At 39.2% G+C, this 72,089-nt stretch overlaps 1 protein-coding gene across 1 annotated transcript; it reads left to right on the top strand.

The window, feature by feature from the left end:
* The first annotated feature begins 16,127 nt into the window (after positions 1-16,127).
* On the top strand, positions 16,128-40,888 carry cysltr3 (cysteinyl leukotriene receptor 3). The gene is made up of 2 exons (XM_039747051.1): positions 16,128-16,546; positions 39,644-40,888. The coding sequence occupies exon 2, from the start codon at positions 39,690-39,692 to the stop codon at positions 40,749-40,751; it is 1,062 nt and encodes a 353-aa protein (XP_039602985.1). The 5' UTR covers positions 16,128-16,546; positions 39,644-39,689; the 3' UTR covers positions 40,752-40,888.
* The last annotated feature ends 31,201 nt before the right edge of the window (positions 40,889-72,089 follow it).

Genomic DNA, 72,089 nt, shown 5'->3' with positions numbered 1-72,089 from the left:
TTCAGTCAGCAAAATACAGTACACTCACATTTCATAATGCCGTTAAACACAGCTCGACTATCAATGATCAAACAGATTAATGGCCTAATGAGTGTAGTCAGCATGATCAAATGTTTCAACCTAAGAAACCAGTCTGCGCACGCTCGTTGTTGTTAAGCTTTAAACAAGCACGCATTTTGAGAGATCTGTTCATGTTGCACTGATGTCCGCTGCACAGATAGCCACACTGTGACAATATTCGCTGGACGATCGCCTGTGATGCAGGTACATAGACAAAGTCCTCTGCCACTGGCGCCAGCAGACAGTATGTTGACGATTTCTGCTGCCAGTACCGAAGTGCAGTCCGGGTGCCTGAGAAGAGCTGGACTTCCACTAAGTACTGACCCAGCTGGTCCTGCACTGAAACTCCGAGACTCTTGTTCTTCTTCTCGCACGCTGCATTTGATTTTATTATCATCTGCACTGTAATTAAAGTATATCCACACGTTACCTTCTCGCTTTCTGCCCGCAAACATCTGTGCAAAGCTCGCCATCGTCAACCACACGTGCTTACTGCTTTAACCCGACGAACCAAATGTGTTCAATAAACAAACAGCGGTCCTTTACGGAAGTTGCGCCACGTGACTATAGTAAGCTCAAGGTGCAAAAACAGCGCAGCATAACGGAAAGCTCAGGGCGACCTACAAACAACCCCTCTGCACGACTGAACAGGATTGCACGAAAACGCGATTGCTGTTATACTCAATTTTCGCATATCACTAATTTTTATTTTTATTTAGTTTTAGTTTTTCTATTTGTTATACTTTCATTTCCCGTGCTTGTAAAACGAAAAACAAAATTTTTAGTTCTTGTTCTCATTTTCGTTATGAAAATATCACCGTACCGGAACCACGATAACAAGAATATATGCCAATATTTAACTCTGTTTTATTTATTAGAAAGCATAAAACCTGATGCACCCCTTACCACTACTTCTGTATCTCTTGTTCAGAGACGCTCTCAGAGCCTGAAACCTCGGCGAAGAAACCCTAAGAAAAAATCAAATATAGCCAACAAGTTCAGCTTATACAATGATAAACTTTACTTTATTCTATACATTTTATGTACTTCTGAATGTTTCCCTTGACGCTGTGTCTGTGAGTGTAGGCTCAAATGACTAAAATACTATCAGGTCTCAACTTTGGTTAGCACTTGCAAGTGTAAAAGAGACAATGAAGTGCAAGCCTGAATCTGGGGCATTGTAAATCTGATTAAAATTTAGCTCTGAAATGAACTGTGTTAAGGACGGCACATAATAATAATATTTTACGTTGCACTTTGTTACTGGATATTTGTAATATCATTTTATGATAATTTCTCTCTTATGTCAATAGATAATGAGCTTGAATTGAATGTTTAAAAGTAAATAAAAACAGCTTTCTGACAGTACACCTATACCCTACTTGATGAGTCTAATAAGAGCCATCCTTTGCACGCATCTCCAGGTTGAACTCAAAACATTTGTTATGTGTTTCCTGTCGAGTCAGAACATTTGGAAAGTACAGCCACATTTTTTCTATTTCAAGACTCCTGTAGAAGAGATCGAGGAGATGCAAACTTGGCGAGTTTCATGTCTCTGTTTAATTGCCAATGCATATTTAGGCTTATTGGTGCCAAGTTTGTCATCATAACTGGTGATTCCAACATGGGACCTATGCCCTCTGGGAATGTGTTTGTTTTTGAATTACAGCTTATATTTGATCCTATTCATGTCCCTTCCCAGTAACCACGGTGGAGATATTAAGACAAGAAGAATACAATACAAAAGGAATTATATACACTGTGAGAGGAAAAAAACACACCAACATGTTTTTTCATCACATCTTCAACAACAGTCGGCCGATTTTGATAAAATTTGGAACATTGTATAAACTTGTGTCAAAGCCTGGTCAAAGAAGTATAAGATCTTACTTATTTATAAATTTGGTTGCCATGGATACATGCGAACGCAGACGATAAAGTTTGTAAACAAGTTTGACCCTTGCTAAATTTGCAGATAAAAATGGGTTTCAGTACAGAAGACCGATTTTTTATTAAGAATTTGGTTCTGCTAAAGGGTTACAGCAGTCGTCGACTGATAAAAGAGTTCCCACAGAAAGGTTGGAACAAAAACGGCCTCGATGTGCTGCTACGAAAGATTCGGTCGACCGGCACTGTGGACCGGCAACCAGGCAGTGGTCGACCACGCTCGGTGCGTACACTTGAAAACATTGAAGCTGTTATTTATGTCAAAACACGAAGACTTAAGTTCAATAAGCTAGTGCAGCGATGTTGTTTGTTTGATGTAATTAATACAACTGTTGTTGGAAAACATATTACATACACTTTGTATCAGACATTAAGTAAATCAGCCGACTATTGTTGAAGATTTGATGAAAAACATTTTAGTGTGTTTTTTTTCCACCTACAGTGTAGTTAACTTGCTTTAAAATTCAAGGTTTCACTCCTAATATGCATTACAGTATCTTATATATAAACGTCTAGCCGTGGAAGTGGGTGTGTCTGTCCGGCCCGGAAGTGACAGGTGGAGTCGGGGTAAAGGCTCCACCTCCGAGGAAACAGAAAAATCACTTAGCAAAGCAACTATTAACACAAGTGGGACCATCACGTCAGCTAAACGAAACCTGAGTAGGAAGACAAATTAGCTTAACATAAGCAAAACGGTATCCCTTTTACTTTTCCTCCCATCACTACTGCACAAGCGATGTGACCACGTCGGCAAAAACGAGTACTCCTAGGAGAGAGATGCCCAGAGCAGTTCCTTTCAATTACCTGACATATCTACATTTTCATTTTTTTCTGACGATTTCAATAGTTTCTAGGACCCCTCTACACAGCTAGTATAAGATATACATCCATACAGACAAAGAGAAGCCTTTGGAACAACACGGTTGTCTTGGAATTCTTCAATTTTGTCTTTGATGATTGCATTTTGCGTCTTCAGGGGAGCGTGGAGACATATAAATGCAAATTATTATTATTTGTCTTGGCACAAAGTCAATGTCACATCTGTGCTGATTGAGACTTCTGGCTCTTTAAAACTCTGACAGGCTTTCTACTCGCACTTTTTACTTATCAAGGCAATGTATGGATTAGAATCTAATTTAGCAGATTCAGTGGAAGGTCTACTGGCCAATGCTATACATGGATTAGCTTCTGCAGGACCTCAATAACGCATGTTTTTAATGATCTGAAAGCAGTGCACTTGCTCTAAGCCTTCAATGACCCTGCCTGCAAGATCTGCCTGCTTGACTTCACTTAGCAAATACTAAACATAACAATATCAATATTTCCATTTCTGGTTACAGCTGGCAAAGTGGGGATTGAACTACCAGACCACATCTGGCAACTCATGTGACAGGATATCTAGTGATTTATTTATTTATTTTTTTTTTTGAGATTTTTATATTTTTATTTAAATACTAAATAGTAGGCAGGCACATGCAGAATTTACACATGAAATGCTTCCAGACAGAAACTAAACACCTTTCTTCTTGTGTCAATGGCACAAACTTTGCTGTTTCCAAATTTTTACAAAGTGAAACATTGAGTTTCACTGACGAGAGTCATCACTAGAATTAGAAAATCATTACTTGTGATGCCTTATTTTGTCTTTTTTCTCCTTCTTCATCATGTAAAGCACTTTGAGCTACATTTTAAATCGCATATTCATCAGACTACTAGGACAGCATTTTTTCACTTAAGAAACATAGCTAAAGTTAGACCTCTTATATCATGGAAAGATGCTAAGAAATTAATTCACGCTTTTGTTTTCAGTAGACTAGATTACTGTAACACACTCCTCTCTGGACTACCCAAAAGAGACATAAATCACTTGCAACGAGTGCAGAATGCAGCTGCTAGAATCCTAACTAGGAAAAGAAAATCCGAACACATTTCTCCAGTTTTGATGTCACTACACTGGTTACCTGTGTCATTCAGGATTGACTTTAAAATACTGCTTATGGTTTATAAAGCCTTAAATAATCTCGCTCCATCTTATATATCGGAATGCCTGATACATTATATTCCAAATCGTAACCTTAGATCTTCAAATGAGTGTCTCCTTATAATTCCAAAAGCTAAACTTAAAAGAAGTGGTGAGGCGGCCTTCTGCTGTTATGCACCTAAAATCTGGAATAGCCTGCCAATAGGAATTCGCCAGGCAAATACAGTAGAGCACTTTAAAACACTGCTGAAAACACATTACTTTAACATGGCCTTTTTATAACTTCACTTTAACTTAATCCTGATACTCTGTATGTTCAATTCTTCATAATAATTATTCACAGTGGCTCCAAAATCCGTATTGACCCCAACTCTCTCTTCTGTTTCTTTTTCCGGTTTCTTCGTGGTGGCGGGCTGCACCACCACCACCTACTCAAAGCATCATGATGCACCAACATTGATGGACTGAAAGCCAGAAGTCTACGTGACCATCATCATCAAATCCTTCCATAAGAACCCTAAATACAAAGAGGACTGTTTCATTTATGTTAGGAAGATTGCCCAGAGGGGACTGGGCGGTCTCTTGGTCTGGAATCCCTGCAGATTTTATTTTTTTTTCTCCAGCATGAGTTTTTTTTTTTGTTTTTACTGTCTACCCTGGCCATCGGACCTTACTTATTCTATGTTAATTAATGTTGACTTATTTTATTTTTTACTGTCTTTTATTTTTCTATTCTTCATTTTGTTAAGCACTTTAAGCTACATTTTTTTTATGAAAATGTGCTATATAAATAAATGTTGTTGTTGTTTTTTAAATATGCAGCACTTTATTTTGACACAGCTTTTCTCCTTTTAATCACCAATATTATTAATGGTTGTGCTTTAAAGAGTATAGTGCACTCTAGAGGTGCAGGCTGCATTAATTAACATTTTATGACTAAATGAAGCTGCGGTAGGTCTTAAGCTACAGGGTCCCCACACTCTGGATTGATATTGTGATGGGCGGCCACAGCCATTACCTGGCCAGAACTGGAAGGACCCGGTGAGAGAGCATCAATGAAGCAATAACTCCCCTAGGGACACTAGAGGGCAGCCCCTATGGCACCACAGATTCCTGCAGGGCATGCTAGGAGCCTGAGTTTGGCACAGCCCTGCTGGGTTCCATGGGGTATGCCAGGGGGAGCTGCATGAGCCCTTTAACAGACTTCTACCACACCTGGGAGTGATTCCATATAATCTTGATGAGCCACCTGGAACACTCCCCGGATCAATAAAAGGAGCCAGTCACTACCACTTAATGGCCTGAATCAGGAGGAAGTGGATGAAGCTCGTGAGGAGGAGGAGGAGAGGAGGCGGAGAGGGGATGGGAAGACTGGCAAAGAGAAGGGACTGTGGTGCTGTTTGGACTTTGCTGTACTTTGGGGGAGTGAAGAAGAAACGCTTCCCCGACTGTAAAGAAATTGTGTGCTGTGTGGTCCTGCCTGTCTGTGTTGGGTTAGGGGGGCTGTACGCGCTCCGGGCATCACAGTGTACCTTTAAATATTTGAGAGGCTCCATTGCTCTCAATATTTGAAGCAAAGATAAAATCTCTTTATTTTAGTCTACTATCAAGCTGCTGATGTGACATTTACTTTTGCTTTAATATTTGTGCCTGCCATTTCCATCAGCTATTGCCATGTCTCCCTCCTCTTTGTCATGCAGTGCTCCTTTGTGCAACTTCTTCTTTGGCAATGTTATTCCTCTTGGACTTTGAATGTGACTTTCGAGTGGACATGAGACTTTAGCATCACCAGGAAGTGGTCCAACATCAGGCCAATGCTGCCTTGCATTGTAGAACAATGTAGAAAATGGGAGGCAAGTTGGTCAGATAATCTTTAATTTGGCATTTTCTAATGGTTGTGGGAATTAGAGATTTATTTCCTTCATAGTACATGTAGATTTTCATTTTTTTCCTACTGACTTACGTTTAGGGTCATAAAACCGACCACTATTTTTATTAACCTAATTACAAATGTGTTCACAATGGCTGTGAAAAGTCAGTGCACCTCCTCAAACTCATTGTACTTTGTAACACACAGAAAGCGAATCCGTATTTCACTGCAATCGGCTGACCTAACGGATTTCACTGAAACATTTTTCAGATATTTATTCAGCAAGAATGAACACAAATGTAGTTTCCAGGGTCAGCAAACTAAGACCACCCCTAACCCTCCACAAACCCCAAATGGCAGAAATAACACCACATTTCATATTTGTGTGAGCGGCGGCTCAGCCCCTCATGTCAGCTGAGAGGACCGCTGGACCCCTCATGCACTCACAAACTGGTGGACCTGTGGGATGATGTAGGAGGATTCGGCTGCAAAGGAAGCCAAGGGCATTTCAATATGGTAGCAAGGCTGGCTCTGACTTTTCTAATATTTCTATTCATCTCCTGGTTTTTCAGGATGCTTTCATTCATTCTGCATTAAAGTGTGACATTTATGATTTGAAAAAGTGACAGCAAGGTGCTTCCAAAATTTGTATGAACTGCAGATATGACACTGGACACTGTGGCAAAATAAGTCCAATGTTGTTCTACGTGTCATGTCCTAGAGGCAGGACCTTACAATGATGTTCTTGTTTCTGAACAGAGGCTTCTTCCTCCCTGACCTCATGAGTAGAGCGGGTTTGTCACATCAGATGACCTGTGTGTTTTCTTGGCACAAATGGGTAAGGTTTATTCTCATCTGGGTGAATTAAAAATAAATGCTGAAACATTTCAGTTATGGAGCCTTTATTTAAATTCAAATGTGCTTGCGTTGGAGTTTTTGCTTCCATGTTACTATTTTGGGAATTTCCCCACCCACAGGGAACTACTAGGGAGGAACTACACAGTTGGTTTGTTCTTATGCAGCTATTTGGTCTTTTGCACAAGTGCAATAATAATATCGTTATAATATTCATGTTATATATATGGGGCAGCACGGTGGTGCAGTGGGTAGCGCTGCTGCCTCACAGTTAGGAGACCCAGGCTCGCTTCCCAGGTCCTCCCTGCGTGGAGTTTGTATGTTCTCCCCGTGTGTGCGTGAGTTTCCTCCCACAGTCCAAAGACATGCAGATTAGGTGCATTGGCGATCCTAAATTGTCCCACATTGTGTGTGTGTATGTACACCCTATGGTGGGCTGGCGCCCTGCCCGGGGTTTGTTTCCTGCCTTGCACCCTGTGATTGGCTTCAGCAGACCCCCTTGACCCTGTAGTTAGGATATAGCAGGTTAGATAATGGATGGATGGATGTTACAAACAATGCCATTTTCTAGGTGTGTCATGTCAATATAGAAAAATAAACACTAAAATATGAATAGAATAACAGAAATAAAGAATAAACATTATAAATCGCTTAAAGCACATCGAAAGAGATGGTGAGGAGTGTACACCGTGTGGTAGTCTGCTCCACAGATTAGAGTCAAAGGGGTTAAGGGAGTTAATCACCCACTGTAGACAAACTGAAATGGCTGATTTATAATTTATTATTCACACATGACAGCAAAGGGCCATTTTCAGTAGCCATTTCTTCAGTGTCAGCCCCCTTAGCTTAACCTTAGTTAATCCTTTTATTTAGTTTTTTTTTTATTTTGTTGATTTTAATAAAATCAAATAACATTCCATACAAATAACTCAAGTTTTACAAAACTAGGTTCAAAACAAATCAACCCTCAACCATGAGAAAGAGAGCCAGGTTGGGCAGAGTAAACCATTAAGCTAGTAAAAATAAGAAAATAAATTAATTAATAAATGAATAAAGATAAATGGAGTAAAAGAGGGGAGAGAATCTGCTTCCTCAATTTAAAAGCTTATTCTAAATGTTATTGATTAGATCCTGCCAAGTTTTGTACAGATCCTCTAAGTGCGAATTAGATTTTTTCCAGTTTCAAATAGTTTATAAGATCAGTTACCCACTGACGTAGAACAGGAGAGTTAGGATTCTTCCATTTGAGCAAGATAACTATATATACCAATAGTGTAGTAAAGGTAATCACAGTTTGTTTGTCCTTCTCCACTTTAAGCCCATCTGGAAGTCCACCAAACACAGCTGTTAAGGCAGTGGTTCTCAACCTGTGGGGCGGTCCCCCCTAGGGGGGCACGAAGTAACAAAAATGGGGGCACGAAGATGTGCAAAAAAGAAAACAAGTACAAAAAATATGAAAAAAACATCTGTTGAAACCAAAACAAAGTAACTTAAACTACATTCTGATACTAGAACAATAAATATAGAGTTAGATAAAGGTCGATAAAAGTTAAGTAGGTATAATAAAATATGCATCTACATTTCAAAAAAATGTTAGGGGGGCGCGATTAAAACTGTTATAAAAACTCGGGTTGCAAATACTTAAAGGATGAGAAACACTGCTTTAATGGGTTAGGAGAGATTGTGACACCAAGGGTGTCCAAAAGGCATTTAAAGATTTTGGTCCAAAATGATATTAATATAAAGCATGTGGCCCAGTGAGGCTGAAACTTGATTGCAAGGTTCGCTGGTTGGATCTTGCCCTGGAAACATTTTGGACAATTTAAAATGAGACAGATGTGCCCGATATATACAGTTAGGTCCATAAATATTTGGACAGAGACAACTTTTTTCTAATTTTGGTTCTGTACATTACCACAATGAATTTTAAATGAAACAACTCAGATGCAATTGAAGTGCAGACTTTCAGCTTTAATTCAGTGAGGTGAACAAAATGATTACATAAAAATGTGAGGCAACTAAAGTATTTTTTTAACACAATCCCTTCATTTCAGGGGCTTTACGCATATGGAGCTCGAGTGAATTCTCTGCATTGCTACCTTCCACTCCTTTTCTAAGATGTTGAGTGAGAGATCCTTTTCCCAATGTACTCTGGGATCTTTAAAAAGGGAGGGCTGTAAAATGGTTTTATATATTACAGAAATCCTGTCCGAGTCCTCAAGACTGATCAATATTTTTTCCGGCATAGAGATAGGTAGGAGGTGAGGGAAATTAGGCAGGTTTTGTTTAACAAAGTTTCTGATTTGAAGGTAGTGAAAGAAATGTGTTGCTGGAGAGTTAAATTTGGAGTGTAATTGTTCATGGGATGTAAAGACATTGTCTATGTACAGATAAGTGATTTAATCCCAATTGAGAGGGTGGATAAAGGTGGTTCTCATGTAGAGGTGCCACAGAAAAAAGCTTCTCTATCTTAAAATACTTCCTACATTGGTTTCATGTTCTGAGTGAGTGAAGCACAATTAGGTTCTTAGTATATTGGCAATGACTTGTACTTATTGGGGTACAAAGCAAGGAATATAAAGAAGTACTGCAGGATTTTATTTCTATTGCAGACCAGGCCTGTGTTTATTCATCTGTCTGTGTCAATGTCCAGGTTTTTATAGCTTGTATTTTTACTGTCCAGTAATAAAACTGAAAGTTAGGTAGAGCCATGCCACCTTCTGCCTTAGGTCTTTGTAGGGTCGCTCTTTAAATACGTGGATGTTTGAATTCCAAATAAATGAGGTTATGGTTGAATCTAATTTCGTAAAAAATGATTTATTGATGTATATTGGAATGTTTTGAAATTAAAAGAGAAGCTTAGGAAGAATATTCATCTTAACAATGTTAATTCTTCCAGCTAGAGTGAGATGAAGGGTTGACCATCTATGCAAGTCTTGCTTAATTATTTCCATACAGATGGCAAACTTTTGTTGATTAAGAGATTTATGTTTACTTGTGATGTTTATCCCTAGGTATTTAAACTGATCTGCAATAATAAATGGGAAGGTTTCCAATAGTTAATCCTTTTAAATACTAACTGGTTATTAGAAAAACCTCTGCAATTACATTACCACTGCTGACATCTGTTGTTCTGTTCACTTGGGTTGCAAGGTGGCTTTCCTAAAGTTCAGCTCTTGGTTCAAAAATAGTCAAAATGAACCTCTGCTTTTCTGAGAAAGATGTCAGTTTGTTGCTGCTGTTTTTTGTTTTTTTGCAGAATTAAGGTGAGAAAGATTGCCAAGAAATTAAAGATTTCACAAAAAAGGTGTGTGGTGTGGTGTTAAAAGAACAGAGCAAACTAGAGCTGACCAGGAGAGAAAAAGAAGGAGAAGATTGAGATGTACAACTGTATAAAGAGCACAAGAACATCAGAGTGTATGGTCAGAGAAACAAGCACCTTACAGGTCCCCAGATAGATAGATAGATAGATAGATAGATAGATAGATAGATAGATAGATAGATAGATAGATAGATAGATAGATAGATAGATAGATAGATACTTTATTAATCCCAAGGGGAAATTCACATATTTCAGCAGCATACTAATATGAAAACAATATTAAATTAAAGAGTGATAACAATGCATGTATAACAGACAGACAATAATTCTGTATAATATTAACGTTTAACCCCCCGGGTGGAATTGAAGAGTCGCATAGTGTGGGGGAGGAACAATCTCCTCAGTCTGTCAGTGGAGCAGGACAGTGACAGCAGTCTGTCACTGAAGCTACTCCTCTGCCTGGAGATGATCCTGTTCAGTGGATGCAGTGGATTCTCCATTATTGACAGGAGCCTGCTCAGTGCCCATCACTCTGCCACTGATGTCAAACTGTCCAGCACCATGCCTACAATAGAGCCTGCCTTCCTCACCATTTTGTCCAGGCGTGAGGCGTCCTTCCTTATGCTGCCTCCCCAGCACACCACCGCATAGAAGAGGACACTCACCACAACCGTCTGACAGAACATCTGCAGCATCTTATTGCAGATATTGAAGGATACCAGCCTTCTAAGGAAGTATAGTCAGCTCTGATCTTTCTTACACAGAGCATCAGTATTGGCAGTCCAGTCAAATTTATCCTCCAGTTGCACTCCCAGGTATTTATAGGCCTGCACCCTATACACACAGTCACCTCTGATGATTATGGGGTCCAGGAGGGGCCTGGATCTCCTAAAATCCACCACCAGCTCCTTGGTTTTGCTGGTGTTCAGGTGTAATTGGTTTGAGTCACACCATTTAACAAAGTCCTTGATTAGCTTCCTATACTCCTCCTCCTGCCCACACCTGATGCAACCCACAATAGCAGTGTCATCAGCAAACATTTGCATGTGGCAGGACTTCGAGTTGTATTGGAAGTCCAATGTATATAGGCTGAACAGGACCGGAGAAAGTACAGTCCCCTGCGGTGCTCCTGTGTGGCTGACCAAAATGTCAGACCTGCAGTTCCTGAGATGCACATACTGAGGTCTGTCTTTAAGATAATCCATGATCCATGCCACCAGGTATGAATCTACTCCCATCTCTGTCAGCTTGTCCCTAAGAAGCAGAAGTTGGATGGTGTTGAAGGCGCTAGAGAAGTCCAGAAACATAATTCTTACAGCAGCACTGCCTCTGTCCAAGCAGGAGAGGAATCAGTGTAGCATATAGATGATGGCATCCTCCGCTCCCACCTTCTCCTGGTATGAGAACTGCAGAGGGTCGAAGGCGTGGCAGACCTGTGGCCTCAGGTGGTGAAGCAGCAGCCACTCCATGGTCTTCATCACATATGATGTCAGACCCACAGGCTGGAAGTCGTTCAGCTCACTAGGATGTGATACCTTTGGGACCGGGGTGATGCAAGATGTTTTCCAAAGCCTTGGGACTCTTCCCTGTTCCAGGCTCAGGTTGAAGATATGCTGTAGAGGACTCCCCAGCTCCAATGCACAGGCCTTCAGCAGTCGTGGCGATACACCATCTGGACCCGCTGCTTTGCTGGCACGAAGTCTCCTCAGCTCTCTACTCACCTGGGCTGCTGTAATTGTGGGTGGGGATGTCTCACCTATGCTGGTATCAGCAGAAGGATGGTTGGAGGATGCAGTACTCCGAGGTGAGAGTGGGTTAGGGTGGTCAAATCTGTTAAAGAAGTTGTTCATCTGGTTTGCTCTCTCCACGTCTCTCTCGATGGTGACACCCCGCTTCGAGCTGCAGCCAGTGATGATCTTCATCCCATCCCACACTTCCTTAATGCTGTTATTCTGCAACTTATGCTCCAGCTTTCTTCTGTACTGCTCTTTCGTCTCCCTGAGGTGGACTCGGAGTTCCTTCTGCACGTGCTTGAGCTCATGCTGATCACCGCCTTTAAAAGCTGTTTTCTTCTGGTTCAAAAGGCCCTTGATGTCACTTGTAATCCATGGCTTGTTGTTAGCATAGCAGTGTATGGTTCTTACTGGAACTACAATTTCCATACATAAGTTGACTGACTACATCAGTCAGTAATGCAGTCAACAACCCCCTCAATGTTCTCACTATGTGATCCCTGCAGGATATCCCAGTCTGTAGTTCCAAAGCAGTCTCTCAGAGCCTGCTCTGCCTCAGGGGACCGCTTCCTGAATGAGCACGTAGTTGTAGGTAGCTCCCTCACTCTTGGTTTGCAGTGAGGCTGAAGAAGAACCAGGTTATGATCTGCTTTCCCAAGCACAGGCAGCAGGGTGGCGCTGTATGTGTCTTTAATGTTTGCATACAATAGGTCGATAGTCCTATTTCCCCGGGTGCCACATACTGGGAGAAGGCAGGTAATGTTTTGTCCAGCGTCACATGATTAAAATCTCTGGCTATTAGCACAAGTGCCTCAGATGGTGGCTTCTACCTTAAATACACACTAATTACCAGTGTCGTCTGCACAAGAGGAAAGATGATTCCAGGATGCTGACCATTATATGCCTTTCCAGTTCTTCTGGATGTATTCATATTTTTGACTGGTACTGTATCTATGTGTGTCACCCCAAAACATACACACTCACACACCCATACACTCACACACACACACACACACACACAGAGTACTTGTGTCTTCGACTGCCTATTTAATAACACTACATCCTGTGATTAAAAACTAAACCTGTCCTGTACATTCTTAAAAAGAAAGGTGCCAGTGTGGTTCTTCAGAGAAATGCCGTAGTGAAACACTTTTTGGTTCCCAAAAGATCGTCCTCATTAGGATTTCACAAAGACCTTTTATTTATTTAAATGTGTAACAGGCTCTATACTGTAAATAACTCATGAAGTGATGGTAAGAGCTTTGTGAAATACCAGGGGGTCATGACTTGAAAGGAACTCTTGCTGCATACAATCATACAGACTCACTCCAGGTTTTCTTAATCTGTTGGTGTCCTGCTAGGTAGCCTACCATACAATAAAGAATTCAGTTTGTTTGTTCTACATATTAAGACGTTTTCCAAAGCATAAAAGACCAGCTTCATATGGAGAGGACCTGTCCCAGAATGAAATAGCACTTTGTCAAGCAATAATTCTACAAGGAACCACACAACCCAATAAAGAACCATAAAGTGCCATTAATGATAGCATTTTTAAGGAAAACAAGTGGCTGTGCCTGAGGTCCTCCATTATACTGTTGTCCTTACTCAGACAGTGTGTGAACCACTAATATGTGTAGAGTGTCTGCTTGGGATTTGTTGTTCACTTCTAGTCTCTGCACACTACGCACATGCTAAAGCTGCCCATGTTATCAAGCAGTCAAGTGCACAATAATAGGGGCAGCAGCAGGTAATATCTTTGCTAAATAGTGCAATACTTTTGGCAAAATAACCTCATACTTTATTGACTGAACTGAAAATTAATTTAAAAGGTAAAATAAAAACAAAAACACACCAGCAGGTTTAGTTTTTCCAAGTATTTGGAAGTCTCTAGGTAGTTTAGTTACTGAGTAAACCTGACCTGTTGTTCAACAGAGATACAAACAGATTAGTAATTACATGAGATTGGTGTCACTTCACTGCCAAACAACCAAAGCAAAATCTCATAAAAATAAAGGTGGCAGAATGCTTCTTCATGATGATGCCACGGGGAAACCATTTTTGGTTCCAAAAAGACCCAAATGATCCAGAAAGAACCTTTATTTATTTACATCATTACAATAAATAACTATGACTAGTTGGTAGCAGATTTGTCAAATACAAATGGGTCATAATTTTGGAAGAACTTACTATATTCTCATACAATATCACAGTCTAAGTTCAGTTTTTTTTTTTTGTTTTTTGTTTCTTAGTCTCCTGTTAGGTAGCCTACCATACATTAAAGATTTTTGTTTTTTCTACATATTAGGACATTTTTCAAGCACAAACAACCAACTTCATGTACAAAGAACCTTTTCCAGAATGAAATAGTGCTTTGTCAAGCAATATACAAGGAACCACACATCTCAGTAAAGAACTATAAAGTGCCATTAAGTTTCTGTTTTTATTATTATTATTATTATTATTATTATTATTATTATTATTATTATTATTATTATTATTATTATTATAAATTGTTGTTGTTGTCAGCAATAACATAATAATAAGGATTTTGTTTTCGAGAAGGATTTCTCCCTACTGTACGAAGTGGTAAGCAAGCTGTTGACAACAAAAGGCACCTGAGAGACATGCTGAAGCGTTTTTCACGTGTGACTATAGGGTTGCCAGATTAGAAAATTGGAAATACGGGACACTCTTAACATCTCTCTCTATATTACTATGTATATAAATTTATAAATGCTCCCTGCCCAGACCAATATATTATACAAAAGTAGAGACATAAGTTAAAAACATAAAGCAATGTTTTAATGGGTTATGACGAAAACAAAAGTAAAATCATACGAAAATTATTCAGTACAAGCTAAAAAAATATATGTAAAAGTGAAATCATTTGAAAATATTTATTTAATACAGACAACAGAGAATTATTATTATTATTTAATACAGGCAGTTAGGAAAACAATGGGCCGTGGCAAGTAGTAACAACACACTTTGTTGACGCTGTATGTTGCAATGCGGATACAGAACCGCACAGCAGCGAGGCTGGAGAGCAAAACGGTAAGAGTGTCGCCGTCCTCAGCCAGCCACAGCAACTGAACAAGCGGCAAACAGGCAGCAAACACTAGTTTCCTCGTTACATTTGGGTTATTTTTTATCAAGAAAAATCCGAGAAAAGAAAGTATAATTACCTATAAAGTTACAACTAAGTACCGTAAGGAGGCTGTAAAAATGTATATTAATTACAAAATTTGAAAATGAACTAAATACAGTACGGGATATTTGGGTGTCACTAAAAGGTCAGTACGGGACAGGGGACAAAAAACATGGGACATGTCCAGTATATAAGGGGCGTCTGGCAACCCTGCTTGTGACGCATATCCAGAATGATCTATAAGGCGTCTCAAATAAATGCTTTGTTGATCAGTACATTTCAACGTGGGGCTTCTGCATCATTATGTGAGAAGGAGGCAGGCAACTCGTCACAAGTGATATGAGCACACGCGAATGTCTCAGCATCTGTCCTCGCAGCGTGCTTCTGGTGAGTTACGCATATCCGTTGAACAAACTGAAATTCTGTAAGAGATCGTCTGTATGCCATACTTGAGCCCTACACCCTGGAGGTCAGTGCACGGCAGTTTTGAAAGTTGCCCAGCACTTTTGTTACACCACGGCCATTTAATGTTATGGTCAAGCATCACCTCCAGATGCTTCTGTGTCACTAGAATGTATATTGCTAGATTACCCACAAATATATATGATTTATGGTCTGTTTGGCCCCTCATACGTTTCTGAAGATTTGACGAAATTACCTAACAATAAATCGCTTTCTTCTTAACGCGCTTTACGCTCCGACCGCCCGTATTATGGTGAACCTGCTGCCTCAAATGCCGTGCAGCCGCACTGCCTGCAGTTCGCCAGAGGCGCGTAAACGCTGTAATGATTGTGCGCATGCGGCTAACGGTGGTCCAATAAGCTCATGGTTAACTCAAGGAGTTAACGTGGACTGGATCGGCAAGGCTACCGGCAGGGATATTTCTTTCAAACACAAAGAGCAATTGTTTTTTCATACGTTTTGATTAATTTCAGGGCCCCTGTAGATCGCCTCTGCAAAAGTCCGTCCGTGCCCCGACCCTCTCAAGTGATGATATCAAGTCTATTTTTCTAAGCCTTAATTTCCTAACTCAGAGGTGTTTTACATAAAGAAAGCGCGTAGGTTGGTAAATAAAACTGCCATCGAATAAGATTGCCTTACTCATTTTGAAAATGACATGTGAAAACTAGACAATCTTGGCCAAGACTGAAATAAGCCCACCATGTCGACACCGTAGACATTAGAGTGGGATTGTTCCGGTAATTTATATCTTTTCCTTGCGTGCTCAACAGCGCTGTACTGAGATTGACCTCTGAAGTGAGTGATAATAAGGCTGTTTTGGCACAGACAGCAATGCAAATATTTACTTAGATCCAGCAGATCTGGTGCAGGAAATCGAGAGAGGGGACATGCATGGAGAAGCGGAGGGTGTGCGCGAGTGTCAGAGAAATGCGCAGACTGTCCGGGAGAGTCGGAGGTACAAATGTGAAAAATCGGACTCCGTAGATAAGGAGAGCTGCCTCTGTATTGGGAAGGGGGTGAGGCTGATGCGCCCCGAACAGAAGAAGAGCGTTTATTTTCCTTGTGTTTTTGCTGTCTTGAACTTTTTCTGACGTCCTGTAACTTTTCGAAGATCTCAGGTTCACTTGGCAGGGATACACAGGAGAGAATCAATGAGCTGACATAAGAGGTAAGCAATGGTGCGAGAAGACGGTTTCGGTCTGGTGCTGGGCAAGGGGGTTCTCATTTTTGATGACTTTCTTTAAAAAGTAGCTGTGTGGCCGAGGGCTATAAAGAACCGTGAGACGATTTCGGCTCCAAAGTCTGAGCGCTGCATGGCGTAAGTGCAGTGCGGACCACAAGTACCCCGAGTCGCGCGTCTGTGGCGACTCATCCCTTGGCTGACCGCAGCGCATTAGTCAGACAGTCCGTGTTGTGCTTTGGTGATGAATCAAGTGTGGTTCATATAAACACACTTTGGAGGTTTGAGAGTCTCCCCTCGTCACTGCATATGAAGGAGCTACCTCCACCACAGGCACTACAACTCCACGGCGCTCGTGAAGAGGACTAGTAGCGCCTATTGCGCTGGGAAGTGCGCGGGTCGCGCGTGATAAAAGGGGTTAAAGAAGCAGTAGCCCACCGTCCCCCTTTCCTTTTGGCAATGATAGGCATTAGGGATTAGTATTTACACTACATACTAAGTACTGTATACACAGCTAATTGGTTATTAGAGAAAACTTTGATATCACATTAGCAGGGCTAAAACGTGTTATTCGCTGATATACTAGACTAAAATGGTAAGGGAGTGAGGGGTCTAATATACTGGGTGTATGGGGCGCATGTCGTCCCCAAAATCCATCAAGTTCCAGTAAACCCGTGTGTGTTCATGGTGGAGGCACGACTAGATATTTGGGGGTTGCTTAGCCTGATTAAGCGATCCCCTGGAATCGGACTAATATAATATGGAGTCTCTGAAAAGCTCTTTTTATAAGAAAAGTATTCTTACTCTAATTTATAGAACAGAGTCCAAATGGCCGATGCAATGCAAAACTATTATAATGCTTTTATAGGGTTAGATTGGCACAAACGAGTTCATTCTTAGCACCTTATTTTCGTGCACACGCAGAGCTGTCTCGTTATACCACTCGATATAAAACCGAACAGCGATCAGGACACAGCAATGGATTGATAGATGGATTTCCTTACAGCTAAGTAGACGATAAGATGAAAACGTTTAGGGGAGAATGTCTGAACTGCAAAAATATTAGATAGATAGATAGATAGATAGATAGATAGATAGATAGATAGATAGATAGATAGATAGATAGATAGATAGATAGATACTTTATTAATCCCAAGGGGAAATTCACATACTCCAATAGCAGCATACTGATGAAGAAAATATTACATTAAAGAGTGATAACAATGCAGGTATTAACAGGCCAACATTGTTTGCTTTCCGCTCGGTGTGTTTTGAACATCAGCGATACCTGCTCAACAGGCTACGCCCTTGCAATCAGTGATACTTAGAGGTGAAAAGAGCACAATAAAATCATAACATAGACATATAAGTGTATAGGGGGGTTACTATAACATATATACACTTTCACACTATACCAGTTAAATTTAACTGTGGTATACATGTTGTGTCTGCTCTTTGAACTAACCGCTCTTTGGGCTGCTCGTTAAATTGTGTTGCGGTTGTGATCATTATGAAAGGCGCTATACTGCACAAAGGATAACACGCAGGTTTAGGTGGCGGAGATGTTCAATGGGCTGGATAAACGGTGTCCAAAGCGCTGTTCCCATAACTGTCTCACTTACCTGTACGGCAGCTTTAAGTATTTGCGACCCGAGTTTTCATAACAGTTTTAATCGCGCCCCCCTAACATGCAATCAAGTTTCAGCCTCACTGGGCCACATGCTTTATATTAATATCATTTTGGACCAAAATCTTTAAATGCCTTTTGGACACCCTTGGTGTCACAATCTCTCCTAACCCATTAAAGCAGTGTTTCTCATCCTTTAAGTATTTGCGACCCGAGTTTTTATAACAGTTTTAATCGCGCCCCCCTAACATTTTTTTGAAATGTAGATGCATATTTTATTATACCTACTTAACTGTTATCGAAATTTATCTAACTCTATATTTATTGTTCTAGTATCAGAATGTAGTTTAAGTTACATTGTTTTGGTTTCAACAGATGTTTTTTTCTCCATAATTTTGATTCTTGTTTTCTTTTTTTCATATCTTCGCGCCCCCCTTTTTGTTACTTCGCGCCCCTAGGGGGGCCCGCCCCACAGGTTGACAACCACTACTGTACGGTTTCTGACAAAATATAAATAAATAAACAATCAGAAGTGCTGTCAGATGTAATAATAAATAAATAATAATGTGAAATTTAAGTATAAATAGCTAAATGGTTTACGATATATATATATATATATATATATATATATATATATATATATATATATATATATATATATATATATATATATATATATATTTGCTTATTTCTTTGTAAATTTAACACATTTTTACTTCATTTACTTATTTCAGTGACACCTTATACAACTCGAAATACACAAAGAAATTTAAACTGTCGTTTTCACCTGTCAAAACTGAGTGGGTGGGCTCTATCAAGTACTTTGCTTTGATTGGTGAATCAGAACTTTGAAAACGTTCTCTCAAATATAAGACTGCAGATGCTTTCTTTCTGGTGTAGCCACTGTATTTATATAATTGTGGTTGTCTGAAATGTGTGAGCATCTACTATAAGTGTCTGATTTTGTGGTCTGATAGTGGTGGTCTGTGTGGACTTTGTACATTTTCCCACTAGGTACTCTGCTTTTACTTTGATATCTAGAAATGTATGTGATAGGTTAAAAGACAACTCCACCAGAATTCTATTTTTATGTTACTTACCAGGTGTAGTTTGCAGTGATGTTTTCATGCAAAAACTGAGGTCAAATTTTCTGATATAATGGGGTTTATGAGGACCAATGCTGGATAACAGCATACAATATAAAAAAGTCCATGAAAAAATCTCACATTACTCATGTTGCATCACATGTCAAAGACATCCACTTTTATGCTCACAGTGTCCCAAACACATGACTTTTTTACTAAAACATTGTTAAATAAGCCACTTCTAGAAAACGTTCTTGTTAGCAAATATGGATTGCACTCAGATGCCAATGAGCATTTGAACTGAAGATCCGCCTCCTCGCCTCATTCATTGGTCAGGAGTCCAGCCCAGTAACATCATATTCATTGGCTAACATTTCACTTTGCAGTGAGAGACACGTCCAACTGGAGGCTAAATGTGTTTTCACATTCCTAGTCTGTTTGCTTTGGTCTGAATCAGAGGTGATTCATTACATTTTTTTCAATTTCCAGTTAGTCTGGTGTGTCATGGACTTCTTTCATTAAGCAGATTTTTTTTTCCTAGTTAACAATAGTTCCGCGGTTTTTGGTTTATTTGTCAAGCGTAGCTTTATGAGGAAACTGACTATTACTAAATAATCAAAGAAATAATGAACAATTATCCTCCACTGTTTCATGATTATGAAAAGGACATGTTTCAAACAGATGTTTTTTCTCTTTCATGTTCATTAATTTATACTATTTTTGATGTATTTGAACAAATCTGTATCCTCACATCTGATAGTTCTATTTTGCGAGTGGTATATCTACTCTTGCATTTTGATAGATAGATTTTGACTTGTATTTTGTATTCTTGTATTGCATTTTTGAGGTAGCAATGGTAAACTGGCCATCTGGGGGTGTTATAGCTCATTGAGGCAATGTTTGTGTAATTTTGGGTTATACAAGAAATTGTTGTTGTGTAAAAAGAAGGCAAGTTCTGCTGAGGGCATCCACTGATGTGCTTCAGATGATGGCAGACTTATCAGCTGAGCTTCATTTAACTGTAAGTTGTCACATATTTACTCCAAAGTAGCCACCATATTACTCGACTTACATGCATCATAGTGTAATATGGGGGTAAGTAACAGATAAAAATATAATTTGGGGTTATATATTACTTTAACTTGTAATTCTAAATAGCCAGTGTGAATGTGGGTGTGTATGCAAGTGTGTCCATATCGGACTGCTCACCATCCACAGCTCATTCCTGGCTTGTGCCTAACACTACCGGAACAGAATGTTAGAATATTATGTGATCAATAGTACCATGGAGTATAACGCACAGAAAAGCCAATGGAGAGGGTCTTTTTTTTTGTCTGATTCACTACCTGCAGTGTCACTCCACTCCTGTGGAAGTGTGTAAGCTGATGTTACACCAGCTGAGATGTTTTTAATAAATGCAACCAAAAGCAGAAGACCCTCTAGACATGTTCTCAATTTTCCATTCACTTGTGCCGTTCCCATGAATGCACACACGGTTTTGCAGATTTACTTATTGACAAATCAATGAGATCCTGTAGCTCAGAGTTTTCATTCCAATGTCTCTCTCTCCATCAATCAGATTCATAGACTCCTTTACTTCTGTCTTTCAACCCTACGGTACTTCACCAATGAAGCTCGCCTTCTCATCATCTCTGCTATTATGCTGTCCGTCATTCCTAAATGTATTTTGTGTGGTGACTTTTCAAGTTTTGCAACTAGTCTGTTTCACTGAAAAGTTCACCAGGCAATGCATCCTCATGGCACAACAAAAATCAGTACCAAGTAAGTGGCTGGGAGCACCGGGCATGTGGGAGCTTGTGCCCTGTGGAGGTGCACTTCCTCATCTGAAATTCCAGGAATTGAAATATTTTTCTGCCAAAGCAAATTTCATGAGAGTTGCAACAAATAAAAATGAAGAAGTATTTATTACTTGACTTTTGTCTCATCTGGTTCCCCAGGTTTTAGTCTTCATGCCCATGATCAGCACAACAAGGCCAGGTCTTACACAGGCTAATGCAGAGGGGTTAGTGTCGTCATTTGACAACACGGACGGGTAATGGAAAGATTCAAATCAGCACTGGAAATAGCAGCACTCAAAGAAGTAGTAATGTCACGTGTACAGGGAACAGTTAAATTCTCGCTTGTCCAAACAACATGTAACACGTTGCCCCTCTGCAACACCTCCATAAGCAATGATGGATGGTGTTGTGTGATCTTGTCTAGGATCGATTTGTGCCTTGCAGTTGTACTTGAATAAGTCAGTTTGGCTAAGTCCATCTAATCCACATGAACTCTTACCCACATAATAACCTTCAAGGCTCAAGGTTTGGGCTCATCTCAGCAGCACCAAGTGTAAGGAGGGTCTCATTTTTGATTGAGGCACCAGTGGTTCAGATAGTACACAAATGTGCCAGTTTTCTAGGCTGCTTACCCAGTCCTAGGTCACAAGGAGCTGGAGCCTCCTCCCCAGGAGCCATTGGAGGGGACCTACCCTTAATGGGATGCCAGTCCACGAAGGAGATCGGAAATGCAATTTAATTAGTAAGGAGTTCTTATTCTGCCTGCACTGTCCTCTTCAAGCCAATTTGATGTGAAAATGGATTATAATATCCTAATTTATTATCCATTTGTTCATTAACTAGCTCTGCCCACATAGTAGTGAAACAGGAATAACTTTTAAAAATCAATAAAAAAAAAATGAAATTCTGCCCAAACGGAAGGTAGCTACTCTCCAACCATGGTCAAGTTCAGCTCTGATGGAGAGCATCCCCCGCATAGAGAGATAAAGCACATGGCTGTGATATCTCTGCCAATGATCAGGTACCCTCTAAAACACACATAACTGTGATCTCTCTCTCAAAAATGTGAAACATTACTCCTTAATCACTAGATGATAATGTCATTTGAATAAACAGGTATTGCTAGCTAAGTGGAGGCAAGGTACACTCCATCACGTGGTGAGAGGTAGAGCGACTCGAACAGAGGCTGGCACATAAGTGAGGAAGGGCCCTCTGACTGCAGCTGCTCTCTTGGAATTGTGCAAATAAATCGGTACCGCAAGCAAACTATAATTCTTAGCACGATGAGAGAAGTCACAAAATCAACTGGAATGTTCAAGCAAATTATAGAAAAAAACCAGATCTAAATATGTTAAGTAGTTCTCTCATGAAACGCGGACAGACAGACATTGGATTTTATATATATATATATATATATATATATATATATATATATATAGAGAGAGAGAGAGAGAGAGAGAGATTTCATTCATCTATTGACATTAGTCAGTCACTCATATCTATTTATAAAAGCTCATTTAAAACTACAGATGTTGTGCCAAAGTGCTGTACAAAGGAGCATTAAAATTAAATTAAAACACAGTGTAAACAATCATACAAAAGCAGATCAATAAAAGCAGACATTTAAAACCACCATGCATAACCCATTATACGCAGTGAAAGTCGAAAGAAACAAATAGGTCTTAGGTTGAGTTTTAAAAACGTTGACAGAGGATGAAGATCTAATGTGGAAAGGCAGATCATTCCAAAGCCTAGGGGCAACAACTTAAAAAGCTTTGTCTCCCTAGACTTCAGCCGAACTACAAGAAGTATAGCTGTCCAGACAACCACAAATCTCTCAGGGCCAAGTAGTGGTGATGAGGGTCGCAGATGTATTTTGGTGCAAAACCCTGAAAGGCTTTCAAAAACAAACAACAAAAATTTTAAAAGCTATGCAACATCTCCCTGGTAGCCAGAGGAGAGTGGGGAATACGGGAGAGATTTGATCCTTTTGTCTAGACCCAATTAAAAGTCTAGGTGCTGTGTTTTGAACCAGCTGAAGGCGCGACAGTGCAGGCATTTGCAATCCCACATGTAAAGGAATTACAATAATCTACCTGAGATGTCATAAAGGCATGAATGATTGTTTCCGAGTCCTTCTGTGAGAGAAAAGATTTTAGTTTTGAAATCTGCCTCAGTTGGTAAAAACTGGCCTTTACTACTGAAGGAATGTGTTGATCAAAGCTTAGTGATGACTCAAAGATGATACCTAGATTCTTGACATCATTATGAATCATTTGTGACTAGGAATCTAATTTCAACGGTGGGTGTGTTAGAACCAAAAATAATGAGCCCTATTTTATTTTTAGTCAATTGGAAGAACTTTGGCACCAACCAATACTTAATATCCTCAAAGCACTCCATCAGCTTTTTTACCAATGAAATGATGTCAGGTTTAACTTTGATGTATAGCTGCATATCATCAGCATAACAATGATAAATAACGTCATGTTTTTGAAAGAATATTACAATATTAGAGCAATTGTACATTAGGACATTAGAATATTAGGCCATTGTAACGAGAACAGACCATTCAACCCAACAAACTCGTCCAACTATTCATGTAGATTGTCCAAAATAACATTAAGTTGAGATCTGAAGGTCTATAAAGTATCACTCACCACTATAACTTCTCTGTAATTTATTCCAAATGTCTATTGTCCTTTTAAACATTTGTGCAAAATAAAAATAACATCCAGTTAAGATCTGAAAGTCTGTAAAATTCTCTCCACCACACTACTTTATAATTTATTCCAAATATATAGTTATTTTTAACATAAGTGCAAAATCAGCACTTAACAAGATTCTGTGTTCTTGTTAAAGGATTTATTTTCAAGAAACATCTGGGATCCACTCTACTAATTCCCTTCATAATTTGAAACACTTCAATCAAGTCCCTTCTTAACACTAGAATTACCAAAGCCTACAAAAAAAACTTGTAAATCCGGCCTACCTTAACACTAGAATTACCAGAGTCTACAAGAAAACTCGTAGATCCGGCCCACTTTAAATCCATTCGCACCTCTCCGTCAGTGTCTTTTGTCCTGTAAATGTGCCGATAAAGACAAGCAGCAAGCAGCATATTATTCCATTCCTGCACCGCCCAGAACGTACACAAAGTTCTCCCACCTCAAGCCTTGATTATCTGAGAATGAAATGCTGGAGTTTTAGAGTGGAAATAATAGATCGTTATTTTGAACACATGCATTTTCATATGTGTTCCATTTCTACAATAATCTGTGTAAACACATTGTTAAAGCAGAAAAGTTTTTCATATTTTAGTAGTAAATGACAAAATGTAGGCATAAACCATATAATGTGTGAAGTCTGAAGTCCAAAGATCAAATAAACACTTTCACAAAAGGTTCAAGGACAATACAACAGCTTCCGCGGTGTAGTGGTAACATTTGCTGACTTATAATTAAGAGTCCTCGGTTCAATCCTGACTGCCTCCTATATTTAATGTTTTCAGTAGTGAGCTGTTCTTATTGTTAATATTATACAGTACACACATACATTTGGTTTATGTCTGTAACAGCCGCTGTACATTTATAGTACTTGTAAAAGTTACCTTTTTTTTCACTTCTATTCTCTCAGTCATGATCATGATACATACTACTACCCCACCAAGGATCTTACGCTGTTAGTTTTTATTTGAAACTGGGAATAACTGTAGACGTGAGTGGTGTTTTGAGGCAATGGAACATATTATTCATATTCATTCGCATAACATCTTGCAGTTTTAATCACTGACTGATGTGTTTTGCGTGGTTTTTTTTTCCCCCCGATCTTGCCAGTCAACAACAACAACAACAACAACAACATTTATTTGTATAGCACATTTTCATACAAACAGTAGCTCAAAGTGCTTTACATATTAAAGAATAGAAAAATGAAAGACACAATTATAAAACAAAATAAATCAACATTAATTAACATCGAATAAGAGTAAGGTTCAATGGCCAGGGGACAGAAAAACAAAAAAACTCCAGACGGCTGGAGAAAAATAAAATCTGTAGGGATTCCAGACCATGAGACCGCCCAGTCCCCTCTAGGCATTCTACCTAACATAAATGAAACAGTCCTCTTTGGATTTAGGATTCTCACGGAAGGGCTTGATGATGATGATGATGGTCACGTAGACTTCTGCCTTTTAATCCGTCCATCAAATCAAATCAAATCCAGTCCCCAAATGTTGCTGTATGGTGCTGTTTCTTTTGTACTCCAGGACATGCAGAGTAAAGAATAATACAGAGAGGTCAGTTCCGCGCTATATGCAATCATCAAATTCAAATGTTAACAGTTGACACACACCCAAGAACCGTCCTTCCTACATTTACGACATGTGTACCTGTTGCAATGTACACACTTCTCTCTATGCTTTGGTTCCTATCACATTGAAAGGGCACCTCACACTGAGTCAGTTTAATTTCCTGGGGAAATGGCTGTCTTGGAACAGAAGCTTGTTGATGTTGCATCCTCCTTTTCTTTTTCCATTGCCTTTTCTAGTAAGATGTGACAACGAAGTTCCTCTGCAATATGAGCCATGAACACTTTTCTTTTCTCAGTGGCCCCCATACATGCTTTGCACAGAACATGTGCATTGATCGCCACCAGGTCACTGATTACAATCACAAGATTGTATGCGAATGAATATGAATACTATGAATAACGTTGCATCTGTGCCACAATGTTTTCCGAAATGTACTATATAGGCCAATAATTCCAAATATCATATATACGTATGCCTCTGTTTTTTTTTTGTCAGTGCGGCCTTGACTTTATGGACCATAAGGTAGTTACTAATTCAGTGTGAGCAGGAACACTCAATAAAACTGAACAAAAAAAATCAGCTGACAATCAGATACGAATAAGTCAGATTCCCCAGCGTTTGTGTGTCAGCCTTTATCCTTCCAGATTAAAGAATGTCCAGTTCCATTGCCTCAAAACACCACTCACATCTACTGTTATTCCCAGTTTCAAATAAAAACTACCAGCGTCAGATCCCTGGTGGGGCAGTAGTATGTATCGTGATCGTGACTGAGAGAATAAAAATGAAAAAACTGGTAACTTTTACAAGTACCATAGATTTGATACAGCGGCTGTTACAGACATAAACCAAATGTATTTGTGTACTGTATAATATTAACAATAAGAGCAGCTCACTACTGAAAACAGTAAATATAGGAGGCAGTCAGGATCAAACCAGGGGACTCTTGATTACAAGTCAGCAATTCTTACCGCTGCACCACAGAAGCAGTTATATCACCCTTGAACCTTTTGTGAAAGTGTTTATTTGATCTTTGGACTTGCAGACTTCACACATTATTTATGCCTACATTTTGTCATTTATTTCTAAAGTATGAAAAACATTTCTGTTTTAACTACAGTATGTGTTTAAACAGATTATTGCAGAAACAGAGCACACATGAAATGCATGTGTTCCAAATAACGATATATTATTTCCACTCTAAAACTCCAGCGCATCACTCCCAGATAATCAAGGCATGAGGTGGGAGAACTTTTTGCCCATTCAGTGGCGGTGGGGGATGGAATAATAGGCTGTTTCCTGCTTGTCTTGATTGCCACATTTACAAGACAAAAGACACTGACATAGAGGTGTGAAGGGATTTAAGGTGGGCCGGATTTATGAGTTTTTTTGTAGGCTGCATCACTTTTGAACAACGTGACGTAGTTGCTGCAAGTCAGCATGTAGTCACTTTTAACAGTGCTAAGCATTAGAAACTAATCATAAGGTGCAACATTTTTCTGTTAGTTTCATTTTACGAGATTTCTGCCACTTGTTTCTGAATTGTTTCCATTTTTGAAAAAATCTATTACAAAGCAACAACTCCAGTGATGTCTAAGCCATCTCAAAAATGTGTTATCCACGTAAGTTGATCACTTGCTTTTCAGAGTTTGTTTCTTTCCTTGCATGTTGGCATGTTGTTCATATAATGCCAAATGACTAGGAAGCTTCTTGTATAAAGCCGTGCAGAGAAAAGCAAACATGATCATCAGTGTACTAAAGGCTACGTCCTTCATTGACAGCCTGAGGGATTTTAACCTCTTTAGCCCTGAGGAGAGAAGGCTATGTAGGGATCTCATCCAAATCCTCAATGATGTCAATGAAACAGCTGACTGAGCAGACGTCTTTCAGTAAAATAGTGAACCACATACTCAAGAACATCTAGTGGCTGTTAGAGAGACGTGCATTCAAGATGGAATCCAAGAATCAATGCTTCTCATACAGGGATATGGGAGTCTGAAACAAACTACTGAGTCTTACAGCTGAAATGGAAATCTTAACATCAATCTCAATGAGACATTGGGACAAACTGAGCCATTGTCTGGCTCCAGGGAGTGAGTACCCTCCTGTCCTTTGTCAAGTTGCTTACAGACTTTTTCTTACAATATGTGCTCACAATATCTCCTCTGTTCTATACTACAGTAGTATAACATCCTGTATCATTGTTACGCTTATGATACCCAAATTTACTTCCCATTGCAATCAGATGAATTAGAATCGGTGACAAAGCTTTTTAATTGCTTAGATGATATACAGTAAAACACTGGATGGTTCTTAACTTGCTACAGTTACATACAGTAAGTCAAAACTGAAGTCATTTTATTTGGTCGACCCACTGTTACCCAAAACATTGCTAGCACCTTGGTTCGACTTTGCTCGGTACTTAAAGCCATGTGCTAAAAATCTCGGATTCAGATTTTAAATATGACAAACAGATCAATGATCTGCAATAAGATGCTGCAGATGTACTAACAGACGGTTGCTGCAAGTGCCCTCTTCTACGTGGTGGTGTGCTGGGGTGGCAGCATAAAGATGAAAGACGCCTCACGCCTGGACAAACTTGTTAAGAAGGCAGGCTCTATTGTAGGAGTAAAGTTGGACAGTTTAACATCTGTGGCAGAGCGACGGGCATTAAGCAAACTCCTGTCAATCATGAAGAATCCATTGCATCCACTGAACAGTGTCATCTCCAGGCAGAGGAGTAGCTTCAGTGACAGACTTTTGTCACTGTCCTGCTCCACTGACAGACTGAGAAGCACACTATGCAACTCTTCAATTCCATCCGGGGGAGTGAATGCTAACATTACTCAAAGTTATTTTCTGCTTTTACATGCATTTTTATTACTATTTAATTTATTATTGTTTTTTGTATCAGTATACTGCTGCTGGATTATGTGAATTTCCCCTTGGGATTAATAAAGTATCTATCTATCTATCTATCTATCTATCTATCTATCTATCTATCTATCTATCTATCTATCTATCTATCTATCTATCTATCTATCTATCTATCTATCTATCTATCTATCTATCAATACTGTGGTTCAAATGCTAATTCATGCTTGTTATATCACATTTGGATTATTGTATGTTGAGGTATCTCTCTAGGTGTATTTCAGGGGGTGAATACTTATGTGATCTATAATTTTGTGCTTTACATTTTTAATTAATTCAGACCTTTTTGCAAAGATCCAGAGCTTATCAATCCATTAGACAACATCAGTGGTCTCCTACAGTGTTGTTACCTAAGTGCACGCACTCCAGAAACTGAGGGGGACTCACCCTTCCCCACTCATTGAAATATAATAATACTGAAAGCACGCTATGGACACTAAATCCGTTTTGGCAACAGCAACCCATGGGGCGTACACTCAGTACACAAGGGGGGTTCTCTAATATTACCAGACGTGACCTTTAGTGCACCATTTATGTAACTCAAGCACTTGCTCTGGAACTTTCTGTCCTTCACCACCTCCATCCATGCCAAGGGCACTGAGAAGCACCATTCTGATAGTTCAAGGGTGAAGCGTCGTTGAAGCCCATGTGCTTCAACCTACACTGCAGAGATTTGTTTTCACTTTGACGTTAAAGAGTCTATAGCTGATGGTAGGTAAGGCAGTATCAAGCATGAGTAAAACACGTAACAAAAGAAATCTCTCAGTATCTCATTGTTTTAAAAAGGTTTAGAGAAATTTCCACACAAGAATAGAGAAAAGTTGTTACACACGTAGAATAAAAGGCAAAAAAGGCAAAATGTTTCTTCTTTAAAAGTAACTGTTTCTTGTTAAACTTCAGTTATTTTCTATACTTAAAGATGAGTTATTTATCTGTGCTTTACTTCACATACAGTATGTTCTAAGCATACGGCGCTACACACACAACTGAGAATGGTAAAGCACAGTTTGAAACCGTGTGCCCTCCATGCCTTACTTATGACAAGGCAGGTCACCAACTGACACGAATCTGCAATCAGGAAACAAGAAACAGTTAAAATATACCAATTCAATTCAGATTGCCGGGGTTATAAAAACCACCTATTTACTATGCATTAATTTATAGGCAGACATTTAACATTACTAAGAAAATACTTGTATCAACCTAACATGACAGCAAATAAGTGTCAAATGGGTCTTAAACATCTGGCCCCTGATTGTTTGTGCTAAGGGCAGAAATCAATTACTTTAATATTACTTAATAAGAACCTTAACTAATCAATGAAAACGTAAACTAAACTTAGGAAGCTTAAAAGTTAAATGTAAAAGCACAAACACAATTTAAGCTGCAAATTTAAAAATGAACCATTTCAATTAATTGCTGTTTCTTGGAGCAGTCACAGTTTGTTTACGGGTCTGTCCAATGCTGGTTTTCTTTATGGATGTGCCGCAAGGTAAGGATAGCAACGTGTCAGTTCTTGTGTTCAGCCTCTTCAGGCATAGCAGCTTTGCTGAGTCTGCCTCCAACCTTTTAGATTCCACTTTGCAGGACTGGATGAAGTTTGCAAATGTAGCTACTTTTCTTTACATGGTGATTTTTATGTAAGGTTTTAATCTCTTCTGGATAAGCTTGTAATTGACTGAGGCAAATAAGCTCCTTCTCTGCTTTAGACAAGTCTTCTAAAGAAAGTGGATTTATCTTCATTGTTGATTTATAAATCCTTCATATATTCTGTGATTAGTGATTTTTGTCTTTTTGGGCTGTGTTCCGATTGACTGAGCATATATCAGAATGCCTTTCTTTCCATCTTTCAAATGCAATAGCACTTCTTTGAACTTAAGGAACCACGCTACTGCTTTCTTCAGACTTAGCCATTCTGAGTAGTAGTCTATAAGTTCTTATACTCTTTCAGTTTTCTCTCTTGCAGTTGTTGAGCTTACTGATTTCTGGATCACCATTAATACGCAAGTCCCCTTCATCAGGGCTCTTTGGCTTTAACAGGAAGTTCAGGTCTTGAATCCATGTCTCTCTTTTGATGAAGCCTTCTTTGGTTGATCCCCTTAATTCCCGGTCCACTGGATTTAGTGCAGATGTGACATATCTCTATTGTGAGGGCTTTGAGTGCTCCCTTGTCACTGAGACTCTGTTGGCAACAAAGGTTTTGTAGCAAACACTTTCATTTGTAATGTACCTTAATACAGTGGTGCTCTCAGTCCAAAAGGTTCATGTTTTAGCATCCTGTCTATTTTGACTGCTATCACAGCTGCTGTTAATTCTAATCTTGGTATAGTGCCAGGTTTCAGTGGTGCCACTCTTGACTTCCCCATTAAAAATAAACAATGTCTCCTATGTTCTTTATTAGTTAGGAGAAGGTAAGAAGCAGTACCATATCCCTCTACAGAAGCATCTCCAAAATGATGCATTTGTGTAGACATTATGTCACCAAACCCAGTTGATTATGATGCACCTGCTTACATTGTAATCCACATGTAGCTGCAGATTGTCCATCCTCTTTCTCCACTGCTGGACATTCTTCCACTGCTTAATCTCATTCATATGTCTCTTTACACAATTCCCCCAAAATAAGTTTAGTAGGCAATATAACTGTTGCTAGAAATCCACGTGGGTCATATACTGAACTGACCACTGCCTGGATACCACGTCTTGTAGCAGGCTTATCTTGCAGCTTTACCTGGAACTTGAAACTGTCAGTTTATGTGCACCATTGAATGCCTAGGGCTCTCTCAATTGATAACAAATCATGGCTTAAGTCAAAGTCTTTTTGTTCAATAGCCCTGTCTTCTTCAGGTATGGACAATAAAACTGCTCTGCTGTTACTCATCCATTTGGTCAGGTGAAATCCTCCCTTGAAACACAAGGCTTGAAGATCTTTGGCCAATCTATGACTTGCTTTTCATTTGCATTTGATTTTAGACAGTCATCAACATAGAAATTGTGAAGCACAGTGTTAATTTGCTTCTTCTGAAGCCATGCTTCTTGCATTCTCAGCTGTTCTTTGTAAAGCATAAGAAGCACAACGTTATGAAGAAGTAGCAAAAAAAAAAAGATGTACTGTCATTTTGTATTTCTCTAGTCCATCATTTTACTATCATTATATTTAGGCCACAAAAGGAAACGAAAAAGATCCTCATCTGGAACATTCACTTGATAAAACATTGATTTAATGTCTGCCATTAGAGCAACTGGCTGTTCTCTGAATCTCGTAAGAACTCCAATGAGTATATTAGTTAAGTCAGGTACTTTCAGCAACTGTTCATTTAGGTTGTACAGTCAAAAACAACTCTAATTTTATTTTTCTTTGGGCGATACACTCCATGGTGATGGATGTTCCACACTCGCTCTTCTTTGAGTGACAACTGTTCTGTGGGTACCTTGACAGCATATCCTTTGTCTAAAATGTCTTTCATGAAAAGTTTGTAATCTTCATGGAATGTTAGACTCTTTTTAAGTTTTCTCTTAAGGCCAATAGCATGTTGTTCTGCAATGCAACAATTGTTTGACATTTTAAGTGTCTCATCTTTAAAAGGCAGATTAATGCAATAGTGTCCATCCACTACCTTTGCTGACTCTGAGAGCGTAATGTGCATGAACTTAATGTCCTCCTGTGACATTTCCTTTCCTTCACCTCTAATGTGTATGACTTGCCATGGCTCCATGGCTCCATGGCTTTAGGGACATTTGTACCTATTAACAAGCCCACTTCTGCACATCTTTGCGGTAAGACCATCTGGTGATCTCCTCTTGCATTGGGATGTTCTCCCTTTTCTGTGATGTAAAGTTTAGTGTGTAAACCTCTGGCAATTCGATAAAATGCTTTCTTCTACACCACAAACTTGTAATTCTAAAAAGCAGAACATTGTACTACTTTCTATTTATTTACTTTGTTCCTATTTACAATGCTGATGTAGACTTGAACCTTTCTTCCAGGAAGATTTAATTGCTCTTGCAAAGAATGTAGCTGTATTGCCAGAGTCTATTAGAGCATACATTTCTCCACATCTTTTACTCATTTTAGACTTCACTTTAACTGAGACCACACCTAGGGCACCCTCTTTATCAGTCCTGGTAGCAGTGCACGTCTCTAATGCTTCCACAGAAGCATACGCAGAAGAAATATTCATCTTTTGTCACATAGTTTGCTCTTATTGACTGGGTGTGGCTTTATTGTCACCACCCATTCCTTTATTCCTGTGCAAAATGACTGGGGTGTGATTAAGAACATATTTGGCATTTCATTTTTCTACACAATCTTTATTAAGATGTCCTCCCTTAAGGCATTTAATGCATAAGCCTTTAGATTTCAAAAAATCAATTCTATTTTCATACTTTAGTCTTCAGAACATACTGCATTCAACAAGAGAGTGACTTTTATTCCAAAACAGACAGGGCTTCCCAAATACACAAACAGGTGTTTCTGCCTTTTCAACTGAGGTATCTGGAATGTCCTTTTCAGCATCACCAGCAAAGTTTGTAGCAAAACTGCTTTTCCCTTTTTTTTTCTTGAAAGTATGGCTTTGATAGACAGGATGAAAGGCTATCCTAGCCTGTTGTTCCAGAAAGTCAACTAGGTCAGCAAGTCTTGCACTTCTGTTTTCTTACTTTTAATCTCCCAAGCTATACACTGCCAACATCCTCACAGTTCTCGGGGAAGCTTTGAGGTTATAATACGAAGATTTGCACTGTCCATTGTTCACTCTGGGCATAACGCACATACAGCTACACAGAAAGATCACATGATCCCTCAGACCTGTTCCATTGTTCGACTTTATTTGCGACTACGTCTTGGATTTCTTCATGTATGCATCGACTATATGTAGCTGGTTTCCATAGAAGCTTTTGATCTTCTTCCTGGCATTTACGTAGCCTTCCTCCGGTGGCAGGTATTTACAGGCTTTAAGAATTTCATGGGGTATGCCTTTGCTAAATTGTGCTAGCACGGTCAAATACTCTGACAAAGCTATCATAGTCCATTGGGTCTCTATCAAATCACCTTTCTGTGAGGTACATAAAGTACTTGTGCCTTATTTTGCTGTTCATAATGTTTACTTTCATTAGTATACAAAGAATTACAAATACCTGCACCTTCATTCTTCTTGTCTGGTTTTTCAAGGACACTTTAAGAGTTTGGTTTACTTGGACTGTGACTGCGTCCTTTAAGAAAGCTCAGGTTTGCATTGGATTCTGCGATTGCCGACTCTCGTGCCAGCTGAATCTCTTTTAACCTTTAGCTGTGCTTCTTTAGCTCTCAACTGTGTCTCCTCCAAATCTAGAGGCTGCTGCCTTTTTTTGAGCCACCATGTGGGCTACCAGCACTGTGTGCACTGCCTCCTGTGCCCTTAGGACACTAACTGAGGTAGCTGCTGAACTTGGTCAACTTTAAGTTTTAACAGAAACTCAAGAGACACTGTCAGCAGGAGTGACATTGTCGGTATATCTGTACTCCTTGAACTGATCTAATAGTATTTGGTTTGCAAAATTGGAAGGCGGCTGGAGAGACTTTTATTTTGACGAGTTTCCCTAGTTTAGCGCATTTAAAGTCTTCAGTTTAGTATTGTAATAAGTGTGTTAGTTTAATATGTCACTGTGCTTTGTGCAAATATATTTTATACAGTAAATCTGCCTTTTTCTACTCACATGCACAGTTGACACAGAACCAGATTTAGCACAGGGGCTCATCATTTAGAGCTGCTAGGCAAAGCATAATATAAGACAAGACAGATAAAGACAACTGCGAAATGGGCAGTCAGACTGAGGATCATTGTATGCTATTTTTGTGTGTTAAAGTCAGCATGAAACTGTATCCTCTTTTACCTTGTTTGGAATGGCATGATTCACCTAAGTGGGGGTCTGAAGAAGGAGTATAAAGCCTTGGATGGGAGATAACGTCGTCCGATCCTGAAAATCCTTCCTCTGCATTGAGAAAATGGCAGACTCTACACATTGGGCCCCCACTCCCAAACTGGGTTCTTGCCTATGCCTTCCTTTGTCCGTTATGCAACATAAGCCATCATTAAACAAAGCTAAGTTATTTATCCTATGTGATTTCTTACTGCCATATCACTAAGGGAGTGGTATTGCCTTTTTATATTATATCTATATAGATTAGGGTTATGTAATACGCCTCAATTACAAAAGAACTCATTCCCAGAGACCTAATGCTCTTTGCTGGATACAAGCATCAAAGCTTTTACATAGCTTCTTTTGTTCATCTTCATCGCTTTTTAAAGATATTAATTCATCATTTAACTTTGTATACAGTATTCTGTCATCAAAGCATAAAAATCTTTTTCAATAGCTGTGCTCACATTTCTCACAGTTAGAAGTCTAGTTTAGTTTAAGACTTTTACACACTTCGTCAAGCTGGATAACTATCCATATTTTTCATCTCTTTCCAATTGTGGATCAACACATTGTTCTAAAAGGTCTGCCATTAACAAACATCCAGAAGTTAACCTGGGCTGCGCTGGTACTGTGAGCTTCTTGCTGTTATCATGGAGGAGCTCCCTCTCTATTGCATCACAGTCGTTAGGATGGCCAGTCGGGCTTCCGCATCAAGATAGCATTTCAGTCATGCACAAGGAAAACCAGCAACCATTCACACAAGGAGCGCTTACAGTTCTTTCAAAGGTTCAATTCTGATCAAACGACAAAGGTTAAAGTTCCTGTCGAGAAGCGACGTCAGGCTTAAACAGGCTGGTTTCAAACTTTTAGTGTAGCTGCTGGTAGGTAAGACAGGATCAAGCAGGAGTCAAATGTGTACCAAAAGAAATTTCTCAGTCCAAAAAAGGTTGCTTTAAAAGGTTTAGTGAAATTTCCAAGCAAAGAGTCCACACAAGAATAGAGAACAGTTGTTACACATGTAGAATAAAAGGCAAAAATGGAAAAACATTTCTTCTTTAAAAGTAACTTTTTCTTGTTAAACTTCAGTTATTTTCAACATTTAAGGATGAGTTATTTCTATATGCTTTACTTCACATTCCGTATGTTCTAAACGTAGGGTGCTGCACACACAACTGAGAACATTAAAGCACAGTTTGAAACCGTGTGCACTCCATGCCTTACTCACAGCAAGGCAGGTCACCAACTGACACTAATCTGCAATCAGAGGGACAAGAAATAGTTAAAATATACCAATTCAATTCAGCTTGTTGGGGTTATAAGACCCTCCCATATGCTATGCACTAATTTATAGGCAAACATTTAACGGAGCTAAGAAAATACTCCTATCAACTTAACATGTGGTAAATAACTGGCAAATAAATGGCTCTTACAGAGTCTTCTTTTGATCATTATAAAAAATATCAGCAACAAATGAAATCCTATGTTAGTTAATGTTTTATAACAACAAAATATGAAAATGTCCAAGGGGCAAATAATTTTTTTACATACTCTTTCATAATACTGTATTTTCCTCCATAGTATAATCGAAATACATTTAGTTCACTCGCATTTTGAAATTTCTTCACTTTCCATAGTTGAAAAGCCTCAGTGGAAGAAGGAATATCAATTCTTTCAGACCACATAAATTCCTTTTTTTTATTATTATTATTTTGCAGACTGTCCCAGAGATGCTATAATGGAAGATAGTGGTCTCATGAAAAAGTAGATCAAACAGAATAGTTTGTTTAAAGGTGGATCACGTACTTGAGGACACCAGTGGAAACATTCAAAATTGAAGCCAGGAAGCACTCCTTTACTCAAAGAGTTGAGGGAATCTGAAACAAACTACTGAGACATGGAGTTGAATCACAAACCCTGACAACCTCTAAGAAGAATCTGGGTGAGATACTGGGACAGCTTAGCTATTAGCTAAAGAAACAAACCTGATGGACCGAATGGTCTCCTCTCAAATTTCTGATGTGTTTCCTTTGGAGGCATTAGCTCTCCAGAAATGTGTTCTTTTAAAATTGTGGCATGTTAAGTAACCGAAAAAGATAGAAATATGACAGAGAAGGTGATATCCCTCCCATCGTGATTACGGCGGTATAAGAATCACATGAGAAAAATATATTTTAGCTTACTTTACTGACGATTTTACGCGGTTACAGACGGGAAGCCTATGACAGACTCTATCCAAGTGTGGGAGTCTGGATCTATGCAGTCTGCCATTTTTTCATCACCACGCTGAGAGGGTTTTTCCAGACAGAGGTCCGAACAGCTTCGAAGGGTTTGGCTGTTGTCCAAGCCTTTTATACTGTCTGCTTCACTTGCTAGTCTTCTCTGGTCTCCAAACAATAGCAGGAAAGGACCGAACTCCTCCTCCACAAAATACAGGAATAGCATAATGCTTACATGCCGTTTCTCATTCTCTCAACAAGGAAAGAAGATTTTGTACTGACAGAGGACAGAAATATACCCTTCTGTGTTTAGGCTGACTATACAATCCTCCAGTTGTCTTTGGCTATCTAATCCAATGCTTGGTTGGCAATTCTAAATGCTGAGCCCCTGTGTGCCAAACTTAGCATGCACATGCGAATGGATCCTTTAACAGTGTTGTCCAGAGACAGTGACATAAATGTTAAAGAAAAATGTATTATAACCTGATGTTCTTATGTTCTATTCCCAATGCGACAGAACCTGAGTAATGAACTCAAGTCATTCAGTGTGAAACAAAAACTAGACCTCTGTGACGCAGTTCATCCAAGATCAAATAAACCCTTGTGGACTTGTAACAACTGACCTAATGTCAGCTGTAACATTTCTATGAAGTAAGTCTTTATGTTTTGTTCTGTGCTATCAGTTTAATTGCAGACAGCATCTCCTCACCATCCCACCTTAGTATGTTCTCGGGAGTTTCAGTGTGGATTTTTGGTAGATACTCAAGGTCACTAATGATTTGGTATTAAAAGTGTATCTCATAGTGTTGATATATGAAAAATGAACAGTGGAATGTGTGCATGAGCTGAAGCCGTAAAACATAAGACTAGTGTAAAAACACAAATAAACACTCCAGGTGTATGATGTGTAAGAGCCAATCTTAGAAAGTTAAAGCTTTAAGTTAAAATTGTATTATGCACTACATAAGCAAACACTAACATAAGTTTAACTTACAAGCAGACTACAATGTGGACAGATCCATCAAACCTGCACAGTTTGGAACCATATGGTCAGCACAAATTTACCATTTTCCAGATGCCAGTAAAGATAGGTATGGCACTGTTACATATCTTCTCTTGACTAATGAAGAAGGCAAAAGCATTGTTCATTCCTAATGGGCAAATCTAGGGTTGCACCATTGAAGCATGTTACCATTGCAAGACTGGAGCTGACAGCAGCCGTTATGGCAGTCAAAATGGACCCAATGCAAAAAGGTAAGCTTCAAAAACCCATGCAAGAATCCACATTCTAGGCTGACAACACCATCTCAAATGAAAGCACTCCATTCAAGGCCTTTGTTGCCAACAGAATCTCAGTGATCAGAGATCATTCTCAGCCTTCACAGTGGAAGTACATTACACCAGCCCTGAGTCCAGTAGCTCAGTTCTTTGTCTTTCGTTGAGTCCTGGAGCACAAGTGTCCTCAGATGGTAGTTTCCAGTTCTAGTTCAATGCCTTCAGATGGCAGTATTCTGACGAAAAAATTGGAGTTCTATTTACACAAAATTACCAAAGTTCTGCAGCTTTATTATGCTCCATTGGATTCTGACAAAAGTATGCCACATTGAAATGATTCCACAGAATCATATTTTCATTTCTAAAAGCTTTAATAAAATTTCACGGTAAAACAGTTCACACAAAAATAGAATAGAGAAAAAGTTGGTATTGCAAAATAAAAAAAAGTTATTGTTTAAGAAAAGTTCTGCTTAAAGCTTATATATCTTGTTTCATTCTTTTGTATAGTTGAATGATTTCTAAATGGTCAGAAAACTGTATGCCTATCCTATTTACAAACTGCCAATGGGTCTTTCAGTCCCTGCCAGCAATGAGCCTATTCCAATTCCACACACTGACCTAATTACACACGTGTATCACTGATATAGCCAAGAAAGTTCAATTTCATATTAACTACAGGGGGCAAAGGCTATACCATAATCTATAGCAGGGATCCCCAACTCTGGTCCTGGTGGGCCCCAGTGGCTACAAGTTTTCATTCTATTCATTTTCTTAATTAGTGACCTGTTTTTGCTGCAAATTAACTTCTTTTGAATTAATTTTAATAAGCTTGTGTTTAAAGATTTGTTCCCCTGAATTTCTTCATCGTTCCTTCAGATTGCTTCATTTCTTTCCTTAAATGGCACCCAAACAGAACTGAAATGTAAAGTGAGTGAGCCAACAGAAGACCAGCTAAGTCAAGGCTTCAAACTCCAACTATTTGCTTAATTAGGCTCCAATTCTTGTTGTTAATTAAACTTGTTCTTTAATTTCATGGCTTGTTACTGCTCTCATTGTGCAATAGCAGACATTTTCAAAACTGTTCATTTTCCCTTTTCTAAGAGCTCTGTTAAAATGTTTTGGGATCCTGAGCAGATCAACACTCCTGAGACCTTCACCCTTCTTTATTTTCAGATATTGTATGATGGACACAGTTTGGTAGTCATGCTTTTCTTCATTTTGTATCTTATTATTATTGTTTGGCTGCTAATTTAAGAAAACAAAACAATTATTGGGTCTGAGTCTTCAAGAGCATGTCAAGCAAAATTAATTCAAAAGAAATTAATTAGGAGGAAAAATGGGTCACTAATTAAGAAAAAGGTTAGAATGAAAACTTGCAGCCAGGGCCATCTTAACAGCATTATAGGCCCCGGGCAAAGCAGTGCACTCGGACCTCTACCTACACAACAACTCAGCAAGTCACAACATACATAGAGTAGCATGGGGCTCCCGGGCAACTGCCCAGCGTGCCAATCCATTAAGACAGTCCTGCCTACAGCTGCTGGGGCCCCCCAGGACCGGAGTTGGGAACCCCTGTTCTATAGGTATGAAAGAAAATTCTATTCTATTCTACTTAAGCAAAAAAAGTTTCAAAACTTGACTGTGCATGGACTTGGAGGAACCTCATCAGATGTATAGTAACCACTGACAGTTCAGAGTTCATGGCTGTCAAGATAGCCACATCATGATACATCATTAGAAGAAAGAGATTTAAAAGATTGCAGAAATATTGAATCTGGAACCTTGATGTCCTTTTTTGGTAGTTTTGAGTTTTTGCCTTTGATCAACCCAGATGAAACCAAACTTGGACAGATCTTTGTAAATTCTGGTAAATGACAATGTACTTAGTGCTAAGCTGATAAAGGTCACATTTTTTATATTGTTGTCTTTCTTTCCACAGGTCCTTAGTCTTCTGAGTCCTCGCCATCCATCATAGGAACAAGGCGATGATTTTAACGACAGACCTGAATTGTACACAAAACAAGAACAACAGTCAGGTGGGGCCGGCTGTCTTCAGGAACTGCAGCAACACCGATGGCTACAAGTACACGGTGTACTCTGCCATGTACTGTGTGATCTTCCCCTTGGCACTGACCTCCAATTGCCTGGCCCTCTACGTTTTCTGCAGGCTGACCAGAAAGCGCACACCAAGTACAGTGTTCATGATCAACCTGAGCTTTTCAGATTTGCTTTTTTCGCTGACCCTTCCATTCCGGATCACGTACTTCTTTCGAAAAGGCGAGTGGGATTTCCCAGACTGGCTTTGCCGTTTCTGCACCTTTGCTTTTTACACAAACCTCTATGCCAGCATCTTGTTCCTCACCTGCCTTAGTGTGGTGCGCTATGTGGCGGTCTTGCACCCTATTAATGCCAGGAACATCTTCACCATAAAAAAAGCTATCTGTACTTCAGTGGCTATGTGGATTTTTGTGATCCTCTCATCATGCCCTTTCTTCCTCTCAGGGACCTTCGAGCGTGGAGGAAAACTGCGCTGTTTTGAGCCCAAGGACCAAAAATCGTGGGGTCGCATTCTTATCATGAACTACTTTGCACTTGTCTTGGGTTTCTTGTTTCCATTCTTCACCATTTTATGCTGTTACTGCCGGATAATTCGGCGTCTCACCAGTTCCCAGCGAGACCTGAGGAAGAGCAAGCAGTCACGCCGACGCTCAATCTATCTTATTGTCCTGGTTTTCATCTCATTTATCTTTTGCTTCCTACCCTACCACATTCAGAGGACCGTACACCTGCATTTTAAAATGAGTAGAGCGGATTGCTCCAAACTTGTCCTCATGGAGAAAGCTGTTGTCATCACCATCTGCCTGGCAGCAACAAATAGCTGCCTTAACCCGCTAATCTATTACTTTGTAGGTCAGACTTTTCGCGGAAATATTTCTAATGCCTTTATGGAGACAATGAACAGCAAAAAATTTCACAGGCAGTCGAATTCATCTTTTAACCTTTCGACAAGAAGAGAAAGTGGTTGCTCCCTAAAGGTCAAAAGTTAAAGCTCTCTTGTGAGAAGTAATATTTTTTTCTTGGAGTTAATTATTTGTTGGATTTGTTCTATATATTAGGAGACAAGGAGTTTAGGTACTTTAAAATAAAAATACAGTGACAAAAAAAAATCTTTTTTATTTTATTTGTAACTACCAAAATACCCGCGCTTCGCAGCGGAGAGTAGTGTGTTAAAGAAGTTATGAAAAAGAAAAGGAAACATTTTAAAAATAACGTAACATGATTGTCAATGTAATTGTTTTGTGACTGTTATGACTGTTGCTGTCATCAAGGATTTGATTATCATTATTTCTTTCAATCAGGTTCGTATTTGGAGGATGTGTTGTGTTCAAGTTACATTCCGTATTTGTCTAGTCTATCCCTGACCATCTCATCTTCATTGTCAACCGTTGTAAAGATAACAGGTTTCATTCATCGAAGTGACTACTACCCAAATCGGTACTCGTAAATCTAAGATGTTTAACAGGCATTCCTGGTATTAATTTGTGGATTTGCTTGTGAATATTTAGTGGCAGTGTGTCTATGAACTTAATTTAAACTTAAGCTTTACACCTTGCTTTCCTATTGATATGTCTACAAAGGCTTGTTCAGCTTCAGAGGGTTGTTCCTTTCTTACTGCGTCAATAAACAACTCGTCTTCCTCTTTATCTGAGACATCACACACTGCATGCATGGGTTTACTTTTCCCAGTCCTGCAAACTTTAGCGAAGTGGTTCAATTTACCACATTTTTTACACTGTCTTCCTTTAGCCGGACATTGACTTTTTCCACCGTGTGCTTTGTTTCCGCAGTAGCTGCACTTATGAATATGCTTGTATGCATCACTCGCTTCATATTCTTTTGCTGCCTTCTCAATTGTGTAATACGTTTTTTATTCAGCGCTCTTTGGAGCTCTTGCTTATTCTCTGCGTACTGCGTTCACAGTCAGTTCACGTGAGCTGCTCGGAGTACATGCATCGAAGGTTCTCAGCTGTGCTTGTGCTATCTCGTGTGATCTTGAGATGTCCACGGCTTTATTTAATGTTAGCTAAGTCCCGGCACTTAAAAATTTCTCTAGTACTTTTGCTGAGTTTGTGCCAAACACTATTCTATCCCTGACCATCTCATCTTCGTTTGCATAAGCACAGTCCTTCACCTGCGAATATTTAGAAGCAGCGTGTCTATTGGATTGCTCCTGACGGTCGGCGTTATATGGGCAGGCATTCAATTATGTGGGAGGCGTGATGATGGGGGATGTAACTCTGCCTCACACGGTGACCGAGCTGCAGGCTATGGCCGTATATATGTACGTAAGTAGGTTCCAGTTATGACCGTTACGCGTAGAATTTTGAAATGAAACCTGCTTAACTTTTATAAGTAAGCTGTAAGGAATGAGCCGGCCAAATTTCAGTCTTCTATCTACACGGGAAGTTGGAGAATTAGTGATGAATGAGTCAGTCAGTCAGTCAGTCAGTCAGTCAGTGAGGGCTTTGCCTTTTATTAGTATAGATAGAAAAATGGTCAGTAGAAGGATGTGGGTGGTTGTTATTGCATGATAATGGAGTTTACCAAACTTCAACTGTTATTGAATTGAATTGATTTGGAACTTTACTTCCAGGCATCATAGTTGGAGGAATTTATCTTTGTGTTACTTCTATAGATATAACAGAAGTACAGTAAATACAACTAACAACACAGCATACAAAATATGACACCAACATTATATTACTAACAGCTTCACAAAACACAAATATGGTGGATTCAGAAAGTACTCAGACCCCCTTCATTTTCTGCACACTTTATTGTGCTTAGATTTAATTCCAAATTGATAAATTTAACATGTTTTGTCCATCCATCTCAATAATCCATAATGACAAAGTGAAAACCTGCTTTCAGAAAGGTTTGCAAATGTATTATAAATCACAAACGGAAATCTTCCCTTCATAGAAGTATTCAGACTCTTTGCTATGGCACTCCAAATTGAGCTCTGGTGTCTTTTGTTTGCTTTAATTCTCCTTGAGATGTTTCCAGAACTGGATTGGAGTCCACTTGTGGAAAACTGAACTGATTGGACATCATTTAGAAAGGCACACAGTTATGTACAGAAGATCCAACAATTCACACTGCATGTCAAGAGAAAATCTAAGTCACAAAGTCCAAGGAAGTCTCTGTAGACCTCTGTGATTTAATGGTGGTGAGGCCTACATTAGGACAAGGGAAAAAAACCACTTGTTAAGACTTGAGCATTCCCAAGAGCTAAGTGGCCTAAATAACTGTGAAATGGAACACTTTTTGATCTACCAAGACTGTTCCTAGAGTTGGCTATGTAGCCAAATTGAGTAACCAGGCAAGTAGGGACTTGGTCAGGGAGAACAGCCAGTGGTCACTGTTAACAGAGCTTCAGAAGTCCACTAGTGAAACTGAAAGGATGATCATCTCAGAAGCACTTTAGTCAAAGTCAAAACGAACTTTATTGTCATCTCAGCCATATGCCAGTATACCGATAGACGAAATTGCGAAACTCAGGGTCCACAGTGTAACAACATGAAGTGCAAATAAAAAAAGTAAAATTAAATTCAAATTAAGAATTAAAATGTAAGATTAAAAGTAAAATTAAAACACAGACAAGAAAAGACATTGTGCAAAGACAAGACAAAGAAGTCTTGTACTTTATCAACTTTATCAATCAGTCATATATTATAGTATGGCTAGATGGTGGCCACTCTTGATTAAAATACATAGACAGCATTTAAAAGACTTTGAGAGCATAAGGAAAAAGATTTAACTATGCGCATAACTCCAAGCACTACATCTGGCAAAGATGAGCCACTGCTAATCACTTGCTAATACCATCCCTAAGGTGAAACATGGTGGTGGCAGTCTCATGCTATGGAGGTACTTTTCAGCAGCAGGAACAGGAAGACCAGTTAGAATTGAGGGAAGGATGAATGCAGCCAAATTCAGACAGGTCCTTGAAGAAAACCTGCTCCAGAGTACATGTGACCTTAGACTGGGGCGAAAATTCACCTTTCAGCATGACATGTACAGCCAAGACAATGCTCTTGAGGAGTTAATCTATAAGAGAGATCGTCCCGAGTGGAAGGGGGCTTCTCAAATTTTTATTAGAAATAGTTTAGCCAATCAGGTATAGAGGGATTAGGCTGTGTTTAGTAGATGAGTGCTTGTAAAGCATTGAAAAACAGAGGAGAAATCTATGGTGGAAAACCAATGTTCCAGGTTGATCTTGAGTAACAAATAAAACAGCAAGCAACAATGCTCAACTCATTTTCAAGAAAATTCCATTTTTTAGGAAAGTACAGATTAATCAGACGATATCAGGAAAAGATAAGAAAAGAAAGAGATACTTTTCTAGTCATAACCCTGCTGAATGAGCTGGTGTGACAAACTGGTGAGAACAACTGTGGTGATGTAACTGCAGGGAAACAAGAAAGCATTTTCCAGAAGAGTTTAGAGGAGGAATGAACAGGGCTACCCATGTCAATATGTCATATTTATCAATCCATCCATTTTCCAACCCACCATATCCTAACTACAGGGTCACGGGGGTCTGTTTGAGCCAATCCCAGCCAACACAGGGCGCAAGGCAGGAAACAAAACCCGGGCAGGGCGCCAGCCTACTGCAGATGTCATCTTTAGTTTTGTATTAAATTTTGTAGTCCATGTATGGGATTGGCTCCAGCAGACCCCCGTGACCCTGTGTTCTGATTCAGCCGGTTGGAACATGGATGGATGGATATAGACATTTCTTTCACAAGTAGGAGACCAAACTTCTTTGGTTGGAGAATGCTATAGAAAATAAACAACCAGGTGTTCCAAGGTGTGGTTGAAATTTAATATTTATTTAAGAAAGAAACATCCTCTAACAGGACAGTTCAGTAATCAGGCAAGAAAAAACCTGTTTATTGTATCTTTTCATCTTTTCATTGTATCTTGCCTTGGAAGAAGCATTCTGCAGCATGGTCAGAATGGTGAGAGAAACAAAGGATAGATGTTCATTTTATAAACTGATGAATTTGCATACAGTGTCAATCAATGCATACGTTTTACTCAGGTTGGTTCGTTGGTTTACACCCAAATTATTTATAAAAAAATAAAAGTATATTATATTATATTCTGGTTCTTTTTATACCTTTTGAGATGAGCTACCACCTTTGAAATTTCTGTGCATATAACAATTGTCCACTCTCGTTGTTTATAGGACATCTGCTGATTTCTTTGTCATCTCTTTGTCATCCTTTATTACATTTTGTATATTAAATCAACCTTTCTTCTGGTACATTCTTTTTTTACTTGACCATCCCAGTATTTTTCCTAAACCTGTGAATTGTGAATTTCCCCTTGGGATTAATAAAGTATCTATCTATCTATCTATCTATCTATCTATCTATCTAAACCAATTCTTATATTTCAGTGTACATTTTGTTGTTCACTTGATCTTTATCTCATTTCCCATTTATTAACCCTTTATGCTATTTTTAAAAAAATGAATGCAATGTTACCCTAAAATTATTCTTCCACATTGGCTAAAAGGCTCCCCTGCCACAATTTGGGCATTCTAAAATACATACAATTATCAACAATTAATGATAACAATGATATGAGGATAGTCTTGTGTAGCTTTCTTCATTCTTGTCATCATTGTAGGTGGCTGCAAGCTGGTTTGGCCATGAAGTCATGACATAGCATCATACCGAATACCAGAAAAAGAAATCACTGAACGTAGTGACTAGTCTATGGAACAATAAAATAGAATTGCGGAGTAGTGGTTGTCATCATTATCATGAGTCACATTGATTATTCATTTACAATACTATTTACTGTAGCACTTTGCCCATTGGACAAAATTGGAACTTTATGAACATTCATTTGAGATTTCTGCTGCAGATGTTGAGTATTTGATGTTGATCTTGAGATAAAGTAGCTCTTAATGCTATCCTTAGGGGGTTGCACTGAATGACAATATATTCATAGCCTTCTTTTTGTGTGATCTTTTCTTTATCATAGCCTAAATAAATGTCCTGCCCTGTCTGCCTCAAAACGTAAAATAGCTCATTCTACACAGCTCATATGATCTTTTCTTTGTCGCGTCCACTGCTTACATACTCACATCACCACCTCTTCCTCACAATGCTGGTAACACCATCTGTGCTCTCTTTCCCCACCTCTATAGACTGAGCCAATCCAAGCCAGGATCTTTCCTCAGATCACTGGAGGCCAAGGCCAGTGAGATTAAGCAGATGAGTTGGTGCTCAATCAGTTCTCTCTGTTTTTCCCTCTCCCTCTCTCTCTCTCACACACACACACACACACACACTACACAGCTTCTAATGATGTCTCCGTCCCTTCTGACAATGTGGCCCGACCAGACTCTTAATGCCAGAAACACTACAGATCTTTGTATTGAGCACCTAAAACCATGCATGTCAGATGCAGACGTTAAATAGACTTTCATATAACTATCTGTTTAATCCAATGGAGACCTATGTGCAAGGAAATGAGGGCACATTCACTCACAAAGAACCAAATTAGATTCAGCAGTTCACCACAGCAGATCCTCCTACTCCATCTATCCCTGTCTTTTACATTATTTTCTGTCACACTGACTGCCTCCATGTTCTCCCTCACCACATCCATAAACCTCCTCTTTGGCCTTCCTCTTTTCTTCTTTCCTGGCGGTTCCATTCTCAATATTCTATACCCAACATATCCTTCATCTCTTCTCTGCACATGCCTAAACCATCTCAATTTAGCCTCTCTCTCACTCTGTCACCAAACTGTTATCACTCTAATACTGTATATTCATTCATAATCCTGTCTACCCTCGTTACTCTGAGCAAAAATTTCATAGCATCCTCAGCTATCGCAGCAACTGAAAAAAGAAGTAGAAGTTAAAGAGACCTGCTATGAGAGAAAGCAGATTTCACAAACCTGATCAAGCTAGTTGACGGCCACTCCTGAATTTCCCAGGCACAGGAAAATATGACGCTCAAAGGTTGATCTTTGATGGCTACTGAGACTTCACAGAGATTCTCATTTATGTTACATTTAAGAATCAACTCGTCACAAATGTTGCTCCTAAAATTCCTTAGGAGACATAGCTTCACACCAAAAAGGAGGCATGAGATACAACAGTTAAAATCCAGGATTTGTTTTGAAAAGTGAGGTGTATTTTGTGAGGGCTCCAACTAGTCTTGTTTGGATCTCTTTCAAAACTTCATTATTTTTACTTATTATTGGACTGACTTCTTAATCCAAGGTATCTTAAAACATTTGGAATATGATTGGGTACTGTATGTTTCTTTTGGTTTTCCAATTGGACTACGGGTAAATGAAGTGACTTGTTTGTGGTCACTCAGTGGTGTCAGTAGTGGGATTTAAACTCATATCCTCAAGGTTTTTTAAATCTAAGGTATTAACCATTATCCTATTCTTCCAGCCTTTTCTTCTAGAATGAGAAGGATCTAATTAGAGCACATCAAACAAATTACAGCAACTACTTGTAATAATATTATTCAGAAGGAAGGGCTACAGTTTTCTAATCCTAATAAAGAGTTTTATTGGCACAAACAACTGTCTACACCTTTTACCGTCTATTACTGAGCACACAATGCAAATACTTTTAAATGGAAAAACAAAAAAAATGTCAAGGCACTACTTAGAAAATTGGACTCCATTGTGCAGTTTTGCTGAAGTCTATGCTGAAATTCAAGAAGAGCCCTTTACAAGAACACCAGGGTATTCTTTCTCTCAGGAGAAAATTTTGAGACGTATGAGACAAAAGACAACGTCTCCATTTTGTTTCTTTATAAAATCATAGTTTCACAGATAAACCAAAAAAGATATTAAATAGATCTCTTTTTTAGTTTTTCATTCCTATGGGACTTGAATATCTGGTCGAAATGCAGAAGAAATTTCAGAGGATAACTTCCTGCTGCAGAAGCCATAACAAGTCTCCATGTCAACTGAATCTTCCCGTTATTCTGCATTCCAGAAAGTGAACAACAGACTAGTTTGTTTAAAGGTAACAACATGGCAGGTGATGCATGAATGTTCACACAGTGTTCCTTAACTTACACCTCTTCTGCTCTCACGTCAAAGGTGTGAACAGAAAAAACTAAATAATTTTTGCTTAAAGGCAGTGTGCATTTTACCAGTATGGTATTATTTAGGACCTTGGATCACGGATGCTGGCCCTGTACCAATATGCAAACAAGCTTCTGGTTTTGTCATTTCATGACCCCTACTTTGAATAAGAGAACAGTGATGGCATTGATGGCATATGAAAACTGACCTAGAGATTATCTAAATACCCAAAACCACAAGGGAGGGTGCTGTTTGAATTCAAACAGCCACCTTTTGTTTTCTATATGTTCATGGGAAGCAGGAAGACAGACAATGAGCACAATTGTGAGGAATTAAAAACAGAGCGTAGTAATTATTTTAATGACAGTATCCAGTTGTGGATTACTTTAAACTCTCCGTTTTGTACTATTCACTCAGGTCAGTTGTAACTAAGGTGGCCTTGCAGTGAGCTGGCATCTGAAATGCACCTCCTGCTTCCAGGGGAGGCCCTTTCACTTTGAGTTGGGAATTAAATGATAGTGTAAGTAAGCATTCACAGAGATGGAGTCAAGAGGCTTCTTACACATTAAATGTCTGAGACACTTTATAGGGTTTATATGGTCAAATGCGATATGAACAGTTACTGTACATTTCTTTTGTTTTTGCAACTGGAGGACATGCTAATGAAGTGAATTTCTCATTGTCACACAGTGGTGTCAGCAGTGGGATTTAAATTCATATCCTCAGAATTTTAAGGTCTATAGTCTTAAACGTCTGAGACACTTTGTAGGGTTTATATGGCCATTATTGTCACATGTATTGAGTACAGTGAATTCTTACTTTTGCATGCTAATCAACATGCAACACATTGCCGACATCATGATTTGTGAGTATTACCAGCTTATCACGAAATTTGTTCTTAAATTTATTATATAAGGAAGACAAACATTTCTCATTAAGCACCCTGAAATTGTTATTTAAACTTTATTGAAATAAAAGCTGCATTCACAAGAAAAGATACAGCAAATATACACAGATTTCTAAAAGATATAAATAACCAATATCAAAATCACATAAATCCATACAGCAGATTACATCAAAGGCATTGTATTAATAAATTAACAAATCTAATTAACATATCTGATCGATTGAAAAGGCCTCAAATCTTGATTTTAACAATTCGTTGATGTGACTGACTGGAAGAGAATTAGAAAGTTTAGGAGCATAGAAACTAAAAGCACACACACTTAGATGGGAGAGGAGGGAATCGATGGAGAGGAAAACGTTTTGGTGTTTCATGATTTACCATAGTGGTTCTCAGCCTGAGTAATGTGGACCGTTTTGGCTTCACTATCAATAGCGCCTGATGACCCTGACTCTCTTGGTTCACTGACCCAATGTCTTACTTGTGCTTCTGAATGGATGAGTAGTAAAATAAGGAGAAAACAGAAATCTTAATGATTGGCAAAAATGGATATAATGAGGGTTTTAGAAATAAACTCGATACATTAGACTTAAAAGTCAAGACAGAGGTAAAGAATATAAGGGTAATTATTGACTCTGACCTAAATTTTAATTCACCTATTAATCAGATTACCAGGACAGCATTTTTCCACTTCAGAAAATATAGTAAAGGTTAGATCCCTTATAACTTTGCAAGATGCTGAAAAATTAGTTCACGCTTTTGTTTTTAGTTGACTGTTAGTTAGTTTACTGTAATGCACTCGTCTCAGGACTACTCAAAAAAGACATCAATCGATTACAATGAGTGCAAACTGCAACTGCCAGACTCTTAACTAGGGAAAGAAAATACCAGCACATTTCTTCACTTTTGATGTCACTGCACTGGTTACCTGAGCAATTTAGAATCGACTTTAAAATACTGCTTATGGTTTACAAAGTCTTAAATAATCTCTCCATCCTATATTTCAGAATGCCTTTCACCTAACACTCCAAATCGTAACCTTAGATCTTTAAATGAGTGCCTGCTTAGAATTCCAAGAGCTAAACTTAAAGGAAGTGGTGAGGCGGCCTTCTGCTTTAATGCACCTAAAATCTGGAAGAGCTTACAAATAGAAATTTGCCAGGCTAATACAGTGGAGCACTAAAAAAACTGCTAAAAACTCATTTTAGTTTAACCCTAATATTCTGTATATGCATTTAATTATCGCTTTTATCATGGCTCCACAATCCATACTAACCTCTACTTTCTCTGCTGTTCTCTTACTGGTTTTCTGTGGTGGTGATCTGCGCCACCACCACTTGATCATAGCACCGTGCTGTCTCTACATTGATGGATTGAAGGCCGGAGGTCCACATGAAAATCATTTTCTGATTCTTCCACGTGAAGCCTGAAAACCATGAGGACTGATTGCAATCATTTATTGGTCTTGTGGCCTCTGAACCCCTGCAGATTTTGTTTTTTATCTTCAACCCTCTGAAGTTTTTTTCTTTGTTATTTCTGTCCATCTGGCCATTGGACCTTACTTTATCCTTTGTTACTTAGTATTGTCTAATTTTATTTTTATATTTTTATTTTTAGAAACTTTTCTTTCCTCATCTTGTAGCTACATCATTTTTATGAAAACATGTTCTAGAAACAATTGATGTTGTTGTTAATTAAGCAATTTCTCCAAGTTTTGGGGTCAACATAGAAATTACAAAACTAAGTTTGATAAATTTGACAAAATCATTTACAGTCATGTGAAAAAGTAAGTACACCCCATCAAATGTTTGTTCATTTTTAACATATGTGGCCGTATCAAGTTTTGATATTCATTTAAACAGTGATGTTATTGAAAAATGTAATAAAATTTGACTTTTCAGTAACTCAGTGTGGCGACACGGTGGCGCAGTGGTAGCGCTGCTGCCTCGCAGTTAGGAGACCTGGGTTTGCTTCCTGGGTCCTCCCTGTGCGGAGTTTGCATGTTCTCCCCATGTCTGCGTGGGTTTCCTCCCACAGTCCAAAGACATGCTGGTTAGGTGGATTGGCGATTCTAAATTGGCCCTAGTGTGTGCTTGGTGTGTGGGTGTGTTTGTGTGTGTCCTGCGGTGGGTTGGCACCCTACCCAGGATTAGTTCCTGCCTTGTGCCCTGTGTTGGCTGGGATTGGCTCCAGCAGACCCCCGTGACCCTGTGTTCGTATTCAGCGGGTTAGACAAAGGATGGATGGATAACTCAGTGTTTCTCAACCTTTAAGTATTTGCGACCTGAATTTTCATAACAGTTTTAATCGCCCCCCCCCCCAACATTTTTTTGAAAGGAGCCCCCTAATACCAATTGCTTTTTTTTTTTTTTTTTTTTTATTTTATTAATTTTATTACAATCAATACATAGCAATCAAGTTTTACAAAAAAAAAAAAGAATTATGCTAAGAACAGATCGATCCCCACCCTTGAGAGAGAGAGCAAGCCAAACGGTGTAAAATTTAAGGCTTTTAAAAATACCTAAATCAACAAATTCTCTGTGCTTTATAAACTCATTTCAAAATATTACTGATTAGATCCTGCCATGTTTTGAAAAAAGTCTGCACAGATCCTCTAACTGAGTATTTGATTTTTCCAATTTTAAATAATATAACACATCAGTTTCCCACTGACTTAAAGAGGAGAGTTTGGGTTCTTCCAGTTTATCAGAATAAGTCTGCGTGCCAACAGTGTAGTGAATGCAATCACAATTTGTTTGTCTTTCTCCACTTTAAGACCCTCTGGAAGAACCCCAAACACAGCTGTTAATGGGTTAGGAGGGATTGTGAGTCCAAGACTGTCTGAGAGGTAATTAAAAATTTTTGTCCAGAATAATGTTAATTTGGAGCAGGCCCAGAACATGTGACCTAGTGAGGCTGGGGCTTTTGCAGCGTTCACAGGTTGGATCATGCCCTGGAAACATTTTGGAGAGTTTTAGTCGAGACAGATGTGCTCGATATATAATTTTGAGTTGTATAATTGTATGCTTTGCATATGGAGCTTGAGTGAATTCTCTGCATTGCTACTTTCCACTCCTTTTCTGATATATTAATTGAGAGGTCATTTTCCCAGTGTCCTCTTGGATCTTTGAAAGGAAGGGATTGTAAAAGGATTTTATATATTGTAGAGATGGAGTCTAACTCCTTGAAATTGAGCAATAATTTTTCCAGCGTGGATGAGGGTGCAAGATGAGGAAAATCTGGAAGGTTCTGTTTAACAAAGTTCCTGATTTGAAGATAGTGAAAGAAATTTGTAGCTGGAATGTTAAATTTGGAATGTAATTGTTCATAGGATGCAAAGACGTTGTCTATATAAAGATCTCTAAGCAAGTTAATTCCAAATTTTTCCAGATATTAAAACTGCATATGTTTGTGAGGGTTGAAAGAGGTGGTTCTTTTGCAGGGTGCCACAGAAAGAAGCTTCTCCGTCTTAAAATGCTTTCTACATTGGTTCCAGATTCTAAGTGAGTGGAGCACAATTGGGTTATTAGTGTATTGCCGATAGCGTGTGTTTATTGGAGCACAAAGCAAGGAATACAAAGAAGTACTGCAGGATTTTACTTCTATTGCGGTCCATGCCTGTGTATGTTCTTCTATTTGTGTCCAGGTTCTTATCGACTGTATATTTGCCGCCCAGTAATAAAACTGGAAGTTAGGTAGAGCCATGCCGCCTTCTGCCTTTTGTCTTTGTAGGGTCGCTCTTTTGATGCGTGGATGTTTAGAATTCCAAATAAATGAGGTTATTGTTGAATCTAATTGCTTAAAAACGATTTATTAATGTATATTGGTATGTTTTGAAATAAAAAGGAGCTTAGGAAGAATATTCATCTTAACAGTGTTAATTCTTCCAGCTAGTGTGAGATGAAGGGTTGACCATCTATGCAAGTCTTGTTTAATTTTTTCCATACAGACACGAAATTTTGTTGATAAAGAGCTTTATGTTTACTTGTGATGTTTACCCGAGGTATTTAAACTGTTCTGCAATGATAAAAGGAAGGGTGTCTAATCTAATATTATATGCTTGCGAATTCACGGAAAGAGTACACTTTTATTCAGATTAATTCTGAGACCAGAGAGCTTTTGAAATTCTGTGAGTGCTGCTAAGACTGCAGGCACAGAATTTTCTGGGTCCGATATATACAGTACCATGTCATCTGCATATAATGAGATTTTCTGTTCCAGTCCTTCTCTGCTAATCCCCTTTATCTGATCAGTATTTCGACAATGTATTGCCAGTGGTTCAATGGCAATTGCAAACAGCAGTGGTGACAAAGGGCATCCTTGTCTTGTGCCACGTTCTAGTTTAAAGTAGTCTGAGCAAATGTTATTGATGCAAACTGAAGCTTCTGGGTTAGTATACAGTAATTTAATCCATGCACAAATGTTGGGCCAAACCCAAACTTCTCCAAAATAGTAAAAGGTATTTCCATTCAATCATGTCGAATGCTTTTCTGCATCCAATGATAATAATATTTCTGGGGTGTTTGATTTAGTTGGTGAGTATATTACATTAAACAGGCGTCGAAGATTTGAAGATAAGTGTCGGCCCCTAATAAATCCAGTTTGGTCTTGTGATATTACTGAGGGAGCACTTTCTCCATCCTTCTAGCTATGATTTTAGAGAGTATTTTAACGTCGTTATTCAGAAGTGAAATTGGTCTGTATGATGCACATTGTAATAAGTCCTTATTTTGTTTTGGAAGACAGTGATTAGTGCTTGGCGAAAGGTTTGTGGAAGAGATTGGTTATCTCTGGCTTCTGTAAATGTTGCTAATAGGAGGGAGCTAGCTGAGCGGAGAATTTCTTGTAAAACTCTGCAGGGTAGCCATCAGGGCCTGCTGCTTTTCCACCTTGGAGTGACTTTATAGCATCCAGTAATTCTGATAATGACAGAGGTTTATCGAGCTCCTCCACACTAATAGCGTCAATTTGTGGTATCTGTAATTTATCCAGAAATGCATTAGATTGTATATTGTCTTCTTTAAACTCAGTAGTATATAGGGATTTATAGTAGTCTCTAAAAGTGTACATTATATTTTTGTGTTCGATGATTTTATCTCCATTCGTGTTAGTAATTACGAGATTGCGTTGCATACATCTTGCTTGTGAATTTGTTGCGCTAAAAGCTTATTAGCTTTCTCTCCATGTTCATAATAATGATGTCTGGATTTGTAAATTAGTTGTTCGGTTTCTTTAGTTGTCAAGAGGTTTAATTCTGAATGTAGAGCCTGCCTCCTCTTATGTAGAGTCTCGCTTGGTAGTCTGGCATGTTCTTCATCTATTTTAGTAATTTCGCTTTTTATCTCTGCTACTTTCTTCGCTCGGATTTATTTCTGTGGGAAAGATATGAGATAATCTGTCCTCTTAAGAAGGCCTTAAGAGTTTCCCAGAGTATTCCTGCAGAGATCTCAGGGGATGTATTTGTCTCTAGAAAGAATTCAATTTGTTTGGATATAAATTCAGTACAATTCTCGTCAGCTAATAGAAGCGGATTGAGACGCCATCTGGGGTGAGTGTATGGGGCTTAGTAATTTCAGCTCCAAGATCATCGGAGCATGGTCTGAAATAACAATAGCATCGTATTTACAAGATTTAATCTTAGGCAAGAAGTTATTATCTATAAAGAAGTAATCAATCCTTGAGTAGCAATGATGTACTGGTGAGTAGAAAGAATATGTTCTTGAATTTGGGTTTAAAACCTCCAGGGATCTGATAAGTTGTGATCAGTTATAAACTTTGTAATTATCTTTGCGGTGTTAGTTGCGTTCCCCTGTGGAGGAAGTCTTATCTAAAAGTGGATTTAGAACACAATTAAAGTCCCCAGCCATTATAAGTTTATGAGTGTTCAGATTGGGAATGGATGCAAATAAATTTTGTATAAATTCCTTATCATCAACATTAGGTGCATAAACATTTATCAAAATCATTTTACAGTTAGATAAGTCTCCCATGACCATCACATATCTCCCTTCAGGATCCAATACTACATCTGATGCTACAAATGGTACTGTTCTATGTATGAGAATTCCCACCCCTCTAGTTTTCTTTGTAAAACTAGAATGGAACATTTGGCCAGTCCAGTCTTTTGCAGCGGAACTGATCCTTACTTAGTAAGTGGGTTTCCTGTAAAAATACTATTTTAGCATTTAGACCTGTTAGGTGAGAAAGTACTTTCTTTCTCTTTAATTCGTGATTCAGGCCTTTAACATTCCAGCTTACGAAGTTAACTGTCCCATCATGGAGACACTGATTCTGAGTTTTTGGTGTCATATTATAGTCTTAACTGGAAGTGAAATAGTTTAGGTCTTAATTTCCTATTCCCCCAAGAGTTGTTGCCATGCAGCTTATTATTACGTTGATAGTTATAATTATAAAGATTGAGATGATAGATTAGATATAGATCAAGCCTGCTCTCTTTCTCTTCCCCTTACCCCCCACCCTCCCTTTTTGCCTCCCCAGGTGAGGCTAAAACCCACTTCATGCAGTCCCAGTCCTCTGACATACCCAGAGACAGAGCACGTCCAAAGCACATCAAGCCCCCATGCAGTGGCGCTTTAAGGTTAAAAGATAGAGATATCTGTTACCAATATAGTCTTTAAAAGAGGAAAAAGAAAAAAAAAAAAATTTTGCACTTAATATATATACATATATATATATACACACATATACATACATATATACATATATATATATACATACACACACATATACATATAATCTTCATCAATTTTAGTGCATTAAGATGATATCCCCAGATAATAAACCCAGGTGATGGTGTTAAAGATGTGTCCAAAACAAGCATAACAAGTCTTAATGCAGTAATAGCAATAACAGCAAACCAAGGGTATGATATTGAACAGTCTCATTTAGGGTACACATGAAATAATTAGAAAAGAAAAAAAGAGGAGGAAAACGTAATTAAGCACAATAAAACATAAACGTTTAGCCCTAGTAATACTAAGTAATGATAAGTAATAAGTAAGTAATAATAATATAAGAATATGAGAATATATGCTGATAAAAACCCGTATTTTAAAACAAATAGATCAGACAGTAGATTATTAATCCTAGCTTTATCATTTACCGCCATGACTCACAATTATGTATCAGAATAGTCCCGGGATCAGCTTTCTTAACTCATTTTCTGCCTCCTCCTTGCTAGCGAAAACATAGAAATGACCCTGCCATTCCACTTTCAGTTTTGCGGATACAGGAGGCCGTATTTGACATTGGCTTGCCGTAGCCGCTGTTTAATATTATAGAAGGCGGCGCGTTGATAGCTGTTGCTGGAGAGAAGTCAGGGAAGACGCGAATGTGGCAATCTTCATATATAATATCTTCCTTTTTTTTCCTGAGGAGTTCCATCACCTCTAACTTAAATGATAATCGTTCAAAACGAACTATAAAAGATCTTGGTCGGGTCTGACGGTGTTTGATCAGCGTGCGCGTAAGCCGCTGCTATCTCAGATTCTGCTTTAAAGTCGCCCCGATTATTTTAGAAAAAGTTCAGTTGCGAATTTCACGGGTTTAAACTTTCTCGATTCTCCGGCAGGCCTTCAATTCTGACATTATACCTTCTATTCCCATCTTCTAAAGCAGCCAGTCTGTCTCCAAGTTTTTCTCCGAGTTTTTTACATTCCGAACTGACATTTACTGCTCTTTCCTCGGCACTGGCAGCTAGATGTTCGGCTATTTCGATCCGATTCGTGAATGTCTCACTAAGATGCTCCAATCGATCAGCAAGCGTGCTCAGTTTAACTGAGTTTTTCTCAATGCGCTCTTCGATTTTACCCAGCACCTGTCGAAGTTCAAGTTGTACCTCTTGGCGCAGCCTTTCATTTGCCTGTTGGATTTCCTGTTTTAATTCCTGTTTCAGTCTCTCATGTGCCTTTGCCGTTGCTTTCTCATTAGCCTTCTCGCTTTTCTTTATATCTTGCCTGAGCTCAGCGAGCAACACTTTCAGTTCAGATAGCTGAAATGTGCCTTCTTGTGCCGTAGATGAAGCAGCAGACTCTGCTGAAGCGGTGTCCCGCTGCTCCAGTCCCGCGTAATTGCGTAACTGAAGCCGCGGACCTCCCGGCCTTTTCCAGTTTCAGGTAATCCTTTCCAATCGGCGAGCTATCCACATCTGCACTCACGATCGCACCTTCGCTCCCCTTTTCGCTCTCAGCTGGCGACGATGTAGCGGACCGTGGTCCCGAGGAGTCTGTACTTTCGCCCATCTGATCCAGGTCTGTCTCTGAGAGGCCGTATCTCGAACTAGGGCTTGCTGATCGCAGCTTGGATGTAGCTTTAGTCTTCGATTCTTTCGGACCCCCCTTCTTGTTGGCCATGTTTATATGTGTTTACATATACTGTAGCGGTCCCTCTCGGGTTGAATAAATACAGGATATCTCAGAATAATAAGCAAATAATATGAAAAATAGCACCACTGCTAGCGGAGCTCCACTTCAGACCTCCATCTCTCGCATCGGACGAGACCAAAATCTCCCAATTGCTTCTTTTTTAATTAATGATATATCATAGATGCATATTTTATTATACCTACTTATCTTTTATCGACATTTATCTTTTGTTTTGGTTTCAATAGATGTATTTTTCATATTTTTGATTCTTGTTTTCTTTTTTTCACATCTTCGCGCCCCCCTTTTTGTTACTTCGCTCCCCACAGGTTGAGAAACTCTGCAGTAACTGATCCAATAGAAAATGAACATACATTTACATTTCTGTCCATGGCAATAGTCGTTGGTGTTGCCTTCTCGTGTAGATATTTCCCATAACTGTCTACCAGTCTTGGACATCTACTACAAGAAAGTTTTTCCTGTTCCTCCATACAGAATTCCTTCAGCTGTCGATGTATGAGGGGTGTCTTGCTTACACAACTCATTTCAGATCCTTTCACAGCACTCTAATGGGATTCAAATCTAGACTTTGACTTGATCATTCCACAACCCTCCATTTCTTTCTTTTCAGCCATTTCTTGGTGAATTTGCTGGTACCTTTAGGGTCACTGTCGTGTTGCAAGGTTAACTTTAATTTTTGTTTAAGCTTCATTCTTCAAACAAGCGGTCTCAGGTACAATGAAGAATACATAGTGGACTCTGTGATGGTGAGCTGACAAGGCCTTGATGGAGCAAATCAGCTTGAAACCAGAACATTTCCAGCATCATGCTTTCAAGTTTGTATCAGGTTCTTCTGGTCAAATGACATGTTTGGTGTTCACCAAATATGTCTTCTTGTACTGTGGCCAAAAAACTTGATCTTCACCTGGCCTGTCCAAAGCACATTGTTCCAGACATCCTGGAGCCTTGTTTATAAAACGTCCTTATGGTCGGATTTATAAAACAGGAACTTGGCATGGAAATTGCCTTAACATTACAGAAAGTTTTGATCATCTATAAGTCCTACACAGACTTTTTGGGTGTTGGCATTTTAATGACTTCAGACGGCAGGAGAGTGAAGTGAACAGAAAATCTCATTTCATTGCACAATTCAATGACGTGCCAGTCAATTTTATCACAGCCCATTATATTGTCTTCAGGGTTCTTTTGGAGGATATCAACAATGGCAGGCTAAAGGAAGTTTTCAGGTTTTTTTTTTTTTTTTTTGACTCATGATGATGATGATGATGACGATGACTGTCTTATAAGCTGATTTAGACATACTTGAGTTATCCCTTTGGAGTTAAGTGATGAATTGGAGCCTACATTACAGAGACCATAAAGAAAAATTCACATAAGCCCTTTACAAGTTTTATTGGCTGTGGTCACTTTCAAGTGTGGACTGACTGACTGACTGGTCAGGAATCTCAGTCACCATCAGTATGGGATGGTATAATTAAGCTGCTACCCAGATACACACAATATCCTTACTGTCAAGGTGAGCAGTCAAAAGGCAGTCTGCAGTGACTCCTAATTATCTTTATATATAATAATACACTACCATGTCTGTCCAGGATCACCTGTAGCTCGCAAACTGTTTGACCTATTGACCTGAAATGTGGTACACATACACTACATGACGTTTACTATCTACTTTCAGGGTGATGATTGACCTCCAAGGTTATTCCTCCTTTTATTTTATTGTAAAATTAACTCTCGGCAGTGGCCAGCAGAGTGGCCGTGTGGCACATGTGTACAGGTGCCGTTCTCATCCCTACCACCTTCGCCGTCACTTCCCCTACCCCTTCATATCTTAAATCATTCAGGAGGCATATTGAAGATTTAAATGCCAGCTTAAGTGAAAAATTAAAGAAAACGGACTAAGTAATTGCAACACAAAAACTGACTTAATCAGTTTTAATGTGAAGAGATGCCGATGAAAGAAGAGAAGAAACGGGCTGCTAGGGTGAAAAAAGAAGAGCTGCTCAGGAAGCCGCAAGCGCATCAACCTCTGAGCAAACGAATGCTAAATGTACAGAGAAAGAGTGTGAAAATTATAAGTCAAGTGTGTTCACTGCACTTTATTGTGCATTGCGCTGTTATTGGTCCTATTATAATTAGTGCAATTTATTGTGTGTAAATGAGAGGGAGGTCAGTGGAATGGTTTAGGATGCAAGGAGTAGAGTTGGCGAAGGTGGATGAGTTTAAATACTTGGGATCAACAGTACAGAGTAATGGGGATTGTGGAAAAGAGGTGAAAAAGAGAGTGCAGGCAGGGTGGAATGGGTGGAGAACACTGTCAGGAGTGATTTGTGACAGACGGGTATCAGCAAGAGGGAAAGGGAAGGTCTACAGGATGGTAGTGAGACCGGGTATGTTATAAGGGTTGGAGACGGTGGCACTGACCAGAAAGCAGGAGACAGAGCTGGAGGTGGCAGAGTTAAAAATGCTAAGATTTGCATTGGGTGTGACGAGGATGAACAGGATTAGAAATGAGGACATTAGAGGGTCATCTCAAGTTGGACGGTTGGGAGACAAAGTCAGAGAGGCGAGATTGCGTTGGTTTTGGACATGTGCAGAGGAAAGATGCTGGGTATATTGGGAGAAGGATGCTAAGGGAATAGGAAAAGAGGAAGGCCTAAGATAAGGTTTATGGATGTGGTGAGAGGGGACATGCAGGTGATGGGTGTAACAGAACAAGATGCAGAGGACAGAAAGATATGGAAGAAGATGATCCGCTGGTGCAACCCCTAACGGGAGCAGCCGAAAAGAGAAGAAGAAGATTGAATATGCTTTTTTTAAAATGAAAATACTTTTATTCAATTAATATACAACTAATATATGATGCTTAATTTTGTCTGACAAATTTAGTTGCAAGGTGGCTCAGCTTAACCCACGATTCCTTTATTTTATCAAACTAGACTATGGAAAGCAGCCTTCAGGGTCATGCTGTGTGTAATGGTTGGCTTATTGGTAACTGTGCCTAATTGACAGGACTGCAATTACGTCTAGCAATTCCAACTTTGCTGGTAGTGATAAATAGAGGAGTGCACTTATGTTTTCCATGTGCAAATTTTGCATTCATGTTTATTTAAATTATAAAACAGATTACAGAATGTCAATGTGGCATAATGTTTACTCTACTATGTAAATAAAATGTATTATTATTATTATTATTAGATCCCATTTATTTACAGATACTGTTTAAATGAGGCGCAAATCTTGATATTTCCTGTCATGTTACTTCATGGGGTGTACTTACGCTTTCACACAACTGTATCTATGCCACATGGGGATAATTGAACTTGTTTTTTAAGATTTTCATCTGCATGATTTTAATTCTGTTTTTCCAGGTCTTCCGGTTAGCTAATCCATTGTTTATTAAAGAGCATTTTAGTGGGTCTGATGCTAAAGTCGCTGCAGCCTTTCATCATTCAGTGTCATTTGTCCGGGTGTCTATCTTGATCATTGTTAATTGTCATTATTAGGATGCAATTAAAGGAGCAAACTGTACAAACAAAAAGGCAATTTAAGTATTAAGCATTTAAAGCTATAGCAAAAACACAAATATTTCTAAATGTCTTATAAATGTAAAAATCACACTGCTGTGCCATTCTGAATGCAGAATACGAAAAGATGAAAAACGACCAATTAAATGAAAAAAGATCAATCTGATGTAAAATGGCTCACTTATTTTAAAACAGAGGTGAACAAAAACCTGCAACCACATAAGGTCTGAGTTTGAGAACCACCAGTTTAGCAAAAGTGATAAAAGCTAAAGGGCATTTGTCGCATGAAGCTTGGAAAGCTAAGGGTGAGATCTTGAATTGTTCAATAGTGGTGTCCATGTTGATAACCTCAAATTGGATTAGCTCTAGCAGATTCAGTTCTACATCATCTGCTATGGTTGCCTGATCAGCATTGTATTCACTTCTAAATATTATCCTTGGCTTTCACACACTCACACAATCTCAGCCTTTCTCTTGAGTCCACCATTCTCTGGCCATTCCATTCTGGCCTGCTTCTTGCACCCGAAAGACGTCATGCAAAGAAGAAATACAGGTGGAATGGAGCAATGACGGATGGGAAAAGTCAATCAGTTAATATTAAAAATGACAGACCCTTAAAAGATGGCCCCCCACAATCCCACAGCACTCATCTGTTAGCCAATATCACTTAAGCGGGCCCCTTTAACTTTTTGTTTTCTTTGTTGAAAGAAATGCAAGATGGAAGCAGCTGACCAAATTTGAATTTTGACACACCAGTCATCACAAACGATCTTTATGTTTTACTGTGCACTCATTGTAGCTCCCAGAGTGCTCTGTGCAGCACTAAAACCCTGTCTCATTCAAGACAATATTGAATCTCTTGTTCTTCTTAATTTGAAACTGTTTGCATTGTTGCAGATATTCAATCTGCTATAGTGGAAAGTCTTGGATGTTGGGTCGGGCTTCACCAAATGACACACCAATGGCTGAAATATAGAAGAGATCCAAGAAAAATGTCAGTGGTGGAATCTTCACTTCCATTCCAGACCTCTCTAATACCCTAAACGAGGAGTTCTGTTGCTGGGAACTAACGGTGTAATTGACACTGTAAGGTGTATGTTTAATGTGTCCCCCTCTACATGCTGTAAGGCAGTTGATTTGCCGGTTAGCCTGACTTTGTACGTGTATGGGCTCAACAAGGTGAAGTGACAATAAGAGGTCTTCTCTGATTATAATTCTAACATCTACCTAAGGTGCTTACTTCAATTAAAGAAGACAGAAGTTTCAAAGTAAGGCGGCAATACTCACTGATCATAGCTTATGTGAGCAGTGACATGTTACAAGTAAGAATTTCACTCTGTACACATGACAGCTTTATATCAAACCAGGGCTGCAAGAGACGAAGAAATGGTCGCTGGTCCCTAGACAGGCTACTGATTTCTTATGTAGCCGGTCCTGCTACCTCCTTCATCAGCCGCTCCTCAATGCTGCTCATGTCTTCTGTGGCTCCCTGCACTTTGTCACTATGCCCACATACTGTAAGTATAGTCAGCTCCTCCTCACATACTGTATCTCACCTGGGGTCAGAGGCAACCCACTTTCCAACAACTTCCCTGAAAGTTGAACTACTTCTGAATTATTCTCTAATGCTCCTGAAAATGTATGCAACTATTTTTTGTGATCTCAGTGCAAACATACAGTACAGGCCAAAAGTTTGGACACACCTCCTCATTCAATGTGTTTTCTTTATTTTCATGACCATTTACATTGGTAGATTCTCACTGAAGGCATCAAAACTATGAATGAACACATGTGGAGTTATGTACTTAACAAAAAAAGGTGAAATAATTGAAAACATGTTTTATATTCTAGTTTCTTCAAAATAGCCACCCTTTGCTCTGATTACTGCTTTGCACACTCTTGGCATTCTCTTGATGAGCTTCAACAGGTAGTCACCTGAAATGGTTTTCACTTCAAAGGTGTGCCTTATTAGGGTTATTTAGTGGAATTTCTTGCTTTATCAATGGGGTTGGGACCAGCATTTGTGTTGTGCAGAAGTCAGGTTAGTTGGACGATCATTTATTTTTCAACAGGACAATGACCCCAAACACACCTCCAGGCTGTGTAAGGGCTATTTGACCAAGAAGGATAGTGATGGAGTGCTGTAAATGGTCATGAAAATAAAGAAAACACATTGAATGAGGAGGTGTGTCCAAACTTTTGGCCTGTACTGTACAAACAGATGCCAACTTATCTTTATTCAAATAAAGTAGACATCCAGGAGTGCTAGACATGCCAGGCATGGCAGACGACTACAGAGTCTGAGGAGACATGCAGCAGCTAGCTGTTGATACTTTAAGTTATTGAAAATCCTTCCATAATTATATATATATTTTATATATTATATATTATATATTATTTATATATTATATATATTTTTTTTCATTTCTTCTCAAGGCGAATAGAAACAATCAGGCCTACAAGGCTTAAAAGCACATTTATCAATATAGAAAAAAGAAAAGTTTAGTTTATTAGTGTATAGTGCCCATGAATGAGATCAAGTTCTGAGAACTTAGTCAAATAACAGGAACATCATATTAAAAGGACATTCAAATGTAAATGTACACTAGATATAGATAAAACTTTATTTGTCAACAGAAGCTCATTAAATAAATAAATACTATCACACACATGTACTTAGGAGGCAGTCAACAAGCCAGAAGGTTAGTGAAATATCATGATATGAAGGGTTGATCTGGGGTGGGCTGGTGCCCTGCCCGGGGTTTGTTTCCTGCCTTGCACCCTGTGTTGGCTGGGATTGGCTCCGGCAGACCCCCGTGACCCTGTAGTTAGGATATAACGGGTTAGATAATGGATGGATGGATGGTGGGTTTATTTATGGTACTAATGACTCTCTCTCCTTCATCTGAACCAAAGAAGAAAAATAACCATCCCATTCACTCACCTGCACCACTTCCGGATTTACAAAATGGCCACCCAACGTCACTTCTGCTTCCTGCCTCTTATGATGATGTCACTTCCGATTTCTGATGATGATGATGTCACTTCCGTCTCCAATCATGATGACGTCACATCCGGTTCCTTCCCGATAACGCCATTTCCGTCCAATAGTCTTTGACGTCACTTCCTGCCACATAACATCCGACCACCATTTTCTGTATATTGTCAAATGCTCTGGTTTTTGATCAATTTTCATTATGATTTTCATAACATCCGCTGGACTTTATACGGGGCAATTCCCCAACTCTTTTTGATTTTATGGACTTTGTTTGTTCCTTATTACAATACATAAATAGACAAATACATAAATACATTCACACACACACACTTTGGTCTAAACACATACCAAAATGACTAAAAAGAAAGAAAACTTCTTACTTGGCCAAAATGACTAAAAAGAAAGAAAACGTCTTACTTGGCTGTTGCAGTACCAGTGAGGCATCATGTAGGCATATTGCTGTTGGTCTAAAGGAGCCCCCACGGCATTTCTTGACATACTTCTGCAAATTAACTCATTAGCTGAAAGTCCTCAGTGTTTGTGTCAGTGAGAGAATGTGCAGCATTGTTCATAATGGCACTCAGTTTTATTTTAATTCTCTCGTTTGCTATGACCTCCAGGGGGTCAAGCACACCACAGCATAGAAAATTGCACTGATCATTACAGAGTTGTAGAAGATGTGAAGGATGTCATTATCCACATTAAAGGAACACAGTCGCCTTCTCATATAATTTCTCTGTGCTCTGAGACTAATCCAACTTTCATTAATGTGGACTCCCAAGTACTTGTTAGAGTGGACCACCTTAACATCTACTGCCTGAATAGTGTCTGGACATAGAGGCTCTTTGTCACAGTGTAAGTCAATAAGCAATTCCTTAGTTTTGCTGATGTTAAGTGCACAGAATTTCTTTTTGCACCAAGAAAGAAAGTTCTCCCACCTCTGTCTCATCCCATTATCAATACACCCCATAAGTGCAGAATTATCTGAGAATTTCTTCAAGTAACAAGATCTGGTGTTATATTTGCAGTCTTGGGTGTATCAGAGTAAAGAGGAAGGAGACAGGCCTTTTTCTTGTGGCGCTCCAGTGTTGCTCACAGTTCGTGAGTCTCAGACTGCAGTCTGCCTGACAGACAGTCCATCATCCAGGACACCACAGGCACCGAGCGAACCCCTGAGTTCTCCCCTTGACAGGAATGGCTGGATTGCATTGAAGGCACTGGAGAAATCAAAAAACATAATCCTCACAGTGCTGCCAGCTCTGTCCAGGTGAGAATAGGCCTTGTGGAGCAGACAGATAATGGCATCCTCCACTCCAATCTGATAGGCAAACTGCAGTGGGTCCAGGTGGTCTACCCCAAGAAGACTCATATAGTCCAGCAACAGCCTCTCAAAGGTCTTCATGATGTGAGACATAAGTGCTACTGATCATTAAGTGAAGAGGAGCCTGCTTTCTCTGGAATATGGAAAATACAGGATGTTTTCCACAGCATTATCATTTTCTTCCTTGGTTTTCAGTTATTAACAGCCCATACAGTACTGATGGGTAGAGGTGGGCTCATCTCTGGCCATTCCAGTTGATGTGAAAGGAGTTTTTGGTATAGTAAGGATAGTGTAGGTCAGTGGTTCTCAAACTGATTGGCAGAATGAAAATCAAGATGAAAATATTGTTAAAAAGTAACTACATTATCCCCATAGGACTGCTTAGTACAGTGGTTCTCAAACTGAGGGGCGGGCCCCCCTAGGGGGGCACGAAATAACAAAAAGGGGGGCACGAAGAAGTGGAAAAAAAGAAAACAAGAATCAAAAATATGAAAAATACATCTATTGAAACCAAAACAAATTAACTTTAACTACATTATGATACTAGAAAAATAAATATAGAGTTAGATAAATGTCAATAAAAGTTAAGTAGGCATAATGAAATATGCATCTATGATATATCATTAATTAAAGAACAAATTGGTATTGGTATTAGTGGGCTCCTTTCAAAAAAACATTAGGGGGCGCGATTAAAACTGTTATGAAAACTCGGATCGCAAACACTTAAAGGTTGAGAAACGCTGGTGTAGGTGTTGGATAGACTAATGGGAATCAGACTGACAGACCTCCAAACTGTGGTCAGGGGCTTTCTGTTAGCTTTAATACTCTTTGACAAGTGTCTAAAACTTGAACGAAGTCCACTTGTGGCAATCCAATTTGACTGAGAATTGTTTAGAATAAGATTCTAATTCACACTACATGTCATTGCAAAAACCAAGTCATAAAATTCAAGGAACTCTCTGTAGATTCCGACAATCAAATTGAGGTGAGACAAAAAAAGGCAAGAGTATTAAACCATTTCTAAAGCTTTGAGTGTTCCCAGGAGTACAGTGACCTCCATGATTATGAAATAGAACACATTTTGAACCACAGGGACTCCTCCTAGTGTTGGCTGTTTGGCCAAACTGAGTAACTGGGCAAGAAAGGCATTGATCAGGAAAGTGACCAACAATGGTCACTCTAACTGAACTTTAAAAGTCCTCTCCTGAGATCATCTCTTGAATCAAAGGTATTGAACATGGTGGTTTTATGGACTCAGAGAGCATAAGGAAAAAGATTCTCTGGTTTGATGGGGCAAAAATTGAACTCTTTTGGCAGAACTCCAATCACTATGTATGTCAAAGACCAGGCACTTCCCATCCTCTACCTAATACCATTCACCTTGTGAAGTATGTTAGTGGCAGCATGATGCTATGGCAGAGACAAGGAGAAAGGTCAAAATTGAGGGAAGGAGGAATGCAGCCAAATACAGAGAGGACCTTAAACAAAACCTGCTCCAGAATGTGTGGCAGCGTGACAATGACCCAAAGCATACAGCCAAGACAGCTGCAGAATGGCTTTGGGATGAGTCACTGAGTGACCCAGCTAAACCCAGACTTATACCTCATAGAACATCCACACAGAAGTGAAAATAACATTATAAAAAATCCTGAACCTAATGGAACTTGAAAGAATCTGCCAGGAAGAATGACATAAACTCCCAAATCCTGATGTGCAAAGCTTCTAGAGACTTACCCATGAGAGCTCAAAGCTGGAATTGCTGCCAGAGGTGCTCCTGCAAACTGTTTAATGAAGGGTCTGAATGCTTACATGAATGAGAGATTTCAGTTTTGATTTTTAATACATTTTCAAACCTTTCTAAAAAACATGTTTTCATTTTGTCATTATGGGTTTTTGAGTGTAGATCTATGGGTAACATAGCATATTTATCAATTTAAAATAAAATTCACATTAAGAAAATGTGCAGAAAGTGAAAGGGTCTGAATACTTTCTGAATCCACTGTATATCAGATCGCATCACACACATTGAAACTGCATGGCCTGCCTTTGAGCAGAGCTTAAAACCTAAAAAAAAAAAAACAAAATTGACATTCTTGGGGACAACATGAGACCAAAAATACAGAAACTGCAATGCAAAGGGAGCACACATGAAGCAAGTGACTGACCAAACTGCTTGACCTCTTTTACTATATGAAGATGACAGTCTGCTTTGACTAAAAGTGTATATTTAGTTAAACAAAATTACAGGAGGATGGTCATATTGATAAAGCCGGTAATAAAATGCTGGAACACCAAGTAAGATACTGCTGGCTTATGTCTGACTCTGGCGCCCCACTGTGGAATAAATGTGACAGTGACACCTTACACCTTAAAAGAGATCCTTGGCTGCAGTACTGCTGCAATAATCACTGGCTCCCTCTGACCCTAAAGAGTCACGTGTGCTTTGCAAACGCTAGAGTCTGTTGAGAGTGTTGGTTTGTTCTGTGGTGTGAGATTTACATTAAAAATACATTTTGCTCTTAAAACTTGGGTTTTGGTTGCCGCTAAGGAACCGTGTGGGAATTTTTAAAGCTTTTTTTCTGCCCGCACAAGAGCAAAAGTAGCTGGGTGTTTGGAAGTGCGCTTGGAAAAGTTATTTGTACTTGTTCTTTTCTTGTTATCTGTATTTGAATTAGCATCGAGGCGGCAGGGTAGAAAGCAGCAGTAACTGATATCGGCATTTGTAAATAAATAACCGCGTCGTCGTAACAGCGATTCCTTAGTTTAAAGGAAAAGAAAAAAAGGCCGCGGCTGACTTCAAAGCAGTAAAAGGTGGAAACTCAGTAGTGCGAGGTAAGCGGCCTGCGTTAAGACACCATCAGGCACAAGGAGCAGTAGGAGCAAATAAGGTAGTAAAGTTTTATTTATTTGTTTATTTTAGATTAAACAGTCCTTAGCGGTCCAGAGGCAGAACAGTTAAGTGGGCGACAGCGTATTGGTTCATTAATACGGGGGAATACAAACAGTGCGAGTGAAGAGCTTATAAGTAAGAAGAGCGCAAAGCTAGAAGAGACAGAGAAAAGTAAAGTTAACCTCATAGAAAGGCAAACAGCAGGCAGCTGAGAGGGAGAACAGTACAGGAGCTTAAGGGGAAAAGGTGTAAAATATCTGTAGCAGATCTTAGTGTTACCATTTAAGTTAAGGAGCAGCTGAAAGAAGAAGAAATTTAATTTTAAGAAAAAAAAAAAATAGTTAAGGCAGCTTAGTAATTCCAAGTCAAATTTTAATAATGAGGCCAGTGCAATGCAAGTCCTGTTGGATGTTGGACTTTTCAGATGATGGTTTGGAAGAGCCAGTTGTCTATGAGGGCTACATCTGCAAGAGATGCCAGCTGATCCAGCACCTCGAGCTCAGGGTCGCTGAACTGGAGGAGGAGTTGGCTGACCTGCGTTGTAATAGAGAATTGGCGGACTTGGCCCAGGTGTCCTTTAGAGATAGTGTGCACCCCTAAGGTGGCGGGAGGAGATTCCAGACCAGACAGGTAGGAATAGGTGGGTCACGGTCACAAGGCGTAAGGTAAAGGGTGCACACTGTCTGGGGGCATCAACCCCAGAATTAGAAGTGTCTAACCGTTATCATGTCCTGGCGGAGCTGGACGGTGACTCTGATAATTCTGAGGTGGTAGGCAGGGTTGAGGAGCCCCAACGGGCCACCTCAAAACCAGTTCCCAAAAAGAGAGAGGTAGTGATAGTTGGGGACTCAATCATTAGGGGGATTGAAGCGCAGGTGTGCTCCAGAGAGCGAGAGTCTCGCGGTGTGTTGCCTTCCGGGAGCACAGGTGGGAGACCTCCTGGAAGGGTGGATAGGCTCTTGGCCAGAGCGGGGTGGATCCAGTTGTCATTGTCCACGTTGGAACAAATGACATACATAAGGGTAGTCTGTCAGTTCTGCGATCCAAATTCAAAGAGTTAGGTACCAAGCTGAGGAGCAGAACTGACAAGGTAGTCTTCTCCGAAGTTCTGCCTGTGCCACGCGCCAGTCCAGGTAAGATTGAGGAGATTAGAAGGCTTAACGCGTGGCTCAAATCTTGGTGCAGGGTAGAAGGGTATAGGTTTATGGGGCATTGGGACTCCTTTTGGAACAGATGGGACCTGTTCCGCCTGACGGGTTACATCTGAACCGGAGGGGCACCAATGTATTGGGGAGGCGTATGTGTAGGCTAGTCGAGGATTGTTTAAACTAGGGAATGGGGGGGCAGGGAGTTTAGGACAGGCCAGATTTAGATCTATACATGGAAGAACAAACAATGGTGTAGAAATAAAAATGCATAGTAATGTAAATTTTAAGCAAACACGTAAAGATAGAAGGATTAACACATTAAAAATAGCTTGCCTTAATGCTAGAAGTATCAAAAATAAGGTAAGTGAGTTGGAGTTGTATGTAGCAGAGCACAATTATGATATTATAGCAATAACGGAAACCTGGCTAAATAACAAAGATGGGGATGAGTGTAACATAGAGGGATACACATTTTTAGGAAGGATAGACAGAACAGAAAAGGAGGTGGGGTTGCTGTTTATGCCAAACAGGAATTAAATGTAAGTCATCTTCAGTTGGATGATGAGCCCCATCTTAGTGAGGACATGTGGCTTCGCCTGGAAAATATTAGGGAAAAAGGTCTCATTTTAGGAGTGTGTTATAGACCACCCAATTCAGACAGTAATTTCAACACACATCTTTTAGTAATATCAAAAGGCAAGTTTACAGGGGATATTATAGTCATGGGGGACTTTAATTATCCAAATATTAACTGGGATAACCTTACAGATGGAGGAGCACAAGAGCAGGAGTTTTTAGAAGTAATCAGCGACTGTTTTTTAACACAGCATGTTAAAGCACCAACAAGGGGTGAAGCCTATCTGGATTTAGTATTCTGTAATAATCAGGATAGAATTGAGGGTGTAGAGGTGATTGAACCACTAGGGTCAAGTGACCATAATGTAATACAATTCTCAGTATTTTGTAAGAGTACAGATGCAAAGACTAAAATTGTTAAGTTGAACTTTAGTAGGGCTAATTTTGAGCAGATGCACAAAGTCTAAGTAGGATAGACTGGGATAAGCTTTTAAATGTGGAGACAGTCGAGGAGCAGTGGAACAGGTTTAAAATGTTTTACATGTAATGCAGGACAGATACATACCTAAATTTGGAAGTAATAGGAAACTAAAAAACTCCACGATGGATTAATAAAGATTTAAAAAGAAGTTGCAAAGGAAAAACTGCTGTATAAGGCATATAAGACTAATGACTGCAAAGAGAAGTAGCGTATGAGAAAATGAGGGCAACCATTAAGAAGGATATCAGAGAGGCTAAAAGACAGTTGGAGAGGAATATAGCAGATAAGGCGAAAGAAGACCCCAAGAGATTCTTTCAGTATTTTAGTAGTAAAAGAACAGTTAAGGAGGAGGTCAAGTTCATCAGGAATAGTAAAGGGAATTAAAAGATACAGACAATGAAATAGCAGATGCCCTAAACTTACATTTTTCTGAGGTGTTTACAAGTGAGCAAGTGGATAACCTGCCAGAGGTAAACACAACTACTAAGGAGGTACTGAGGGATTTGGAAATTGTAGAGGGAGAAGTGCTGCTCAGATTAAATAAGATGAAATCAAACAAATCACCAGGCCCAGATAATATTTATCCTCGTGTTCTTAAGGAGGCTAGTGAGTACATATATAAACCCTTGACACATATTTTTAGGAAGTCACTGTGCACTGGAGAGATTCCAAAGGACTGGAAAATGGCAAATATCATCCCATTATATAAAAAGGGTGACAGGGCAGATCCAAGCAACTATAGGCCAGTAAGCTTAACAAGCATCACAGGAAAATTAATGGAAGGAATTATTAAGGATAAGATTGAGCAACACATGACAAGGACAGGAGTTATTCTGAACAGTCAGCATGGGTTCAGAAGGGGAGGTCGTGTTTTACTAACATGTTGGAATTCTATGAGGAGGCAACAAAAGGATACGATCAAAGTGGAGCTTATGATATTATTTATCTGGACTTTCAGAAAGCATTTGATAAGGTGCCACATGAGAGGTTGGGCATCAAGTTAAAAGAAGTGGGAATTCAGGGTGATGTTTTTAGATGGGTGCAGAATTGGCTCAGACACAGGAAGCAGAGGGTGATGGTGCGAGGAACCTCATCAGAACTGGCGATGTTAAGAGTGGTGTTCCACAGGGGTCAGTGCTAGGGCCGCTGCTATTTTTAATATATATAAATGATTTAGATAGGAATATAAGTAACAAGCTGGTTAAGTTTGCAGATGATACCAAGATAGGTGGATTAGCAGATAATTTGGAATCCGTTATATCATTACAGAAGGACTTGGATAGCATACAGGCTTGGGCAGATTTGTGGCAGATGAAATTTAATGTCAGTAAATGTAAAGTATTACACATAGGAAGTAAAAATATTAGGTTTGAATACACAATGGGCGGTCGGAAAATCGAGAGTACACCTTATGAGAAGGATTTAGGAGTCATAGTGGACTCCAAGCTATCAACTTCCAAACAGTGTTCAGAAGCCATTAAGAAGGCTAACAGAATGTTAGGTTATATAGCACGATCTGTGGAGTACAAGTCCAAGGAGGTTATGCTCAACCTTTATAATGCACTGGTGAGGCCTCATCTTGAGTACTGTGTGCAGTTTTGGTCTCCAGGCTACAAAAGGACATAGCAGCACTAGAAAAGGTCCAGAGAAGAGCGACTAGGCTGATTCCAGGTCTACAGGGGTTGAATTATGAGGAAAGATTAAAAGAGCTGAGCCTTTACAGTTTAAGCAAAAGAAGATTAAGAGGTGACATGATTGAAGTGTTTAAAATTATGAAGGGAATTAGTACAGTGGATCGAGACTTGTATTTTAAAATGAGCTCATCAAGAACACGGGGACACAGTTGGAAACTTGTTAAGGGTAAATTTCGCACAAACATTAGGAAGTTTTTCTTTACACAAAGAACGATAGACACTTGGAATAAGATACCAAGTAGTGTGGTAGACAGTAAGACGTTAGGGACTTTCAAAACTCGACTTGATGTTTTCTTGGAGGAAA

This window comes from Polypterus senegalus, chromosome 3, assembly GCF_016835505.1.
Source record: "Polypterus senegalus isolate Bchr_013 chromosome 3, ASM1683550v1, whole genome shotgun sequence".
In the NCBI taxonomy this organism is placed as follows: Eukaryota; Metazoa; Chordata; class Cladistia; order Polypteriformes; family Polypteridae; genus Polypterus; species Polypterus senegalus.
Note: the sequence above shows the minus strand (reverse complement) of the source record. Positions and strands in the feature narration are given on the sequence as shown.

Excerpts from the sequence above, each read along its gene's own strand:
- cysltr3 (XM_039747051.1), top strand. The coding sequence starts at position 39,690 with ATGATTTTAACGACAGACCTGAATTGTACACAAAACAAGAACAACAGT.